The following is a 71,824-nucleotide window of genomic DNA, read 5'->3' as shown; positions in this document are numbered from 1 at the left end:
CCGGTCCAAACGGCACCGCCTGCTCTCGTGTGCTGAGCAGAACCCTGCCGGGCGGACGAGGCTGCATCCCAGATCTGTAGCGGAGCCTGTAGGGGCTCGCAGCCGTCCCGGCACGGATATAAACGTGGGATTTATGGCTAGCATCACACAGATGAGAAGCGCCAGTGGGCACTTATAGAGGTGTGTGTGTGTGTGTGTGTGTGTGTGTGTGTGTGTGTGTGTGTGTGTGTGTGTGTGTGTTCTTGTTCAGGACCAATATGAGTTTTGACCATTAGAGTGAGGACATTTTTGCAAAGTGAAGACATTTTGACTGGTCCACACTTCTTCAAGGGTCCATTTTAGGGTTAGGAACTGGGTTTTGGGTTCAGGTTCGGATAAGGTTTGTATGGGCGTCTGGGTAGCGTGGCGGTCTATTCTGTTGCCTACCAACACGGGGCTTGCCAGTTCGAATCCCCATGTTACCTCTGGCCTGGTCGGGTGTCCCTACAGACACAATTGGCCGTGTCTGCGGGTGGGAAGCTGGATGTGGGTATGTTTCCTAGCGCCTCCTCTGGTCCTAGCACCTCCTCTGTTCAGGGGGGGATGGGGAACTGGGGGGGATAGCGTGATCCTCCCACATGCTGCGTCCCCCTGGTGAAACTCCTCACTGTCAGGGGAAAAGAAGCTGCTGGTGACTCCACATGTGTCGGAGGAGGCATGTGGTAGTCTGCAGCCCTGCCCGGATAGGCAGAGGGGGTGGAGCAGCAACCGGGATGGCTTAGAAGAGTGGGGTAATTGCACGGGTACAATTGGGGAGAAAAAAAGGGGGGGGGTTCAAATAAGGTTAAAGGTCCTACCTACTGGTTGGTTTTGATAAGCGCCACCTCCATCAATTGTGTGTGTTCTGCATGGGGAGGCATACGTCACAGGGTGATGCATATAATGTTCGGACATAAGCATCCTTTTCGGAAGAATTGTAGACTTTTGTTCACTGTTTGGCAGCCAAACGCGACACTTTCCCAGCACGCTGGTTTTCAATCGGACAGACCAGTTTTCCAATTCATCCTGGTCTGGTCAGATAAGTCCCCTGGATGTGATCTACGTGTCCGCCATTTTATTTATCCAAAACCAACAATGTAGCGTACACCGATCAGCCAAAACATTAAAACCACCTACCTAATATTGTGTAGGTCCCCCTTGTGCCACCAAAACAGCTCTGACCCATCAAGGCATGGACTCCACAAGACCTCTGTAGGTCCTCTGGTCCTCTGGTATCTGGCACCAAGATGCTAGCAGCAGATCCTTTAAGTCCTGTAAGTTGCGAGGTGGGGCCTCCATGGATCGGACTTGTTTTTCCAGCACATCCCAAAGACGCTTGATCAGATTGAGAGCTGGGGAATTTGGAGGCCAGGGCAACAACTTGAACCCTTTGTCATGTTCCTCAAACCATTCCTGAACAATGTGTGCAGTGTGGCAGGGTGCTTGATCCTGCTGAAAGAGGCCACTGCTATCAGGGAATACCGTTACCATGAAGGGGTGTACCTGGTCTGCAGTGATGTTTAGGTAGGTGGTACGTGTCAAAGTAACATCCACACGAATGCCAGGACCCAAGGTTTCCCAGCCCAGAGCATCACACTGCCTCCGCCGGCTTGCCTTCTACCCATAGTGCATCCTGGTGCCGCCTCTTCCCCAGGTAAACGATGCACACACACCCAGACATCCACATGATGTAAAAGAAAACATGATTCATCAGACCAGGCCACCTTCTTCCATTGCGCCGTGGTCCAGTTCTGACACCCATGTACCCATTGTAGGGGGTTTTGGTGGTGGACAGGGGTCATCATGGACACTCTGACCGGTCTGCGGCTATGCAGCCCCCATATGCAGCAAGCTGTGATGCACCGTGTGTCCTGACACCTGTCTGTCATAGCCAGCATTAGCCTTTTCAGCAACTTGAGCTACAGCAGCTGGTCTTTGGGATCGGACCAGACGGGCTAGCCGCCTCTCCCCGTGTGCGTCAGTAAGCCTTGGGCGGCCATGACCCTGTCGCCGGTGCACCAGTTGTCCTCCCTTGGACCACTTTTGGTAGGTACCTACCACTGCATACCAGGAACACCCCCACAAGACCTGCTGTTTTGGAGATGCTCTGAGCCAGTCGTCTAGCCATCACAGTCGGGCCCTCATCAGAGTCGCTCAGATCCTTACACTTGCCCATTTTTCCTGCTTCCAGCACATCGACTTCCAGAACCGACCGTTGACTCGCTGCCTGATGTATCCCACCCACTGACAGGTGCCACTGTAATGACATAATCAATGTTGCTCACTTCCCTGTCAGTGGTTTTAATGTTGTGGCTGATCGGTTTCTAGTGCCCAGTCAAAACAAACAAAATAAATAAATAGTGTAGTGTTTGTTTTCATACAAGCAAGGAGTGAATGATAGGTCATTGATTAGCCCATTGATTACTAAAACCATCCAACTAAACCCATTTGTAAAGGAACTGTAGACCTAACACGGCGTATTTTACCGCATTGGAGCAGTATTTGACGAAAGTGGCGTTTAAAGTTCGGGTAAGGTTGGGGTGTCCGGGTAGCGTAGCGGTCTATTCCGTTGCCTACCAACACTTGGCTCGCCAGTTCAAATCCCCGTGTTACCTCCGGCTTCGTCGGGCGCCCCCAACAGACACAGTTGGCCGTGTCCGCGGTTGAGAAGGCTGATCCGTGTATGTGTCCTACACTCCCCCCTCCTCTGCTCAGTTAGGGTGCCTGTCCGGGGGGGGAGGGGGATAGCGGGATCTTCCCACGTGCTACGTCCCCCTGGGGAAACTCCTCACTGTCAGGTGAAAAGAAGCGGCTGGCGACGCCACACGTATCAGAGGAGGCATGTGGTAGTCTGCAGCCCTCCCCGGATCAGCAGAGGGGGTGGAGCAGCAACCGGGATGGCTCGGAAGAGTGGGGTAATTGAATGGGTACAATTGGGGAGAAAAGGGGGGGGGAAATCACCCCCCCCCCAAAAAAAAGAAAATTGGGTAGGGTGTTATATAAAGCTCGTAGTTGTGATGGTTCAGGTTACTTAGTGTCCTCACAAGTATAGAAAAGTGTGTGTGTGTGTGTTTAGAGAGGATGGGGGGGGGGGGGGGAAGAGGGGAAGGGCTTAATGTAAGCCTCGTTTTGTCATACGAAGGGGGGGTGGGTTTTCTCAGCGCATCGCTCGCTGTTACCCCTGCACCGCTAGACCACCCCCTGTGTTGGGTGCCAGGGGCAGGTCACTAGGGCAAGAGCAGTTTAACATATAGGGGGGGCATATGCAAGCTGGCTGTCGCCGGCGTGTGGGCCTCCCCATATTAAGACCACATAAATCCACCGTGGGGGTTTTTCCCCCCCCTAATCTACTTTAAAAACAACAGGTGGCAGTAGAGAGGCGATACGGTGATGCTGGTTTTTAGTTTTGCCGCCCTGGCTTGGTGGCGGTGTGATTTTTATTTATTTATTTATTTATTTATTTATTGGTTTATCTATTTGTTTATTTTATTTTTGAGAGACTTTATTGATCCCTATGGGGAAATTCCTCTCTGCATTTAAACCCCACCCTAGCTGTGTAGCTAGCAGCAGTGGGCAGCCGCCGTGCGGCGCCCGGGGACCAACTCCGGTCCGTCTTGCCGTGCCTTGCTCAGGGGCACGGACAGGAGTATTAACCCCAACATGCATGTCATCTTTTTTGATGGTGGGGGGAAATCGGAGCACCCGGAGAAAACCCACCGCAGACACGGGGAGAACATGGAAACTCCACACAGAGGAAGACCCCCCCCCCCCCACCCCCCAAGGTTGGACAAATCCGGGGTTCGAACCCAGCACCTTCTTGCTGTGAGGCGATGGCGCTGTCCACTGCCCCAAAGGACAGGCAAGCGAAGGCCTTGGACCAGCCAGAGCCCTGTAAACTTCATCCCACCTCGGCAGCGCGGACCAAACCAGTGAAACCACGGATGAAGAGGAAGAGGAGGGAGCCGGCGGGGTTTAAAAGTGGGAGAGCATCGGCAGCGCCCCGGAGCGGCGGGAAGAAAAGCGCTGGGAGCCACGGGGGAAAAAAGACAAGAGGCTGCTGCCCGTGTCCCTTTGTCTCCCCCACCCCCCATCCCTCTGTCCCCCCCCCCCTCAACCCGCCCATCCCCACCCCCTCTGCTTCAGACAAGCATATGTGGGCTGACAACATGACATTGCCGGTGGAGTGGGAGAGAGAGAGCGAGACCGAGGCAGAGCAAGGCAAGACCGGGAGCTTCGGCGGCCCTGATGTCCGTGGCTCTGACAGCTGATGGGGGTGGGTGGGGGGGGGGGGGTGGGGGAGGGCAGATTAGGCTCTCGTGTGCCGGCAACTGTCAAACTCTTCCCAAAAAGCCATGCGATGCCCTCCTCCTCCTCCTCCTTCCTGCACCCCTCAAGTGTCCCTCTCCCCTTTTTTAGCCCTGCTCCTCTGCCCCTCAGCCGCGCGACAGACAGGCAAGGGCTGTGCACTGACCCCCGAACTCTCGTCTGTCTGCTCCATCCAGCGCACAAGTACACAACACGGGGACACACACACCGATGCACAAGCATACAACATGCACATATGCATACAACACATGGTGCTCTTTTTTTTTCCCCCCCCCGCCACATAATGTGTTTCACACCTCACGAGCCCCTGGTCAGGGCTAATGAGGTTTGCATGTGACATCGGTTCTTAAAGTCGTATTGATGCCGTCTTGGTAGCGAGCTAACCGTATTGATGGCCGGGGTCTAATGGCCATATCAAGATGCCAGTCAGATTGTGATGCTGCTGCTAGACCATTGAGGGGGGGGGGACCACCTGCCCGCTATCGTGGTGGCAGATATATACCTGACTCGGGTGCCCCCCCCCCCCCCAGACAGCCCGGATGTGTCCTGTGGGCTTAACTAGACGTATATGTGAACACACTTAGCCGTTAGATTGGCTGCACACAGTACACACAGTGTAGGACCACACACGGATGTGCGGATGCTAATGTGTGCAGCTGTGGGTAGCTTCACTTTGCAAGATTTTTTTGCCATAAAATCTCATCTCAGAACAGAAAATAGGCTCCCTTTTTTTGGGGGGGGGGGCTGAAACACTGTGTTCTTTGTCTGAACGATCGGGGGGGGGGAGAGAAGGGAGGCAAAAGAGAGAACAGCAAGCCATTTTGTGAGTATGTCTGTGTTGTTTGTAGGTCTTGTGTGCAAGAAAGAGAAAACCGATATTTTACTCTAACAGTCGAGGGGAGACATGTTGTGTGTTGTGTGTGTGTGTGTGTGTTGTGTGTGATTACTGAGGCAGACATCCACCCAGGGACAGTATGTCATCGATTGAGCCGCAGGAAGAGGCCTATTATCTCTAGCCATGGTTCAAGCAGAGGAGTCAAGTGTGTCATATGTGTTGCCTCTAATTGGCATCCCACCCCGGTAGACGCTGACTGGGGCAGCTACAGCTACAGTAGCCTCCCTTTCACTGCTGTTGCCCTCGTTTCTGACGATAACGTTTCGCTTTTGACTCGCCTCCGCTCCTCTCCGTCGGGTAAACGCAAAACGGAGAGTTGATGTAGATGCAACACGCACAAACGAAAGGTCCGGCTGCGACGTTGTGTCTTTATTGCAGACGTGATTTGTGTTTGTGCGTTGACGGCGCGTGTTGCCGTTTTTCTTGTTGGCTGCTTTTCCGCCTTAAGACTGTCGGGGGGTTCTTCGGACCGACGGACAGGCTTCACTCTTGCGTTATGAGTCAGTGTCTTGTCTTTCCCCCCCTCATTACTTTGCCTCCAGTCCTCAGGGGCATTGTGTTCTCTTCTTCACCGAGGTCTCTAATTGGACAGCCTTTCTATTCTCACCAGTTCCCCCGCCCCCCCCCCCTCTCCTCACCTCGAACCAGCGAGCCAGATGCGACACGTTAGATGGTGTTGCACTGCCCTCTGCTGGAGTTGGAGCGCATGGCTCCGGTATCGCTACCGTGAACAGACGAGAGACAAAACTTGCAAATAAATGAGTTTATTCCCCCCCCCCCCCGCTTTTGTACTCGTGACACATTTTGTTTCTGTTCAAATCGGGGAGGGGTGGCAAGGGCCCCCCGAAAAAGGCCTCGCCACCCTACTTGCGGACATCCATCCGTCCATTATCCAAGCTGCTTATCGTAATTAGGGTCGCGGGGATGCTGGAGCCTATCCCAGCAAATGATGTTTAAAGTTCATCATATTTCTCAGCAGTTGGTGTACATTTATTTACTCACCAGTTTAGGATTCAGTTTTTATACAAATAAAATTCACTTGACTTGACTCGCAAAATTGCTGTGGGCCGGACCCGTCCCACACTCGACACTTTCATCCGGCACCACATACCGTGTGGAATGATGGCACTTGGGCGGTCCGCTCCTGTTTGCCAGATCTGGGCCAGAACCAAGCCATAGCAATGCTGCATGTGCCACATGTCTTCCAAAGGTGGCCCATATTTGGTTTGTGATATCTGGGCTATATTCACCATTTACCACACGGGGCCACTTCAGGGTCACATCCAGATCACATGTTGCTGTGAGCACCGCATCTTTGCCAAAAAAGGCCCACATTTGATTTGACATATTTCGGCCATATTTGCTATTATACATGTGGGCCCCTTCAGGCTCACATCCATTTTGTCAGGGCCAGAAGAAGTGCCGCATCAGTGCCGCATCATTGCCTGAAGTGGCCCACATCCGGATCCTATCTGCCCGCCCTCCCCCCAAAATAAGGAAAAGAAAATGGTTGCGCCCGCCATACAACCCGGGAAAATCCACCAATCAATGTCGCCGCTATTTCGTCTCATCTCAGTCCTTGCGTTTCTCCGTTGCGACTCTCCGTAGTCCACTGGCGTTGCTTCCGCTGGCGTGACAGGTGAAGTGTTTTCATTAGTTTATGTTTAAAATGATTTTTAGAAGAATTCGACGGTGTGAAAAGTGTGATACAACTCAACTGCATGTGTGAGTTTGCGGCCCTGTGTGCTAAATAGAAATCATGAAATCTACAACAACAATGGTTGACTGTCCATAGCCAGCTCATAGCCTCGCTACAGCTCATAGCCTCGCTACAGCTCATAGCCTCGCTACAGCTCATAGCCTCGCTACAGCTCATAGCCTCGCTACAGCTCATAGCCGGCTAATTTACCTCATGAATCATATACCCAATGCGTGGTCTTAACCTACAAATTATCCACCATGGCACGCGTGCAATTGCCGCTGTGGGGTATAGCGAGGGTCATTTTGGGGACAGTGGCACTGATGAAAAGACATAACAGGAGGTGGAGCTGGAGGTGGCAGAGATGAAGATGCTAAGATTTTCATTAGGAGTGATGAAGAAGGACAGGATTAGGAAGGAGTATATTAGAGGGACCGCTCAGGTTGGACGGTTTGGAGACAAAGCAAGAGAGGCAAGATTGAGATGGTTTGGACATGTGTGGAGGAGAGATGCTGGGTATATTGGGAGAAGGATGCTGAATATGGAGCTGCCAGGGAAGAGGAGAAGAGGAAGGCCAAAGAGGAGGTTTATGGATGTGGTGAGAGAGGACATGCAGGTGGCTGGTGTGACAGAGGAAGATGCAGAGGACAGGAAGAGAGGGAAACGGATGATCCTCTGTGGCGACCCCTAGCGGGAGCAGCCAGAGGTAGTAGTAGTAATAGTAGTAGTAGTAGTAGTAGTAGTTGGACGCGCTCGCAACTACTCGTAGGTAAGAGTAGCAGAAATTTGGAGGGGAAAAAAAGGAAGGGAAGGAGAAAAGTTGAGGGAACTTCCGGTGGTGCGAACTACAGCATGGCAGCATAAGACAAGAAGAAAATGAACGGGGATAAAATGAAGAAAAAGAGGCCAGGGTTTAAAGGGCGTCATGGAGAGGAAAACTGAAAAAGAAGCTTCTGCTATTGTTACCGAAGGCGGCTCAGGGGAAAATGGCGACTCCGAAGAGGAAGGTTTCACATCAGCTACACTCGCTTCTGTTCGCAAAGTGACGAGTGACGTCACGGCCAAGGCACTGAGCGACTTGAAGTCAGGCATGATAAAAAAGGAGTGTGAGGGGTGGGGTGTAGGGGGGGTGAAGGGACGGGAGGGTGGATTATTGTATTTTATATACTTGCTGTGTATATTTATCTATATATTTAATCTATATATTTGTGACTTGTATGGTGTGTTTTTATTGTGATGTATATTTTGTATTTTCTTGTGACACTGCTGCAGACTGCAGGTTCCCCTAGGGGACAGTAAAATCTATCTATAAAACGACTCAATAAAAATGTTTTGGCGGGAAAAAAACTATTGCCTTTATTGCATGTGTGACAAACTATATAAATATCTTTTGATAGTTAAACTTTTAGAGAGTTGGTTTTATGTCATCATCGCCTTCTTCTTCTTATTATTATTATTATGGGATTCACATGCATAAAAGAAAAACTACCTACCAGAATGCAGGAAATGAAGTCTTTGAAATGCAAATTGGTCTGAGGAAGATAACCTCTGCCCCCCCCCCCCCCAAAACTGGAACCTCATCCTCATACCACCCTTTTGCCACCCCAGGTGAAACTTGGTTAAACCGCCACTGAATCAGAGTCATATTCAGCCCAATAAAACACGGCATATTCTTTCTCAAATGTCCTATACTATATAGCATCCAGTATTGCTTTGAGTGAAACCTAACAGTATTATTTGCAAATACATAACAGTATTTGCGCTGTCAGTACAATACAGACAACACCTGTCCTTGCCAGTGTCATTAGCAGCAGGAAGAGAGAAAATGAAAGAGGGTTGCAGGGTCTTGAACGAGGAAGGGAAAAGGTCCCCTGGTTGTGTTTGTTTTACCGACTGATCTTGCTTTACAGAGGGCAGAGCTTAGAATAAGTCACGGCTGGGATGCAGCGGGTCGGCCATGATGCTGCCTGTTGAACCTCCTGCACATAAAGTAGCGGAGGGCCTGCAGCCCAGGACCTTCTCAGCAGATTGGGTGATGTGGCATTAATGTGACAGTGATGGAGAGGGTGAGGTTGAGGATGGCTCAGCGGTGGCTGTAAAACTACACCAGTGTCGTCACTGACAGGTTGAAGTCCCTGAGCTGCTGCAGAAAGTAGCCTAGACTATGCCCTCTTTTAGGATTTTAGGGTCGCCTCTGGGCTCGTGGGGAGGAAAATCGATTTAGTGCAAAATTGCAATACTAAACCACAACGATTACAATATCGCAGCATTTCCCCTGAATCGCTTTGTTGGAGCATGATGAACAGATGCTGTGAAGAGGTTTGATCTAGTGATTTCTACAGCTCTGAATGTCTGGATTTGAATTGTTTGAATGTGTACTACTCAGGGAAGCAGACTCATATTTTAAGCTTTTGTAACACAAGGGGTTTCAAATAGGTCTTAAAATTTGTATCAAATCACAGTATTTGTATGATTTTTGAAAAGTCGCAGTCTATCAAATCGGCACAAACATACTGCTGTAATATTGAATGGAGTTCCTGCTGATTCCCAGCCGTATTCACCTCCCACTTAAGGTGCTGGGATGTTGTTGTTTCACAGGAATGTGAATGACTCCATGGTGGTCGCCGACAAACCATTAATGTTTAGTTGTTGGGGTTAAAGCAGGGGTGTTATTTAACTGGGAACAAGTTGGTAGCAGAGAAGGAAAGTGCATTTAAAGTAACTTAACAAAAGAAGTTTGTCACAAAGTAGTCAACAAAGCAGTAAAACTTGCATAGGTCCTATATATATACGTAGATCCTGGGTTTGATTCCAGTCCATCTGTGCGGAGTTTGCATGTTCTCCACATGTTTGTGTGGGGTTTCTACATACCACAGTCCAAAGACATAAATGTTAAGTGAATTGGAGTCTATAAATTGTCCACAGATCTGAATGACTAGTGCGTTTGTGTATCCTGTGATGGATGGGTAACCTGACCAATGTCTCCCTGCCGTCTGTCCAATGCATGCTGGCATAGACTGCGGGCCCCGGCCACGTTTAATGGGATTATCTTATTCAAGTCTTTGATGGAAAAGTCTTTTGATGGAAATTTCAATTTTCATATGGTCCATTTGTTCTGAGCTTGCCTGAACATGAATCTGAAATCTTTAATAGTTAACATCATATGTCAACACTTTGGCAACAGCATCAATATACGTTGGACTAGACCCCTTAGTTCCAGTGAAGGGAAATCTTAATGCTTCAGCATACCAAGACATTTTGGACAATTCTATGCTTCCAACTTTGTGGGAACAGTTTGGGGAGGGTCCTTTTCTGTTCCAGCATGACTGTGCCCCAGTGCACAAAGCAAGGGTCCATTAAAACATGGTTGGGTGAGTTTGGTGTGGAAGAGCTTGACTGGCCCCCACAGAGCCTAGACCTCAACCCCATCGAACACCCTTGGGATGAACTAGAATGGAGATTGCGAGCCAGGTCTTCTCGTCCAACATCAGTGCCTGACCTCACAAATGCTCTTCTGGATGAATGGGCAAAAAGTCCCACAGACACGCTCCAAAATCTTGTAGAAAGCCTTCCCAGAAGAGTGGAAGCTGTTATAGCTGCAAAGGGGGGGGGGGACCAACTCCATATTAATGCCTATGGATTTAGAATGGGATGTCATAAAAGCTCCTGTAGCTGTAACGGCCAGGTGTCCCAATACTTTTGTCCATATAGCGTATGACGCCATAGGATGAGAATTTTCCTTACCGATGAGTAACACACTAATAATGTAAATTTGAAAAACAAAATCTTTATTGTCTTACAGCAGACTCATCTTATTGAGTCTACACAGATGGTACAGTCATGTTAGTACGAGTTACTGCCAGCAGGGCGCAGCAGAGGTTTTTCCTTCAGAGGGGCTTTATTAAAAGGTCTAGTTCAAAACATGTTTGTTCAGTTTCAACTTAGAATTCAGCGTCCCCTCAGGACACCAGGCATGCACCCACCAGATATCCCCATATCGGCCTTTAGATTAAACAAACAAACAAATAAACAAACAAATAAATAACAGATTTTTGAGGAAAAGTGATTAGATGGGGGGGGGGGGGTAATGTAGCCTTGCTTCCACCCTCTCCATGTGTTGTGGTATGACAGGCTGTTGTGAGGGAAGGGTATGTGGGGCTGAAGGGGGCGGTGGGGACAGACATCGGGGTGGCTCCTGCCAGCTGCTGCAGCCTGACGTGACAGAGACAGGTGCTGTACATTCTCCTCTTAGAACAAGAGCTCTCTTTCCCTCCTTCTCTCTCTCGCTCTCTCTCTCTCTCTCTCTCTCTCTCTCTCTCTCTCTCTCTCTCTCTCTTTCTGTCTCACACACACAAACACACACACACCCAAGCATGCAGACAAACACTCGGCAAGCACAGTCGCTAAGTCAGCCAACACACTCGCTCGCTTCACTGCTCTACTTTCCAGCACGAGTTAGATTACAGCGCACAGCCTCGGTCTGCACACTCGCCGCCTACTGCTGGAGGCCTGCTGGATTCATGCGGTGGTGTTCCTGTTCTCCAGCTGATCACTTGTATGCAGTGATTAAAGTGGGCCGGAGCTACCCGGATCCCGACACCGGCACTTCCCCTCCTCCCCCAAGTCAACCGGAGCTGAGGTCCGGCACTCTGTAGACAGGAGTAATTTCAACCTTTTTGTCACAGTAAAATTTAAAACAAAAAACATGATGCAGCCAATTCACAAGCATTACAAAATAAATCGCAAATAAAGTCGTTCTTCTATTTTTATACTACTTTACTTTTTCTAAAAGTTTGAATGATATCGTGTCCTCACGTGACCCACACCTGCCTGCTGTGTGGCTTCACCAGACATGACGTCAGAAGAGACTGGCTTCACACTCACGGGTCAGGGTCAGTTCACCGCACCAGGCAGACAAGACTCGAGAGAGCATCAACCTGCTACCTGCACTATTATCCTGGATTGGGGGGCATAAAGAGTGAGTATCTTCAGTGTATTTCCAATAGTATTTCCAATAGTTTTGTCTAGCTCTGCTGTGGTTTTCATTCAAGCAACTAACGTTAGCGAACGTAATGTTAGCTAGCTAGCTAACTAGCTATCTTCCACCCGGTAACGTTGCTAGCTAGTCGCTGACGTTGCTGGCTAGTTGTTTGAATGCTGCTAGGCAAGCTAACTATCGGTAGCGTCCGGTAACGTTACCGGTAGCTAGCTAGTTATGTTTGTCCAACCTTAGCTCTGGCCATGCAATATTTTCATTCAAATAACTAACTAGCTAGCAAACGTTAGCTACCGGTAGCTATTATTAGCTAACAACGCTAACGTCGGGACTACTGGACCAGTGGTTAGCTAGCCTAACGTTATCTACCTAGCACTTTTGCCCACCTCTCTAATACAGAGATCCCCCACTTACCAAATCCCACTTTAACCCCTGCTTGTATGTGACTTGCCATTACTATGACACTTTTGGTTTGTGTGGTGTGAAGTAATCGAATTGTCTTGTCTGGATTTTCAAGACAGACCGGGGCCTGCTGGCCTCCCGCCGGACCGACTCGTCAAGGGAAGTCAAAGGAAAACGGAAGACAACTTTGGGCTTAAGATGTTTACCTACCAGAGATCCGTACCGACCTTTGACCTGAGTTTAGATGTGCTGAGCGGCTGTTGATGGGTGCTGTGAGTGGTGTCAAAAGCTCTGGAGTGCAAAGTCGCTGTGCTCCCCACCTTTTAACCCTCCCAAGCTCTGCCCCTGCACCGGTTTCGCCTGGCCTCCATGCACCCATCCCGATCTGCCTTCTCCACCGCTCCCCGGAGAGCATGTAAGCGACAGGCTTCTCCCGCGCTCTGCCTTTCTCCTCGAGCAGGGCGGTTGAGGTGGCATATGTGCGGCGATCCTCCAGAGGCACCTCCGCGCCCTCCGCTGCGGTGCTGTTTTCTCTGCGTTGACATCACACCTAGGGTGTAGTAAATCTCCGTCTTCCGTTTTGACCGGCCGTTCAAAATAGCGGGCGATCAAAGGGTGCAGGCTCAGCGGTGTGTGTTGGTGAGGGCAAGACACCGGCAACACCGCCCAGACAGCAAGTTTCCATATGCAAGCTCGGGACACTAAAGGTCATTTTTGAAATGACCCTTAGCAGCCTCAGAATGGGGCAACAAACTCCTGGTTTCCATAAGAGCTTACGTCAAGAATCTTTCCTCTCCCAGGCCAACCTTAATCCTTGAATGGTCACTGGTGGCACATTGCGCCCGTACTTACTTTAACACCATTATTTTGGTGTCTACTAACGACCCTTTTATTTGCATTTGCTACTTTTTATGGTCTCATGGCATAATGTGCCTGTTTTTACGGTTTGGGGGCAACATTAATCTACTTTTTACTTTGATTCTCCCCGATCTCTTGATGATCTAAGGCACACCTATACTAAATGCACCCTTGGCTATGATGTTATTAATGTATAACACTCTATGATTCCAGTCTGTAGCACTCAGATTATATTTGCAAATTCCTGACTTTCTTGTAAGTCATGTTGGATAAAAGCACCCGCCCAAATGAGTGAATGTAAACGTCATCATCTGGACAACAGCAAGGAGTCTCCTTAGAATAGCGCAGGTGACAAACTACACAGAGAAGTGTGTTATAATCAAGTGTTATAAGTACATTTCTTGAAAAAAAATCAATATTAAATCTGCAGTCTGTAACATTTCTCCATTAAGAGACCCTTAGTTTATCCATCTGGACCATGGAGTCTGGCTCCATAATACTACCAGTCATCTTTCCCATGGGCGGCACAGTGGCGCAGTGGTTAGTGTGGTCACCTCACAGCAAGAAGGTGCTGGGTTCGAGCCCTGGGGTAGTCCAACCTTGGGGGGTTATCCCAGTCGTCCTCTGTGTGGAGTTTGCATGTTCGCCCCGTGTCTGCGTGGGTTTCCTCCAACAGTCCAAAGACATGTAAATCAGGTGAATCGACCATACTAAATTGTCCCTAGGTGTTTGTGGGGGGGGGGGGTGTGCAGAGTGTCTGCCCACCTGCTGCCCAATGACTGCTGGGATAGGCTCCATCATCCACGCGACCCCGAGAGCAGGATAAGCGGTTTGGATAATGGATGGATGGATGGATCTTTCCCATGGTTGGAGACACTCTCCAGTCTCGTGTACCACTGCGGAAGTGTTTTGACCGGGTAGGACAAACACTCGTCCAGCGGCAAACACTTTCTAACGTCAACAGAAAAAAAGATTGAAACGCGGTGCTGATGTGGTGATGCTTCTGTCAGACAGTCGGTACTACTGTAGAACAATGTGGCGATGTAGTTTGATTAAGTTTAGACTGCTTGGGTTGACTTTGGTCCGAGGATCACAATTTTACAAGGGTGCGGACTATTTACTGGTGAGCTGACGACACACAAGCCACAATGGCTGCTACACCTTGTTTGTTGACTGAGAAAATCCCTTCCAACAGGTCTATTTCTCTCGCCCTCCTACATCGATCTATTTTCGAATCCTGTCCCACTGTAATATTGATTGATTGTCCAACGAAATCGTCACGTCCTCATCACATTTCAACTGGATAAAATACTGCAAAACCTTGCGGATTTCAGCTTTAATGGTGAGATCTAGATATTGAATGGTGTGATGTAGAGGATGGGGATCCCTGCTGGATTTCAGTTACCCCGCAGAACACAAGGTGGCCCCAAGACCTCCATCTTCCTCACCTGAGATCTGAGGGTTGATTGAGGCAAAAAAGCAGACTGCCAGAGCTATGTAAAAGTTGTATACTACCAATGAATAATGATGGATTAAATTTATATGGTGCTTTATCTAGACTGCCAAAGTGCTTCACATTGAAGGGGGTAACTCCCTTCAACCACCACCACTGTGTAGCACCCACCTGGGTGATGCACGGCAGCCATTTGGCGCCAGAACACTCGCCACACATCAGCTTGAAGTGGAGAGGGAGGAATCATTGAGTGAATTACACAGGGGGGTGATTAGGTGGCCAGATGGAGAGAGCCAGGTTGGGAATTTTGCCAGGACACCAGGGACCCCCTTCCTGTTTGCATTAAGTGCCATGGGATCTCAAATGACCTCGATTTTAACGTTTCATCTGAAGGACAGCATCTCCTACAGCACAGTGTCCCCGTCACTACACTGGATTTAAATTTTTTTTTAATTAGGACCAGAGGGAAGTCTGCCCACTAACGCCACTTCCAGCAGCAACTCATTTTCCCGGGAGGTCTCCCACCCAAATACTAGCCACACCCATACCTCCTTAGCTTCTGTCATTCGGCAGAGCCAAGGTACATGTTGGTATGGCTGCTGGCAAATACTAGTACTAGTGCTGTTGGTGAATCATGACATCAACACACACACCATCATCGGCGGTCACTCGGGGTCGAGTATGACTGTCCTCCTTTTTGGTCCTTGTGGGTCTTCAGGTGGGCGAATAGGCCGATCCTGGAGCCGCATATTTTGGTGCAGTGTGGGCAGGGGTGGGTGGTGGTAGTCGTGGGATTGGTTTGGGCCTTTTTGGTGGAAACTCCCTCCTTTCAGAGTCTGTGCTTGTCTTCTGCAGCACGGCGGAGATCATTATTATATAGTGCAGCTCCTTCCCGGACAAGTTTTCTCCAGGTCGCCCCGTTGGTTGCTGTGTCCTCCCAGGTCTTAGGATCTATGTGGCATTTTTTGATGTTCACTTGGATGCTATCCTTTATACCTTTTCTTTTGACCTCCCGGGGCACATTGTCCTGTGAGAAGAAGCTGGGAGTATAGGACTTGTTTTGGAAGGCGAGAGTCAGGCATACGGACGATGGCCAGTCCATCTGAGCTGGTGTTGGGCGACGGTGGCAGTGATAGTGGGAATGTTAGCCTCCTCTAGGACGCTGGTGTTGGTGCGTCTATCTTCCCAGGTGATCTTGAAGATTTTTCGGAGGCACCTCTGATGATGTGCCTTCAGGTGCCTGCTGTATGTGGTCCAGGATTCTGATCCATACAGTAAGCTGGGCAACACTACCACTCTGTAGACCTGAATTTTCGTCCTGGCCTGGAGGTTGCGGTTTTCAAAGACCCTTTTTCTCAGTCTTAAGAAAACCCCACTGGCACAACTGAGGCGGTGGTGTATTTCCTCATCAGTGATGGCGTTGGAGGATAGGAGGCTTCCGAGATACGTAAAGTGGTCCACATTTTCCAGTCTGGTTTTGTCAACAGAGATCGTTGGGGGGGGAGCAGGGTTATTTGTGTTGGGTGGTGGCTGGTAGAGGATCTGGGTCTTTTTTATGTTAACACACACACACACACATGCACACACATGCGTGCTTAAGGTTGTCCGCCATGTCCGACGATGACAATCCTGCCTCTGCTACTTGTGAGTCTTCTTGTGGCTGTAAAGCCCAATCCGCGATCCACACTGTCTGCCACAGAGAACAGGTGAGAGCACTGACTCGGGGTGTAGGTGTGGTACTGGCTTCATGTCTCTTTAGACGTCTCCTGGTCCGTCGATCACCTCGGTCCTCCTCGAGCTTTTGCACCCCTTGTTGACAGAGCTGCCGCCAGATGGAGTGTTGGGCAGCAGTGTCCTCCACACACATAGACACACACACCAACATCGGTGGCAGTCACTCCGGGTTGAGTATGACCGTCCTCCCTCTGGGTCTTGAGGTGGGTGTAGAGGCTGATCCTGGACCTGCATAATGGGAGGATGCCTGCACCTGACAGCTTTTTACGTGTAGTGGCTGATGCGCCTACAGCCACCACACGGTCCTTGACAGGGGGTGGCCAGAGTCCAATGGCATGGAGAACCAAGAAGATTGGGGACTACCCTCTGTTTCTACCTTCATCCACCTTCACTGCTGTTGTGACCTGGAGACACCTTCCACCAGTTCCACCGCTGAGGTCTTTGTTGGATCGTGCTTCGCCTGGGACCTCCCCCTTGACCTGTCTGCCTTGGGTGACCCTACCAGGAGCCAAGCTCCGGATGGCATAGCTCTTGGGATCATTGGTACACACAAGCTTCTCCACCAAGACAAGATGGCGATCCAGGAGAACACACACACACACACACACACACACACACACACACACACACACACACACACACACACACACACACACACACACACACACACACACACACTGTGGCTTTTTCTACAGCAACACCAGCTGCCCCGCTTCTCTCCTCAACGTCATTATTCCTCCTTCTCTCTGGGGACTGGGTGACGGGAGTAGTGTGGGGTGGCAGCTGCCGTCCCTTCAAACGTCGTTTGACAAAAATGACCCTTAATCATCATAACAACGTTAATGTTAGCTTGCTAGGTCTGCCCTTTGCACACTTGTGATCCAGACGTGCGGGATGAATCAGTTGTGGCTATGTGAAGGAACCGTGAACTGTATTTCCTACAAGCTCGTTCAGTATTGGCTTGAATGGCCCCCTGACTGCAACATCAGAAGGTGTTTAGCTAAATGTTATTCACCTAAAGCTAGACTACAACACAACTCTGCATACACCCCTTGTATTAGAGCATTGATTTAGTTCAGCTATCGGGTAACCCCTTCCCCCTCTACCTCTCTCTCTCTCTCTCTCTCTCTCTCTCTCTCTCTCTCTCTCTCTCTCTCTCTCTCTCTCTCTCTCTCACACACACACAGTTAGCAAATAGTTAGAGAAATTAAAATATTTGGTAGATTATTTTTTTGTCTGATGTGCTGAGTTAAAGACATTGGGCACCATTCACTTTCCGTTCTGTAAAATCCAGTTTGTGCCGCTGACTTGTCGCCTCCTTGCCTGACCAGCTATGTTTCTGAACAGCTGGTCCAGTTGTGTGTTTATTGCCGGGGACCAGTTAAGCCACCGGCTGGACCAGCTGTTGTAAAACATGCTAGTTTAACAGCAATTAACATACCAGTTTATCGCTGCTTAAACCAGTTAGAGCTCATGACCAACTGGTCCACCGGCTTTACCAGTTTATGACCAATATAGCCAGCTGGTTCCCCATTTCAAGCTAGCTCCCAACCAGCTCTTGATCAACTTATACCAGTCAAGATCCCAAACAGGGATCTACATATAACGTAGTTTTGTTTCTGAAAACATTTTGGTATAAACTTTTTTTTCTGATAGTATTTGAGTTATTATCTAATCAATGTTTCAATTGTCAAGTGTCTCATCAGTTTTCATTATCAGTTTTTGGCTCATTTCTGCCTATTTAGTCAGGGGTGGGCAACCTTATCCAGAACGGGCCGGTGTGGGTGCAGGTTTTTGTTCCAACTGAGCAGTTACACACCTGATCCCTCTAATCAACCAGTAGAGTCTTTGCCGAGGAACTTGATTAGGAGACACAGGTGTGCAATTGCTTGGTTGGAACAAATACCTGCACCCGCACCAGCCCTTTCTGGATAGATTGCCCACCCCTGGATGCTTAGATATGGTGTGTTAACTTCTCTTGTTGTGTGTTTTATACATTTTTTTATCCAACTTACATATTACCCTCACAGTAGTAGTGAAGTGTGTTTGAAATTATAACAAGGGTCGTCAAGCTTTAATGAGCAACTAAACCCTAGGCCATTTTAGTGAGCTTGCTGACATCTACAAGTTAAAAACCCTGTAAAGGTTAAAAACATGGCAGACTGGTCTTGGTACTCTGTGATGTTAGCATAGCAGGATAAACACAGCTGTGGCTATCCATCCCTTGTCCAAACCACTTATCCTGCTCTCAGGGTCGCGGGGATGCTGGAGCCTATCCCAGCAGTCATTGGGCGGCAGGCAGAGAGACACCCTGGACAGGCTGCCAGGCCATCACACAGGGCCCACACACACACACATTCACACTAAGGGACAATTTAGCACGGCCGATTCACCTGACATACATGTCTTTGGACTGTGGGAGTTAACCGGAGCACCCGGAGGAGACCCACACAGACATGGGGAGAACATGCAAACTCCACACAAAGGACGACCTGGGACGACCCCAAGGTTGGACTACCCCGGGGCTTGAACCCAGGACTTTCTGGCTGTGAAGCAACTGCACTAACCACTGCGCCACCATGCTGCCCTAGCACGTTATTAGCATTATTAAGATTATTAGCACGTTATTCCATTATTAATGTTATTAGCCCCAGCTGTGGCTAATAACATTAATAATGGGTCTGTTTGATTTAAGTATATCGGCATATCTATTAGCATTGACAGACAGAGCCAGCACTAACAGTTGTCAACAGACCTGTTAATGCTGGTTCTTTGTCACACCTACATCCAACAGAGATGCTAACGTCACAGAGTAAAGACCAGTGTTTACTCTGTGACATCTGTGAGCAAACTCATTATATGATCTAAGGTTTGGTTTCTCTTTAATAGTAAGTTTAAATCTGATAAGGATTATAATGGAGCAATCTCGGAACCGAGAGCTCTGGGGACTATAGCCAATATTTCAGGGCTTCCGGTGTAGCTGCTGGCTGCTTGCTTCCGTTTCCTATGAAGACTTCCTCTTCCATGGGCCCGTCGTTGTTTACAGTCGGCTTAGCAATTTAAAATGCGAGGTTGGAGTTGAGAGACGACGTCTATGACCAGATTGTTTCACAAGTACTCGAAACGAGTAGAATGTTCCTCCATACAATACACAAACATCGATACTTTATGTAGGCGTTTTAGGTCTAGACAACATTTCCGCTAATGCGTTCCACCTCTTTCACTCCCCACACGGACTGTTGCCAACAAGCAACCAAAGCATGTTCCTGTAGAAACCACCACCTACTCAAACGTGATTGGTCAATACTGCTCTGACTAAAACGGAAACAAACAGAAATAAGAACGCTTCCAATACCAAAATCTTGTCCTGTGCCTATAGAATCTACAGATTCTATATATATAAATATGTACAGAATCTACAGATTATATATATATATATATATATATATATATATAGAATTCTATATATAGAATTCTATATATAAACATATAGAATCTGTTAATATAAATTAATAATGGAGTAACCAGCTCAGCACTATTGAAGTATTAACTTGTAGCTTTTAAGCTGTTTTTCTTTCCCAGGCATATCCAGGTTTAGAATTTGAACACACACGCATGCACACACGAACAAACCAAATTTCAAGCATTATAAAGTAAAAATTGTAATATACATAGACCAGTCATGATCTGCTAACATTTGTTGAAATATACAACATGAGCTGTTGAACAGGACTGGAGTTTTTGCACAGGTGTGTATCACTGTTAATGTGTGTATTGTATCAAACCAAAGGCAGTATTTTTTCCTAATGTATTCGGTTTTAGAAATTAATTAATCTCATATGTGACCCCCATTGATGTCATTGGCCAACACTATAGTCAGTCTATGTAATTTACTTAAAGGTGCAATCGTCATGTGTTCACAGTGTGTGTATTCACAAAGCCGCAAGACAAAAAGTCTCTTCTCTTCTTCTCCTCATTAAATTAATATTATCTCATTAATATTTATGGTGACCAATTTCGGCGACCAGTAGAAATTGCACCAACATTAGCAAATTTATTCCCCATCCCCTTCCTGGAAGTCCGGCTCTTTTAACAAACTGTTCTTTTGTACTGTCTCGGAGTAAAGAGTCGATTCCGAATCAATTGATTTGATTCACCTTTAAAATGAGATCATTTCACGGCCCACAGGCTGCCCCCATCACTCATCTGATGAATGACTTGAGCATGCCTTGCCACAGCCATAACTGCCCATTTATTAAAACATGATTGAAAACAGCGTGAACACGTCAAGTTAAAACAAGAGTCTGTATGGGAGAGAGCTGCACGGTTCTGCATCTATTTCTGTAGACTCGATTTAATCTGACTCAAATTAATGAGGTTAACTCGGGACAGCTGGTCCACACCCCATTCCACCACAGTGACAAGCTAACCGCCACATGTCACAGTGTAAATTAATGTCTTTGAATGAGGACTGTTTAGTCGTTTGCTTTGCGAGTGACCTACCGTGTGTTCCAGTAGCCATCAACTAGTGACCGAACTGCACTCGTTCATTCAGATTTGATAAAACGCGGTAACGATCGTTAGGTGGAGTCAGATACTTAGAGCATTTGGCAATAAACAAGTCTGATAAATGTGTGAATTATTGAATGATTGTTTCTGGAGAACAATCAGCTTGTTGCACAGGTAGGCAAGCTTAATGCTCGTGCGTTTTCGTTCTTGATCTCAAATCTCTCGAATCGGTACATTTTGCACTTCAGAGTCTCCTGCTTTCAGTTTGTGGTGGTGAGGACCACCGTAACTGAATCTACTTCTCCTGGATCGCCACCCTGCCGTGGTGGAGAAGCTCGCGTGTACTAATGATCCCAAGAGCTATGCCGTTGGCTCCTGGTAGGGTCACCCAAGGCGGATAGGTCAAGGGGGATGTTCCAGACGAAGCGTGATCCAACAAAGACCTCAAGGGCGGAACTGGTGGAAGATGTCTCCAGGTCACAACAGCAATGAAGGCTGCAACAGAAGGTGGTCCCCAATCTTCTTGGTTCTCCATTCCATTGGACTCTGGTCACCCCCTGCCAAGGACCATGTGGTGGCTGTAGGCACATCAGCCTCTCCACGTTAAAAGCTTTCACACGCAGGTGTCCTCCTGTTATGCGGCTCCAGGATCAGCTTCTATGCCCACCTGAAGACCCAGGGGGACAGTCATACTCGACCCCGAGTGACCACCGATGATGATGAACGGTTACAAAAAGAACAGCTGGTGTCAATGTCCTTTTTAAATCTGGAAAAAAGAAAAACTTTGCCTGGGTAGTATTTAAGCAACAGCTTAAATGATACTTCTGTCAACTTATTCGTTAAAAGATATTTATATGGTAAGGACCAAACTTTTTTCCAAAGAATACTATCAACAAAACCATTCCAATATTAGACCACATAAGGTACAGTGACGTTATCTTGTTGAAAACATGATCTAATTCTTTTGTTGTTGTGATGACTGGCTGAAAAACATATTTTTCCCACATTTGTTTCACAAGGATCAAAAGCTGAAACAACAGGTGTTGAGAAAGAAATCCCACATCTGAAGAAATGGCATCAAACACAATACAGAATTCTTTTGGCGATACAGGAATGGTCTAAACAGAGCGGAATTCAGAATAGTTATATAACTGACCATTAAGTAACCGAACAACCTGTATAATGTTATTTTTAAACCAGTTTTCAAAGAAAATAGATTTATTTTTGTAGGTAATGTTCCTGTTGTTCCACATAAAATACTTATGAGGTGAGAAATTGTGTTTAAAGATGAGCGACCTGGGGCCTCATTTATCAATTGACGTACAAATTTGCTCTTACACACCCATGGGATTTTTTTAGCCCTGAGGTTTGTGTGACAGACCAGTATAGAACCTGGCTAACCCCTGAATTTAGACACCAATTGGCTAACACTGATGTCTTGGCCTGGCGGCCTGTCCAGGGTGCAGGTGTCTCCCCGCCTGCCGCCTGATGACTGCTGGGATACGCTCCAGCATCCCTGTGACCCTGAGAGCAGGATAAGTGGTTTGGATAATGGATGGATGGATGGATGATGTCTTTACAAGCCTGAGTGATTGCTCGTTGCAAGAGGTAGACAATAGATGTTAGGTGGAAGGAATTACAGGTAACCACGAGGCTTTGCTACTACCTGTCAGACAATATTGAGGACTAAAAAAATTCCGTGGGCGTGTAAGAACAAATTTGTACGTACGAACAGTTGATGAATGAGGCCCCAGGAGAGAAGCATCTGTCTGTGAAAGTTGGACAGTTTGATGGGGATCTTTGAGATCAAAACAGAGCATACACACATGGTTCGCTGCGTCACCCCCATAGATTACCCACAAAGCCCCCTCCTTAAAGGGGCAAGGCTCAGCTTGCAACAATACTCTCAGATCAGGACATATAAATCTTCAAATTACTTACATTTTGTGGACATGAAAAAGTCATGCTTCTGCCATGACTGGTCATGTGCCTCTGGCACTTCTCGTTTCTATGGCAACCACATTGTTGCTGTTTGAAAAAACGTTATTACGCTACCCGGACGCCGCCCATTGCCAATAATCTGAAGTGATCAACAAAGCCACACATCAAACCCAGCGAACAAATCTCTGTATGAATCAGATTATTTGTTTAGGAATAGGAGGCAGTATACACTTATTTTTTTCCCAACCCCTTTCTCACCTACTCTTAAATTAATCCAGCTACTACTTCAAACTTATTTCCCACTGTACTGTGTAGTTCATATTCAATACAAGTTGTGCTGCACAATACAAGCTCAATTTCATTTCAAACATGTTAAAATAACAAAATTATATATATATATGCAGGAATATAAGAACAAATGGAAATAACAGTGAACATATTTTGCAAACTCTCTGTAACAACACAAGTAATAACTAGTCCATGTTCGAAAAGGGTGTAGGATGAAGTAAAGAACTTTTCTGGTCCTACCCCTTTTTTCCATCCATCCATCCATTATCCAAGCCGCTTATCCCAGTTGGGGTCACGGGATACTGGAGCCTATCCCAGCAGTCATTGGGCGGCAGGCGGGGAGACACCCTGGACAGGCCGTCAGTTCTACCCCTTTTTTATACATTATTAATCAAATCAAACCACAACCAAACTGTCAAGACGAAACAAAAGTGAAAAAAGCAAAGAAAGACCAATGCATAGAAATCAAAATAAACAAAACGGCACAAGTCAAACAAGGCACCATACACGTCATGTATCACATCATATTATTCCACTCCACCTCTTTGTTCATCCGTCCTATATCTCTTCAATATGTTGTTTTTAAAGAGTTGTTTAAACTTACTTATTGATGTACACATCTTCATTGCTTTTCTACAGTTGTTCCATAGATTGACTCCTTTGATGGATACACAATGAAGTTTTGCATTTGTCCTCACTAGTTGTTTTTTGAATATACATATTCCTCTGAGACCGTGTTTACTTTCCCTCCTTTGGAGCAACTTTTGGACACTTGTAACTGCTGATTTTTTTACTCTGTACGTGATGTGAATTGTTTTGAAGTCAACCAAATCCTTAAGTTAGTGCTTTCCGTTTGATGAAGAGGGGGTTTGTAGGCTCTCTGTCAGTGGTTTTGTTTACAATTCTTATTGAAGGATGAGACGATAACAAACAGTAAGAGAAGAAGAAAGGAAAAACACATCCTAATGTCTTGTATCAAGAAGAATAAACAGATCTCAGTGCTACGTACAACCCAAATATCCTCTTGGTGTCTTAGAAGAAAAATTAACAAACAAAAAAAAAAGTAATAAGACATGTTTAGAGATAAATAAAACTTAAACAGTTAACACAACTCTTCATCGTCCCCATATCTCTTGATAATCAGACCTTTGTACTTCTTCCCTAACTGTGTAATGTTTGTACTTTGTTTGATTTCCATGCTCAAACTGTTATACAATGTTACCCCACACATTGAAATGCCCATGCTCTTCAAAGTTGTACCAACACATAATTTCTTGAAGTTTAATTTCCCTCTCAAATTATAATCCCCTTCTCTATCTGAGAATACTTGGGGTCAACTGTCCAAAGTAACGGGGAGTGCAGGAGAGAGGTGAAGAAGAGAATGCAGGCAGGATGGAGTGGGTGGAGAAGAGTGTCAGGAGTGATTTGCGACAGAAGGGTACCAGCAAGAGTTAAAGGGAAAGTTTACAAGATGGTAGTGAGACCAGCCATGCTGTGTGGTTTGGAGACAGTGGCACTGATGAAAAGACAGGAGGTGGAGCTGGAGGTGGCAGAGTTGAAGATGCTGAGATTTTCATTGGGAGTAACGAAGAAGGACAGGATTAGGAAGGAGTATATTAGAGGGACCGCTCAGGTTGGACGGTTTGGAGCCAAAGCAAGAGAGGCAAGATTGAGATGGTTTGGACATGTGTGGAGGAGAGATGCTGGGTATACTGGGAGAAGGATACTGAATATGGAGCTGCCAGGGAAGAGGAAAAGAGGAAGGCCAAAGAGGAGGTTTATGGATGTGGTGAGGGAGGACATGCAGGTGGCTGGCATGGCAGAGGAAGACGCAAAAGACAGGAAGAAATGGAAACGGATGATCCGCTGTGGCGACCCCTAACGGGAGCAGCCGAAAGTAGTAGTAGTAGTAGTAGTTCTCTATCTGAGAATATTCTTTGTATGTTACTCAGTAGTAGATTGTTTCTTGCTCTGAAAATTATTTTTGCTGTGTTAAATTCTACTATATCCCTGAACTTAAAGGCACTTGACTTTAAAAATAGCTTGTTGGTGGGTTCACGATTTCCTACATTATTAACTATCCTTATGGCTCTTTTTTGTAGTATACATAATGGTTGTAGGTTGGTTTTGTAGGTGTTACCCCATACCTCCACAGAGTAGGTCAGATATGGTAAAATAAATTAACAATACAGAGTGTGCAATGATTTATGATCCAGAATGTGACTTGCTTTTCTCATGACTGTAGTGCTGTTTGCCAGCTTTGCTCACACACACGTTATGTGAGGATTCCAGCAGATTACTGTGTGGTCTAGAAATTTATTTTCATATACTCATTGTAGTTGGACATTGTCTGTCAATACTTTTACTGTGGTGTTTATTATATGATTTCCAAACAACATAAGCTTTGTTTTGTCCAGATTTAAGGATGATTTGTTTTTGTCAAACTACCGTTTGAACGTTTCCGTTTCTATTGTGGTCACCTCCAAAAGCTGCTGTAAATTCTCACCAGAGCAAAATATATTTGTGTCATCCGTAAATAGAACAAGTTTTGATATATATATATTTTTATCTCGCATATATTATTGAAGTACAGAATGAACAGTTTTGGACCTAATACCGACCCCTGGGGTACACCGCAAGTCCATGCATGACAATTTATGGTTGCCTATCTTTACAAAATGCTGACTGTTACTTAAATAGCTTCCTAGCCATTTCTGAACCACCCCTCTGATACCATACCTTTCCAATTTATCTATTAATCTATTGTGGTCAATAGTGTCAAAAGTTTTTTTTAAGTCTATAAATATTCCCACATTGTGTCTTTGTGGATTTAGAGAAAGCATATGACAGGGTACAGAGAGAGGAGGTGTGGTATTGTATGAGAAAGTCGGTAGTGGGAGAGAAGTATGTAAGAATGGTGCAGGATGTGTAGAAGAAGTAAGAAGGAAAGCCACTTTATTTTGTCATTTTCTTACAATTAAATTTGTTTTCTACATTTAACCCATCCTATTGTATAGCAGCAGTGGGCAGCTGCAGCACCTGGGGACCAACTCCAGCTTCTCTTTCCATTGCCTTGGTCAGGGGCACAGACAGGTGTACCAACCCTAACATGCATATCTTTCTGATGTATGTGGCCAGTGTGACAGTGGTGAGGTGTGTGGTTGGAATGATAGATGGTTTCAAGGTGGAGGTGGGATTACATCAAGGATTGGTTCTGAGCCCTTTCTTGTTTGCAGGACAGGTTGATGGACGACATCAGGCAGGAGTCTCCATGGACCACGATGCTCGCAGGTGACATTATGATCTTTAGCAAGAGTAGGGAACAGGTTGAGGAGAGGTGGAGGTATACACTGGAGAGAAGAAGAATGAAAGTCAGTAGGAGCAAGACAGAATACATGTGCATGAACGAGATAGGGGACAGCAGAGTGACGAGGATGCAAGGAGTAGAGGTGACGAAGGTAGATGAGTTTAAATACTTGGGGTCAACTGTTCAAAGTAATGGGGAGTGTGGAGGAGAGGTGAAGAAGAGAGTGCAGGCAGGGTGGAGTGGGTGGAGAAGAGTGTCAGGAATGATTTGCGACAGAAGGGTACCAGCAAGAGTTAAAGGGAAAGTTTACAAGATGGTAGTGAGACCAGCTATGTTGTACGGTGTGGAGACGGTGGCACTGATGAAAAGACAGGAGGCGGAGCTGGAGGTGGCAGAGTTGAAGATGATAAGATTTTCACTGGGAGTGACGAAGAAGGACAGGATTAGGAACGAGTATATTAGAGGGACAGGTCAGGTTGGATAGTTTGGAGACAAAGCAAGAGAGACAAGATTGAGATGGCTTGGACATGTGTGGAGGAGAGATGCTGGGTATATTGGGAGAAGGATGCTGAATATGGAGCTGCCAGGGAAGAGGAGAAGAGGAAGGCCACAGAGGAGGTTTATGGATGTGGTGAGAGAGGACAAGCAGGAGGCTGGCATGACAGAGGAAGATTCAGAGGACAGGAAGAGATGGAAACGGATGATCCACTGTGGCGACCCCTAACGGGAGCAGCTGAAAGTAGCAGCAGTAGTAGTAGTAGTAGATTAATTAGTTAACTCCACATTTAATCAGCCTTTCAACATTTGAGGTGGAGGCAATTATGAGTAGCCACAAAGTTGAATGGCTAGTAACATGTAGACTATTCCATTATTAGTCACTATGCACTCCATCCCAACTACCCTTATAGTTACATTCTGTCATCCATGGTGTTAATGGGAGTTGAAGAATCCCCCACCAGCACAGGCGCGGACAGTGGTGAGGCAACAGCAGTGAGCTCCTTATCTCCCATTCTGCTCCCAGATGCCCTTTAATAGGCCATTAATTGAAGATGGGTTCATCAGTATACTATTTAGCTGAATAGATGGGTTATTGGCCATTCATTGAGTGCAGTAGTGTTGGGCCCATGATTACTTGATAGCAATATCATTAGATGAATAATGACAAATTCAGCATAGTTTTGATAGAATTGGGACAGATCTCTCATCACTGTCTGATCTCTACCCCGAGGGTAATACAGACAGGTTTGCAAAATAGGAAAGGAAAGGCTGCCATTTGGAGTAAAAACTTTCTTTTGCTCCCCTCAAAGTATATCTAATTTTTTTTCCTAAGGTTAAATGTGACATTATATCTTTTAACCACCCAGAATGTGATGGTGATGAGGGGAGATTTACAGGCTACAGGAATCCTTCGGCGAGCCAGAAGCAATATGAATGCAACAATGTCACTTTGTTTAGTGTTCAAGGATAAGAACCAAACTTTGCATTCAAATAATCGACTTGGAGGACGAGATGGCGACATGAAGGAAAGTGAGTCGGAAGGCAACAAGTGTGAATTCACTGCAGATTCTGCAAGCCAACAACCATATCCATTAGAGCCTAGGACTGAGGAAGAGGCTTTGCAAGAAAAATCAAGCCAGGAAACCAACGTTTCAAGTCTCGCTCGCCGTGTGGCTTCGTGGGCTGAGCCAATGTTAGAACATTTACACAAGTGATCCGGGGGATTTTTCTGAGTGGTTAAAAAAGCTGCAGTGGCGGCATTCATGAAAATTGTCCATGATGAGGGAATTTTGCTTAAATTGAATTTAAGAGATGGATATCTCGTTTCTATGAGCTCTCTTTATTTTCAATCATCTGCACAAATCCACGGTTTATATCATAATCTGTCTTCCAAACTGTATTTTTACGGTGGCTTTACTTTTCCTTTAAATGTCTCTTTGCCATCCCATGTATATAGTAGTCTGGGCACATCGCTTGATTCTCTCTCTCTCTCTCTCTCTCTCTCTCTCTCTCTCTCTCTCTCTCTCTCTCTCTCTCTCTCTCTCTCTCTCTCTCTCTCTCTCTCTCTCTGTCTGTCTTTCCCTCTACCTCCCCTCTCTCTCTGCCTCCCATTGGTCTGTGAGTGACAGCACATGTGCTGGGGTACATGGGAGGGCTGGTGCTGAAATTCTAACCCCTACCCCCAAGTCTCTGAGACATGCACCAGCTTTGGCAGAGAGGGAGAGAGAGGGAGAGAGAGAGAGGGGAGAAGGAAGAACTGGAGAGGAGAGAAAGAGGTCCAGGTTTGAGTTTTTTTTTTTTTTGCCACATTGCCCAACATTGCCGTCAGGAATCCACAGTTTAAGTGAAGGAGTGCTGTGTGAGGGAACGTCGGGCTGCTGGCCGTGAAAGGTCCATACGTGTTGAGCCAGAGACTCTGAGCGCCAGTACAGAGGATGGCAGCCCGGATGTTGGCGGTGTTGTGTGTTCTAGCTACTCTGTCTTGCCAGGTAAGAATAAAACCATTGTCCTTTCATAATGACTGGTGAACTCGTCCGAACAAATGATGGTGACTGAGTTTGTGAACCCGCCTAAGCAAGTTCTAGTACGCTTGTATGGACTTGGACTCGTTTGAGCTATGCCACACGTTACCCAAGTATTCAGTTTTGCGGTGGACCAGCTATAAACAGTGAACTGTGAACTGTCATATGCAGCTAAATTCAGACTTTGTACAAGGTCTCCAACGCCGAAGAGGGGGAAAATAAGGAGTCAAAATACAGTCACTTAACTACGTGTCGTTTCTAAGCTAACATGATGTAAACCAACATTTTATACAGCACTGTTTTCCTATCTTTTAGTTTTGCAAAGTGAATTTAACTACAAAACTGTCCGATAATATGTTTTATGGGTAATAAAAGGGGTATATGTAGGCGTGGGTTAACTTTTGAGGTAACTGAGAACGGTTTTACAGTTGCTCATGTCCCCCTCAGAGCATGGTCTTGGCTGGGGAGTGACCTTTGGCTGCTCTATTCTTCAAATATACAACTCATGTTTACAGCCAGATGATGTGTTAAACACAACATGAACTGATTTCCATCATTTAGAGGCCGTGAACTTGCTGAGGAGTCGGGGGGCAGGGGGGGGGCGATGTGGCTCACCTAAACATTTCAGCCCGGTTGGGGTGAATATGATGAGTGGTGTTTTAAAGAGCACGAGGCTGCAGATATGTTTGGAGGACCGAGGGCACAATTAGGAGCCTCTTGTCATCAGACGCCATTACGAGCTCTAGAATGGATGACGATGTAAACGGACGTATTGCCACCAGCACGTTCAACCGCTATCAGTCTCTCTCCGTTTGTGGCAGTAACGAATCCCAGGTTTCGTGGTTGGGGTGGGTGGTGATGATGGTGGGTGTTGCAGAATTGGCCCACAGAGAAGCTTTGATTCATGCTCGCAGATTTCCTCCGTTATTTCCGGTACATATCTCGGCTGCCGCTGAAGGCGTCAAGTCCCATGAGTGCTCGTATAATCCCAGTCAGGACCGGGTGCACGAAAGCGAGGCGTTTGTGTGGCTGAATGTTTTCCTTTTGTATGCCGAGTTTCCGGTTTCTGATTCGTTCAAATTGGTTGGTTCGAGGATCACTTACCTGCAAGAGTCGACTTTAGAAGATGGGAGCGATAGAGCTCCTACACAGCCGTTGGGAGGCAGGTTAGTCCCAGTGGGGCCTGGGCCATGTGTTGGATCCAGAGTCAGTGAGGGGAAAAGTCTACGATGACTTATAGCCCGTATTGCTTGCAAAAAAATTGCGAATGCAAAAAATTATATTGCATGGAAAAACTGACTCATGATCTGAGGATTAAAGCACGGACCCACGGACAGTGCTGGGGGAAATGGGTGGTATACAGGAGGCTCTTGTCTGTCTGTCCTGGAAGAGGGATCCCTCCTCTGTTATTCTTCCTGAGGTTTCTCCCATATTTTTTTTTCCTGATAAGGTTTTTCTCGTGGAGTTTTCCCTCATTCGGGTTTAGGGTCCATGGATAGAGGGCATCGTATGTTGTATACTGTTGTATACTATACTGATTGTAAAGCCCTTGTAGAGGACTTGTAAAGGATTGTAAAGGACTACCTTGTGAAATTGGGCTATACAAATAAACTTGACTTGACTTGCTTACGTACCATCGAACCCCATCTTCATCAAAACCTGGACCAAGGATATTGGCTATTTGAGGTCCAGGATCATCTGGTGCAGGATCCAGGTCTTCACACTGAATCAGATACCAGGGAGCCACTTCAGATCTTTGTGGTGAAACCAATATAGGTTTGAATTCCACATTCAAATGTCAAAGTCAGGGTGGTATGGTGTGACAAAACAAGAACAAATTAGCCAAAAGTGACTCTGTCAAGTCTTACTTTCATCAAGTCCTCATATAACATGGAAAGAATCTGTCAGTAATGGCATCAGTTGACTAGTTTAAATGACTAGAAACAGGATGAGTCAACTCCAAGCACCTTCATCAGTGTTTGTTGGGTTTGTTTTCTTTTTCTTTTCTTTTTTTTGCTGTTTCAATCTCCAACAATTAGTTGGAGTATTCAATTCAATAGTATTCAATAGTCTCGTTGTGAACTGGCCTATTTTCGAGCCTGCTGAGCGTGGGCTGTGGTGAGGAGTGAGCGGGGGCCACAGCTGTTCCCAGATGCATACATGATGCCATTTGTCCCGCTCGGTAATCCCCCTTCGCGGAAAGAGGAGTGGGCAGCTCCCGGACCATGAAATCGCCAACAAATTGAGAGTCCGTAGCCGGAGCCAGCTGGTGCCGAGTTCTCACTCATCGGAAACAATCACTTGGTACCGTCTCCACCGGTGTCTGGATTACAGGTCCCCGCTGTGTGTCGATAACCCGCCCAGGTTATTGGACACTGACGTGGGTCTCGGAGACGGAGACGTAGAAAGAAGGAGATTCGCATCTCGATGGACGCAGCACATTGATTCATCTCAGATGACCGGCGAAGCTGATTTTAGGCCATTACATTTTTATATTTCTACAATTCAAGGCAAATAAGACCGGTCAGTTTTTATTACGGCACTCCTCTCCAGCTCAGTGGCCATGATAGAAATATTACGTTTTTGCCTCCGTAACAAAGGGGCACAAAAAAGGATGTCCTGTAACCGAACCTGTTTGGTCTTTACTCGTGTATGTAGATGGATCGGCAGTCATTGTAATCCGTATTATTTCACTCGTAGTTGAGCAGAACATGAATAAAAGCAGCTTCTGTGTTAATCCAACATGGGACCTCAGCCAGTGGAGAGACGCTGCTGGATACTGACCACAGTATATTCAGGGTGTGTGTGTCATTATGTTGGGGGTAAATTGGTGCCATGTTCATGTCTAAAGTACTTTTGTCAACTCTTCTGTTGTTGGATTTGACCAACCGTGGAGGACCCAGAGCAAGCACGGCCCTTGATCATTTTTGTCTCCTTAGATACATTTCTCTTTGTCAGTAGTTCGCTCGTTTCTGAATAGTGCTGAAAAACATATCGTTTCAGAACTGACGTTCCAGTAAACACACATGCGTGCAATAGCCACGCCGCAAAAGATCCAAATGTGACGCAAATCGGGCCCATCGGTCATGTTGGGCGTCAAGTCTCACTGCTTGATAGAAAATAAGAGTTTGGTGCCACTATTGAAGAGGGATATTCTAGTGCCTCTGAGAAATAAAATAATTTCTATCTGATTTAACAACGCCTTGGAAATCTCTTATTTCCCCGCTAAAATCACCCTCGCCATTACTAGAGAGAGAAATTCTCTGCAAACGGTGATTTGAAAGTTACCGGCGGCGTCTATTTGCTGAAATTACGCAACTCCTTTTCATCCTTTAATGTCGTATTACATATTGCAAGAAACAAAAATATTGCAATGTTGATGTTTTTATATATTTATATCCAGCCCTGTTTCTGCGTGTCGTTTTATTTGTTCGGTCCATGACTGTTTCCTCCCTTTTGTCTGTCTTAATTTTAGCTTTAGCTGACGGTAATAACCTCTCTCGGCATTCTTAAACCTCAAGACATCTGCTGCTGAGGGAAACACACTTGTAGGGCCCAAAAATAGCGCCCGGGCCAGGCCGGGTAGTCCTGACGGAGCAGGGGGAAGGGGTGTCGGGGCAGACGCTGGTTGGCTGAGCGTCCGGGCCCGCGTACCTACCGGCTGACCGAAGACACCAGAGGTGCCGTGAGTGAGGGGGACACCTGTGTGACCTCTGACCCTGCAGCCGGGGTGCTCGTCAGGCATGCTGCCGGGCCTCCCCCGGAGCTGGCCGACTGACCCCTTCCTCTTATACAGACACAACGTCTGCTCGGCAAGGACACAACACACACGCAAAGAGCGGAAACGCACACTTCTCTACCGGCTAGCACTGAACTCACACAGAGAACCGTCAGCAAATACACAACCTTAGTTATGACATTTAGACGAACAAGGACGCACTGTGTCATCGATGTGAAGCCACAGCTGTTGTGCGGCTTTGTTGGGAGCAGAACGATACAGGGTCATTGTCTCTTTTTTTTTTTAGTGTGTAATTGGAAGTAGTTCTACTACTGGCTGCATAGTTTCCGTTGACTAGCTAGCATTGCATATTATTAACGTAGTAAAATAGATGATTTTTTGCAGCGGTTCAACAGGGCTGAAGTCCGCTCGCCTTGCACCGTGTTTTCGGGTAAACGACAACCCAGAAAACCAAGCTGACACATCAGAGACACTTCAAGACTCGGGCCAGAAAGACTGATTTGCTTGCGCAGGCTAAAGGTGATGGGGCACATCTGGGCAACACCAACCGGATGATAGAATAATGAAGGAGAGACCGCGAGAAAACTGGTGGGGGTGCAGAAAAAAAAAGTGTTTTGCTAAATTTCCTTGCGGATGAGGATTGTAATGTTAATTTAAAGACAATAATCTTGAACGTTTTATAGCAGCATAGATTTTAAATGGCGCTCACGGATATTTTTGGAGGGGTTGCAACCCCCCCCCCCACACACACACACACATTTATGCAGATGATACTGCTGTCAGTTTGTGAATGAGTGAGTTAGAAGCCAGGTTCACGAGGCGCTTCACATCTATTAATTGTCAATATGGAAATAATTTAATTCATATTTCATATCTATTCGGAAAAAAAATGTAAACCATCAGAAAGTATCCTTATTCTAAATGGCTACTGCTACGTCTCGGTACACAGAGCGATGAATTATGCAAACATCACCTTGCAGCAAAAATATTGGTCCCACTTAATTACACGGGTGGGTATTATCATATTGTCGGTTTAGTTGTATATGTTTTATGTTATATGTGTTACCGGACTGTATCCCCCGTCTTAAAGGTCGGGACGTTAATAGGCATGGCAGGGAAGACGGACAGCAGCAATGGGCGGTCATCGGTATGCTCTGGAAAATTCACAAGGCTCCGCGAGCTTCCATCAGATTAGCGTTGCCATTACTGGTTCATGCATGTCCAATGTGTAAACCAGCTTCACAATTTCACTAAAACCTAATTTATCCGAGTTATCTCTTTCAGTGGCACAACTCAGACGGGGCAGTTGGAGTTGTGTGTGTGTGTGTGTGTGTTGAGTTTATAAGCATGGTTGGGAAGATGGACAAAAACATCACTGGCTGTACATCGGAATGCTCTAGAAAATTCCCCAAACTCCCCGCGCATGACAGCATCACATTATAATCAGATTATAATTGTGGATGCTTGTAGAGCGTGCCCAATATGCACAAGATGTGAATCACAATGGTGGTGACGATGATGATGATGACGATGATGATGATGATGGTGGTGTGTGTGATACACCAAGTAGAATACGTATATTCGTAGAGCAGCTCGCCAGGTGTCGCCATGCTTCGGCGCCATCTTGTTTCAGTCACACAGGAGTATAATTCTACCCCGCCGTCACAGCTGATGGTAGCGCCCTCCTTCCACTGAACACAAAGAACCTCAGACTGGGGAGCTGAACTGATTTCCCCCCAACTCAGAATTTATCACAGGGACATGTAGTGAATGAATGCATCCATTCTCTTTTGAATTATGTTTTTTCATTAGACAGCAACAGTGAAGGCGTCCGGGTGGCGTGGTGGTCTATTCCGTATCCTACCAACAGGGATCGCCGGTTCGACTCCCCGTGTTACCTCCTGCTTGGTCGGGCGCCCCTACAGACACAATTGCCCGTGTCTTCGGGTGGGAAGCCGGATGTGGGTATGTGTCCTGGTCGCCGCACTAGCGCCTCCTCTGGTTGGTCGGGGCGCCTGTTTGGGGGGACTGGGGGAAATAGTGTGATCCTCCCACGCGCTACGTCCCCCCGGTGAAACTCCTCACCGTCAGGTGAAAGAAGCGGCTGGTGACTCCAGGTGTATCGGAGGAGGCATGTGGTGGTCTGCGGCCCTCCCTGGCTCGGCAGAGGGGGTGGAGCAGCGACCGTCACGGCTCGGAAGAGTGGGGGTAATTGGCCGGATACGATCGGGGAGGGGAAAAAAAGCGGGGGAGGAAATCCGAAAGAAAAAAAAGAAAAGAAAATTCTGACAGGAGGATTTATTGAATGAATGCATCCATTCTTTTTTGTATTGTGCTTTCCCTTTATTAGACAGCCACAGGGAAGAGGCAGACAGGAAATGGGGAGAGAGAGATAGAGGGGTATGACATGCAACAAAGGTCGCCAGCTGGAATCGAACCGGCAGCGGTTGCGGCCATGCACGCTGTAACCATTCGGCATGGAGGCACCCACGCATCCATCTTCGACCGAGGACTGACGGGTTGACTGTAGAGGCAGCTGTGAGGGAACGCTCTCTGTCGGTACAACTGTTGCTACTCTAACACAAAACATGTGTATGTACGAGTCTCATCCAGGAGGCTGTCCGAGCTTTGGTCCTCAGCGTCTCCTCCGATACACGTGGAGTCACCAGCCGCTTCTCTTCTTGACAGCGAGGAGTTTCGCCAAGGGGACGGAGCACGTGGGAGGATCACGCTATTCCCACCGACCAGAGGAGGCGCTAGTGCAGCGACCAGGACACATACCCACACCCGGCTTCCCACCCGCAGATCTGCCAGTTGTGTCTGTAGGGACGCCCGACCAAGCCGGGGGGTAACACAGGGATTTGAACCGGCGATCCCCGTGTTGGTAGGCAACGAGATAGACCGCTATGCTAGCCAGACACCCTGATCCCATCGTTTTTAAATTGAGGACTCGTTTTTTGCCTCCTAGAATCAAGGCAGAGCCAAAATCAATAGCCAAAGTCAAACTGAGTGCTCATTCACTGGCGGACTCTGGCCAAAAAACTCGTTAACATCCACCTTTGGTCAATCATTGGCCACCAACCGCGGGTGTTAGCGGGGTTTTTTGGCCAGTGTGGAAGGGGAATGTGGTAAACCTCTGTCGTTGTCACTCATTTTGACATCTGGGACAGACCAGATGAATGTCTGTGAATTCCTCGTCCTTCTCACAGCGCTCATTTGACAATCGGCACACAAATTAGCATCGGCAGGAAAAGTCCAACTTTTATCGCCTCAATTAACGCTCCCCAGCAGCAGCGCACTCGGAGGAGGACCGCGGGCATCCACAATGCCCCTGGACAAGCCAACCACACCATGACTCGGGGCCTGGGGTGAAAGGGCAGGCCGTAAAAGTATCTGGGAAAAGTCTCTAAAACAGTTGATCTGTTCGTGGTGTCATCACCCCGCCTCGTGAGACGGGGCGGCCCGTCGGTGTAATTGGTAATGCGACACCTCGGTGTTGCGGCCTTCCGGCCTGGTGAAGACATTACGACGGCAGCGAAGACCTGCTGGGCCCACCGGCCCTCGGCTAATGTCAACCAGAGTTCAGACCACAGTGACAAGAGGAGGGCCAGAAGGAAAGTGTGTAAAATCAGGCGTAGGGCTTCGTACCGGCCCGTTGCGAGCTTTTCAGGGCTTCGTTGAATATTTAAGCTCCTGGGGCGTCTTGAGACGACGGAGAATTTGTGGTTTTCATCAGAAGGGCCTCGGTGGAGCTGATGTGCCTTATCACTGGATCAGCAATCGAGATAAGCCGAGGGGCCGTAGCGTCCGCAGCTTGGGTAGTGCCAGCTGTGTATAGAAATACAACCGCGACAAAGGCACCGCTGAGCTGGAAGTTAAAAACGACCCGGGGAATGCGTGCCACGCAACGGGGAAGTTATCAAATTGGAATACAAAGGAGCGGTATCCGTGGGAATCGCCGGCTATCGGAGGGATTTTACTGGACGGCATCTGCTCCTGGAATGCGAGAGTAAACATCGCGGCGAGCGATACTGACGGTGATGGCTCCACCGGTTAAATAGGCAGGGGTCAAGAATATGGAGCAGTCTAAGATTAGCCGGCCCCTAACTCGGCCTTTCGCATGCCGGCCGTGGTTGGCGTGCCCGCTCTTACTGTCCAGCGGCGTGCCAAGCTAGCGGCGTGTCAAATCGGCCGCCCGAGAGACGGGGTAGGGCCCGCCACGCCATTGACAAAATAAGGATGTAATCCGGTGATTAACGACCCGGCCTTGTGTATTTATGGCTCATAATATCGTAAATTAAAGCCGGTCTGGAATATTTCTTGGGCGGTAAAACATTTTCATCATACTACTGTTACATTTTTAGATTTAGTTGAACTTTAAATTTAAAAAAAATTTTTTTTTATAGCCATTTTGAGGTTAGCCTGATGGCTAAGCCATTTCGTTGGCAGCAATGTCTGCCACCGCCTTTATTGTTGTGCGTTTGATAAATAATCTTGAAACTATTTTGTGGTTCCAGAGTAACAGATGTGTTGTTTCACAATGGGGCAAGAAGATAAAATGTGCTTTTATATCCGGTCTGAGGCGTAAACTGTTCATATGACTGGGAGTTGGGGAAACTGGTCAAGAGGAAATGCTGAATTAAGAGGCAGCAGGGGGGAATGTGTGGGTGTGTGTGTGTGGGTGGTGGTTGTGCACACATGCATGTCTGTTTACGTGTGAGAGTATGTGTGAGAGTATGTGTGTGTGTGTGTGTGTGAGGAATTCTGACACCGGAGCGGGTCCGTAAGGTGACCCTCAGCCCCCAGTCAGGTGCAGAACTGAGTATAAAGGGGAATTTGTGAGTGTGAGCGGGCATGAGGGTGGGAAAGCACAGCATCTAAATCCATAGTCGGCAGCTGTCGTGCAAGTGTGTCTCATGTGTGTGTGTTTATGTGAACCTTATCGGGGGGGGGGGAGGGGAGGGGGGGGGTGCAGTGCCGGGAATGAATGTGTGTCCAGGGCTTTGTGGAAATCAACATCAAGTGTTTGGGTTCCCTCGTCCACAAATTTATTTGCGGCTGAGATGAAAGGGGGCCGAAGAGGACCCCTGTGACTTGGTATCAGCGAGTGAAATCTTAAACCCAGGCCTCTGCACCCCCCTGTGCCCTGGCCGATCCCGCGGATTCCTCATTCAAGACAAAGGGTTGGGGCCGGAGCTAATATAGAGCCGGCCCCAGAGGCCCATACAGCCATAACGCAGGGGGAGAATGTCAGCAGGGTTTTTTTAAACAGCTGTTAAGTTTGGAACATAACTTTTCTGTGTTTATGAAGGGAACGCAGCTCTTGTGGTCTACTTGCAGCCATGTGTAGCTGTTGGGGAGAATTACTCCATCCCTCCCTTCTTATGCTGGGGTTCGTTCCTGCAAATGATGATCAACCGCTCAAGTCATTGCTCCATGTCCTAGCTAAATGTAGTCTCTCACACTGACCAGTGTGTGTGTGTGTGGGGAGGGGGGGGTAGCACTGTTGCCTCACAGCAAGAACCCCAGGCCATCCCAGCCTCCCTGTGTGGACTTTTCATGTTCTCCCTGTGTCTGTGTGGGTTTCCTCCGGCTGCTCCGGTTTCCGCCCACCATCAAAAAGACATGCACGTTAGGGTTAATACTCCTGCCTGTGCCCCTGAGCAAGGCAATGGAAAGAAGAACTGGAGTTGGTCCCCGGGTGCTGCAGCTGCCCACTGCTGCTATACAATAGGATGGGTTAGATGCAGAGAACACATTCGTTGCAAGAATACAATTTGTTGTAAGGATACAATGTCGAATAAAGTGGCTTTTCATATGATATATATATATATCCCCCGCCTGCCGCCCAATGACTGCTGGGATAAGCCCCAGCATCCCCGTGACCCTGAGAGCAGGATAAGTGGTTTGGATAATGGATGGATGGATGATGGATGGATGGATGGATGGATATATATATATATCTATATATAATATTTATATAGTTCTGTGGTTTCTTTTGGTTCATACTTTGCTGTTTCCTTCAGGTGTTGGGCTCAACAGAAACCCTCCATAACAAGGACGAGCTCAGACCACAGGTGCTCTTCCCATGGAGAGGGCGGCGTGGGGGTGTGGTCAGGGTGAAAAGGGACTGGATCATTCCTCCAATCAGGGTGCTGGAGAATAGCAAGCAGATACCTGAAGATCTGGTGCAGGTAATATGGCGTCTTTACCATTCAAGCTCTCTGCACAAAGTGCATCAGTTTTGTGGTTGCTCTTCAAGTTTAGAGTCGGACGGTACAAGCAGGAAGTTCAGATGTCCTGCAGGAGTGGTCGGGGTAGAACATAATGAAGTTCTAGCTCAGGGCTGGAGTCAGCGTAATAAAAGCGGTGGACCTTCTTATTTCCGAGCACAGGATAGCTTTGCAGGCCAGCCTCTGACCTACAATGGCTACGAATACATTACACTTTATAACACACTGAAACTTGTAATTTGGTTGGAAGATCTCCAAATAATGGATATTTCAAGTCAAGCTTTATTTATGTTGCACATTTCATACCAGAGGCAACTAAATGCACTTTACAATCATAAAAAGACAGCGAAAAAACAAACAAACAAACAAACGGAAACATTAGTAAGACACACATACAAATATAAAATTTGAATTTAATCAAAAGCATCGAAGGCATTTTTAAGGAGGTAGACTTAAAAATGTCACATGATGATGAACTCATTTTGTTCCCAAGGTAACTGCCGCTTAGTTTTATTAAATATACTTGAACTTTAGGTGGTGGTGGGGGGGGTCAAACAACCACCAACCCCCTCTTTGGCTGCATACATGTAACTGAAAGATGCAAAAATAAGATTATAGCATCATGACAGTACATCCTGTTCTTGACAGGCTGTTTATGGGACAGAAATCCCCTTTATCAAATGGGGGTTGCTTGGAATTCTTGATCACAGATAAGCGGAAGCAAAGCGGACACAAGTGCTTAAAAAGATGCGCGTAAAACCCAAATGTTAGGTTAAGACTGACAAAGATTACACACAGGTGCATAAATCTTATCCTGTAAGGAGAAACAGAGGGCCACAGCAGCATACGGAGGTGAGTGGGAACAAGGGTTTCTACTACTGGAGCGGTGCAGGACCAACATAGACCAGGCGATTGTGTGGACTGAAATTAAAAAAGCCTTTATTAGATGGGCCGCAACAATAAAAGGCACTTGCGCATATCGCTATCAGCCTTCATTAGTGTTCCTCTTGTGTTGGCTCATTCTCCTCCAGCTTAAAAACAGCTAAGACCACTTACTATCAGAACAAGATCTGTGGCGCCACTGATGCTCGAAAAATGTTTTATGCTTTTAACTCACTCCTCAATCCACCTCCTCCGCCTCCTCCTCTGACCTCCACTCTGTTCACTCCAGACATGGTCGCCTCATACTTTACTGATAAGGTTTCTGCCATCAGTAGCCAGTTCTCTGAGCCCGACCAACACCGTCTGCTGCTGCCAGCTAACAGTGCCTCACTCACCTCATTCTCCCTCTGACTGAGGAGGAAGTCTCCAAGCTTCTGCTGGACTCAAGTCCCACTACCTGTCCCCTGGACCCAATACCATCCAACCTCCTACTGGCCATTTCCTCCGAACTTAACCCCGCAGTCACACACATCATCAACTCCTCACTTACAATGGGTGTGTTCCCCACCACATTTAAGCAAGCTTGGGTCACCCCGCTGCTTAAAAAACCTACACCCAACCCAGCCCAGGTTGAAAACTACAGACCAGTTTCACTCCTACCCTTCCTGTCTTTAACCAGGTCTTTGAATTCCTTCTGAGAACAATGTGTACGATCTGAATCAGTCTGGCTTTAAGCGGGGTCACTCTACTGAGTGAACTCCTGTCAGTAATGGAATCACTGTGTTTGGCTAGACCTGCTGGTCAGTCCTCAGTTTTACTGCTGCTAGATCTGTCAGCTTCCTTTGACATGGTTAACCACCAAATCCTCCTCTCCACACTCACTGAGCTTGGTATCTCAGGATCTGCCCTCCAGTGGTTCATGTCCAACCTCTCAGGGAGATCTTTTAGAGTATCTTGGAGGGGAAAGTGTCCAAACCACATGGCTTATCCACAGGGGTGCCTCAAGGGTCAGTGTTTGGTCCCCTTCTCTTCTCAATATACACCACCTCACTTGGTGCAGTCATCCGCTCCCATGGTTTCTCATACCGTTGCTACGCTGATGATACCCAGCTCTTCCTATCTTCCCCGCCAGATGACCTCAGCCTCAGCATGGATATCGTCACGCCTTGCTGGTATCTCTGCATGGATGAAAGAACGCCACCTTCAGCTTAATCTATGTACGATCGAGCTCCTTGTGCAGCCAGTCCATCCATACAACAACAGATCAATATCCAGCTCGGATCAACCCAACTCATGCCCACAAAGTCTGCCCAAAACCTGGGTGTCATGATGATGACCAGCTAACCTTTAAGGTTCATGTGGCCTCGATCGCTTGGCTGTGCTGATTTGCCCTGTACAACATCAGGAAAATAGACCCTAGCCGTCTGAGCATGCAGCACAACTCCTGGTACAGGCTCTTGTAATATCACGCATTGACTACTGCAACTCCTTACTGGCATATCTCCCTGCATGCACTTTCAAACCTCTGCAAATGATCCAGAGCACAGCAGCAGATCTGGTCTTCAACCAACCCAAAACGGCAAATGTCACTCCGCTGTTCATATCCCTCCACTGTCTCCCAGTTGCTGCCTGCATCAAATTCAAAACCTTAATGCTCGCTTACGAAACAGCACCTAAAACGGGTCCTGCCTACCTGAACTCCCTCATTCAGGTCTACACTCAGTTCTGCTCACTACACTCTGCCAGTGAAAGGTGTCTGGTATTTCCGCCACACTGGGGCCCTGAGTCACTAGCCAGACTCTTCTCTTCTGTAGTTCCCCAGTGATGGAATGAGTTACCAAACCCCATTCGATCTGCTGAGTTCCTGTCCATCTTTAAGAAGAAGCTAAAGGCCCAGCTCTTTCTCAAACACCTCCACACCTGGGGCGTCCGGGTGGTGTGGCTGTCTATTTCATTGCCTACCAACACGGGGATCGCCAGTTTGAATCCCTATTTTACTCTGGCTTGGTTGGGCGTCCCTACAGACACAATTGGCCGTGTGTGTGGGTGGGAACCCAGATGTGGGTATGTGTCCTGGTTGCTGCACTAGCGCCTCCTCTGGTCAGTGAGGGCGCCTGTTCGGGGGGGAGGGGGAGACTGGGGGGAATAGTGTGATCCTCCCACCCGCTACGTCCCCCTGGTGAAACTCCTCACTGTCAGGTGAAAAGCAGCTGGCGACTCCACATGTATCAGAGGAGGCATGTGGTGGTCTGCAGCCCTCCCCGGATCGGCAGAGGGGGTGGAGCAGCGACCAGGACGGCTCAGAAGAGTGGGGTGATTGGCCGGATACAATTGGGGAGAAAAAGGGGGGATAAAAAAAAAACCAACAACAAAAAAACATCCACACCTGATGGTGTTGATAAAAACAAAACACTTCTATGCACCCTAAGCGTTGCCTTTGTGCACTGCCTGGTGACATCTATGTCCTCCCGGACTTGAACCTAGTTTTTTTTTACACTTATGGTTGTTGTCTCCTGACTAGATCCTTGTTTGTGTTGTATTAACTCTCAGATGTACGTGGCTTCGGATAAAAGGGTCGGCTAAATGAAACTGTAACATTGTAACATCGTGTAGGAGTCTCATCTATTAAAAAAAGTCTTCACACAAGGAACATCAAAATTATTTAAATACAGGAAGGTAAAGTCAGAAACCACACATCCGGTTCCACAAAAAAAGAAAAAAAAGACTTTTTAAGCACTCACATATTAGTGAATAGCGACCTACACCCAGCGGAGATACTGAATAGGAATACCAGACATAATCTTGTCACGATTATTAAATAATAATAATAATAATAAACTTTATTTGTATAGCACCTTTCATACATAAAATGTATCTCAAAGTGCTTTACATTAAAAACAGGGGAAAATATAAAACTCAACAACAACACAGATAAAATAAGTTAAAAATAATGAAACACAGACCTAGCCAAAAAACATAAAACAAGAAGGAAGACCACAGTACAAGATAAAAAATAAGAATAAGAAGAAATATAAAGTGGAATTAATGAAAAGCAAGAGCATAAAAATGGGTCTTGAGCTGATTCTTAAAACTATCTATGGATGTTGCTTCTCTTATTTGTTGGGGGGGTCTAGTCCAAGCCATCGGTGCATAAAAACCAAACGCTGCTTCGCCACACTTTTCTAGATCATTCTAGGGAGCAGGCCAGCACCAGAAGAGCTAAGAGAGCGGCTCGGAGCGTCATCAGATAAGCAGTCAGACAGGTATGAGGGTGCTAAGCCATGTACAGCTTTAAACACAAGTAAAAGAATTTCAAAATCCATCCTCAATGCTGCAGGAAGCCAGTGTAAAGACACTAAAACCCTTAAGGAAAAGGAGAGGAAGGGATTTCTTCGTTTAGCCCTGGATATGGACCGGCCTTAAGAGGAAAACTCTGTCTTCGGTTGAGATTTTTCCCTGTCACCCCGTTTTACAGATGGTCCGACTCATTCAATCCCAATAATGTTCAGTCTGCTGTCACTGTGTGCTGTTCTGTCGTCGGCTGGGGGGGGGGGTTGCCAGGTTGTGTGGCATATCAGCGTACAGCAACTCTGCCCTTCCTTTCTGTCACATCAGTGTAAAAACACCCACAATCACATTCTCATCTATATACCGTGAATTGTGTTGCAATCCATAAATGTTGGTTTTTTTAGTGCCGATATCCGTGCATGGGTTTATTTTCTCCATCTGACAGTTTCCACAGTTAAAGTTTCCCACAGGCCCTTTCAGCCACATCTCACATTTGGTGGCTGGCAGGTAACTTCTGACTCACTCGTGCGGTGCTGAGGTGAACATTTGACAAATAAGATATCAACAAAGATGGTGCATACCAAACTCCTGCAGTACCCCCGGTTCGCTATTTATAATCCTGGCTATCCATTCCTGTCATAGGTCACAGGCCTCTCTCAGCTCATAGCCATTTGTTGTTACGGTCCCAGGGTGTCAACATGCACATGTGGTATTACAGCATGGTGGTCACACACTGCTGCCCCCCCCCCCCCGTCTTAAACCTCCCCCCGAGGTTCACATAACTGACCCTCATCCCCACTCTCTGCCTCCATTTAGATCAAATCGGACAAAATATTTACAGGCGAGGTCATCTACAAGTTGGAGGGACCCGGGGTGGACCAGGAACCCAAGAACCTGTTTGAAATCGATGACAAAAGCGGGGTGATCCGGAGCAAGAAGCCGCTGGACAGGGAGCGATACAACAGCTTCACGGTAAGCCGGCCACCGCGCGGCACATAAGAGGATCTACCGCTGAAACGGGTTCAAGCGGGACAGTTGCATAAATCAACACAACTCTTGCAAGAAAACACGGCGCACGGCGGAAAAACCTTGCGCAACTTCCGCAGATCCGCGGCTTCCGTGTTTTGTTGTTGTCGTAAAACATACGTCAGCGTCCCGGGCCCGAGGTACAGAAAGCCAGAGGTCAGTTTGGATGGTTTCTTTATGGGCAACTTGGGAGCAACCTCGGGAGTGTTTAGAGACAGATGAGTCACGGCGTAGCTGACGACACTGAAGCAAACATCCTGCACATTTCTGCCTGCAGGGGGGTCGTTTGTGAGACCACATGCTCAAGTAGTCACAGCCGCCGTCAAAAACCTGCCAGAGATTATGTGAAGAGTTGTGTGCAGCGAGACAACCACCAGTCTGCCTATTAACAGAAAACTATGTATTGTTGTATGTCTGTGTGCCCTTGTTTTTGTGTACGTGTGCATGTGTGTGTGTGTGTGTATAGTTGAAAGCCTTTGCCTTGTCCCCCAGCGGGGAGAGATTGGAGAACCCTACCACCATCGAGATAGTGGTGTTGGACCAGAATGACAACAAACCCGTCTTCACCCAGAACCAGTTTACTGGCACGGTCACCGAGTTCTCGGTTCCAGGTAGGCCCACAGACATCACCACGGAAGAAAACTCCCCCGCCGTCCAGAAGGAGGCTCACCAAAGTCTACTCTTTCTGAGGCAGCTTGGGGAAATGTGGAGTGTCGAGGGTTGCAACGTCACACTTCCACAGAGCTGTCACAGAAAGTGTGCTCACTTGCTCAATAACCGAACTTGGCATGGCAAATCTGCAGCCCGCGAGAAAAAAACTGTCAGGACGGAGTCGTGCGCACAGATTCAAAAATAATTGGCTGTGAACTCCCCGCCGTTTCTGAATCACACCACATCCACATCCAGGGTTTAAAATGTTAAAGGACTCCGAATGCGGTAGTGTGTTGTTGTTGCGCTGTATTCTGAACGGGGCACGGTATATTTCGGAGGATGTTGTACGGGTGGAAACACAGCCTTTTACGCTGAAAGACACAGGAACCCCGAAAACAAAAAAAAAACGCTAACCTGTGTCTTTCAGAATAAAAGCCTGTGTTTCAACCCATACAACATCCTCCAAAATACACCAGGCCCCGTTCATAATACAGTGCAACAACATCACATTACTACTACACTCACAACTAGCCAACCCCCTATCCAGTCATCTCCCTGCGGGTAAAACGCTCCGCAGCATCAAGACCAGAACGTCTCGCTTCCACCGCAGCACAGCACCACCCTGCAGCAGTCTGCACCCTAAGTGCTTCACTGGTTGTACAAGTATGGCCTCCTTAAGCACACGCCCTTTAATTTGTCACCTGCAGGGCATGGACCATATGGTTGCATCAACTGAGTTATTGTAACATAATTGTAAGAGTATGTCTTTGTGAGGGGGTCCAGGTAGCATGGCTGTCCATTGCGTTGCCCACCAACACAGGGATCGCCAGTTCAATTCCCCGTGTTACCTCCGGCTTGGTCGGGCGTCCCTACAGACACAATTGGCCACGTCTGCGGGTGGGAAAGCCGGATGTGGGTTATGTGTCCTGGTCGCTGCACTAGCGCCTCCTCTGGTCGGTCGGGGAGGGGGAGTAGCGTGATCCTCCCATGTGCTACGACCCCCTGGCGAAACTCCTCACTGTCAGGTGAAAAGAAGCGGCTGGCGACTCCACATGTATCGGAGGAGGCATGTGGTGGTCTGCAGCCCTCCCTGGATCGGCAGAGGAGGTGGAGCAGAGACCGGGACGGCTCGGGAATGTTTTTGTGGACACTCCTTGTATGTGTTGTGTGGTCTGAGCACACCGAAACAAAGTCCCAATCAACTGTAAAGTTGATATGACAAATTATTGAATCTTGAATATTGCTAACACTCCATTTTAGTGTCCACACTCCTTTGCAGCACACATCATCCATCTTGCAGTGTGGAAGGTTCAGTTCCATAAGTGCATTAAAGCACTGACGCCATGATTTGTGGCTCATGCATAATATCGCCCCTCATTATACACACCAATCAGACACGTACACAGACCGACCTTTGCAGTTGAGCGGCCCTCTAAACTGTTGTTGACAGGCACATCCGTGATGTCCATATCAGCTACTGACGCCGATGATCCGATGACAGACAACGCTGCTCTGAGCTACTCCATCGTCGGCCAGGAGAGCATACCTGCCTCCGCGGTGACCAAGACTATGTTCGGTATCAACAACCAAACGGGGGCCATCTACACGAGGGACGTAGGCCTCGACAGAGAGGTAGGCCGCGTTGCTAAGATTACACAAGCTGTCGGCACCAAGTCGTTCCCTGACACTTCTTCCTCAGCATACGTTGTGAAGGAGCTTCATTTCGAAGGGTCACGCTTATTCAGTGACCGGAAGATGATGCGACGATACTGGGCTTCGCCTCAGGATGACCCGGCTGTGTTCTGCCACAGGTGGTGAAAAGTTTCAAACTGAGACTTCGGGTCGCCGACATGTCGGGCATGGGTCTGACAACCGAGGGTGTGGCCATCATCCACGTAACTGATATCAACAACCACGCCCCACAGTTTGACCCCCGCATGGTGAGTCTTAGGTCGGCCGTGAGCCTTTCGCTCGACTCTTGCACGGCGATATTCTGCCTCTGACGAACTGACCGGTGATCAGTCAGTGTTTTCAAATACAATCAAGGCGCTTAAACATAGTCTGATAGTAGGGCATCTGGGTAGCGTAGCGGTCTATTCCGTTGCCTACCAACATGGGGATCGCCGGTTCGAATCCCCGTGTTACCTCCGGCTTGGTCGGGCGTCCCCTACAGCCACAATTGGCTGTGTCTGCGGGTGGGAAGCCGGATGTTGGTATGTGTCCTGGTTGCTGCACTAGCGCCTCCTCTGGTCGGTCAGGGCACCTGTTCGGGGGAGGGGGAACTGGGGGGGAATAGCGTGATCCTCCCACTTGCTGCACCCCCCTGGTGAAACTCCTCACTGTCAGGTGAAAAGAAGCAGCTGGCGACTCCACATGTATGGGAGGAGGCGTGTGGTAGTCTGCAGCCCTCTCCCAGATCAGCAGAGGGGGTGGAGCAGTGACCAGAATTGCTCGGAAAAACAGGGTAATTGGCCAAGTGCAGTTGGGAGAAAAAGGGAAAAAGACCCAAACACAACATAATGTGATGGGTGATGTTTGTTTGAAGATGGTTCGATGCTTTGACCTGTCCCGTGTGTGCTGTGAATACAGTACAGCATGTCGGCGGTGGAAAACAGGAGGGACTACGAGATCGGACGGGTGAACGTGACAGACAGAGACGACCCCGGGACAGGAAACTGGGAGGCCAAATACGCAGTTACCAAGGGCGACCCCAACGGCAACTTCGCCGTCAGCACGGACCCCGTCACCAACCAGGGCGTTGTGACGGTGGTGAAGGTAAACCGTAGACCGTCCCCCGTCCCGCTGGAGGCGCCTGGGAGTGGTTCGAATGTTGGGAATGCATTGCATCCATGCTGGCTGGCTGTCAGAATGATAAGAACGACATTGGCTTCATCAGGTTGTATTGGATGCCCGGGCTCATGCCAAGTCTCCAGCCCTCGTATGACTCATATTCACAAGCCTCCCTATAGATAAGGAAGTAAACACTGTTTATATTTAAATATATATTAAATATTTTTATAGATAAGGAAGTAAACGATGTTTATATTCAAATATATATTAAATATTTTTATAGATAAGGAACTAAACACTATATTTTTTTTATCAAATATTTTTATAGATAAGTAAACACTTTATATATTAAATATTTTTTATAGATAAGGAATTAAACACTGTTTATATTTAAATATATATTAAATTTTTATGGATAAGGAAGTAAACACTGTTTATATTTAAATATATTTTTTATAGATAAGGAAGTAAACCCTTTTTATATTTAAATATATATTAAATATTTTTATAGATAAGTAAACACTTTATATTTAAATATATATTAAATATTTTTATGGATAAGGAAGTAAACAATGTTTATATTTAAATATAGATTAAATAGTTTTATAGATAAGGAAGTAAACACTGTTTATATTTAAATATATATTAAATATTTTTATGGATAAGGAAGTAAACACTGTTTATATTTAAATATATATTAAATATTTTTATGGATAAGGAAGTAAACACTGTTTATATTTAAATATAGATTAAGTAGTTTTATAGATAAGGAAGTAAACACTGTTTATATATTAAATATTTTTTGTGATTTTTTTTTTTTTTTTTGCAACCAAATCACTGAACTGCCACTCTGTGATGAAGTGCACAGAACTGTGATTAGGACAGAAATCAGGTTACAGTCAAGTTTAACCCTAATTCAGTTCCTTATACTCAATTTCATTGCGCCATCTAGTGGTTGACCTTTGAACCATGGCTGATCCAGGGGAAAAAAAACTTGTGTCAGAGCTGCACATGGTTTCAAATATTCACGCTGTTGCAGCTAAAACAGGTCGGTCGTGCTGGACAGCCTTCCTTTACTAAACATCGACTCGTCTGCCTCTGTGTTCTGCCCCGCTTGCCTTGCAGCCTCTGGATTATGAGGCCCAGCCCGAGTATAACCTGGTTCTGACGGTGGAGAATCTCAATGCCCTGAGCGTCAAAGCTCACAGTTATCCAGCCAGCAGCGCCACGGTGGTCGTGACCGTAATGAATGAAAACGAGGCTCCGCGCTTCAGGGAGGACCCCATACAGATAGTGGTCCCAGAGTCGGTGGTCCCCGGCACGGTGCTGAAAACTAACCTGGCGTACGACCCCGATTACTCTGAGCTGAGGTATGGTGAGAGATTGCTCGTTTTACTCAAAAGTGAAATATACCAAAAAAAAAAAAAAAAAAAATTTATTTTGTGCATTAAAGCATCTCTGGTCTGTCGCTCTCTCTCTGTGCCGCAGATATGAGATCAGTACAGATCCTGAGAGGTGGCTGGAAATAAACAGAGAAACGGGGGAAATCACCGCCAGGAGGACCTTCAACATGCGATCCCCCCACGTTAAAAAAAATATCTACACTGCTGCCATCAAAGCCATAGGTCAGTTTATTATGTCGCTATTATATGGAGCTTAATCTTCTGTGGAGTCTCAAAATCTTTTCTATGGTAAAAAAAAAAAGAAAGGCCGTCCGGGTGGCGTAGCGGTCTATTCCATTGCCTACCGACACGGGGATCACAGTTCGAATCCCCGTGGCCTCCGGCTTGGTTGGACGTCCCTACAGACACAATTGGCCATGTCTGCAGGTGGGAAGCCGGATGTGTGTCCTGGCCGCTGCACTGGCGCCTCCTCTGGTCGGTCGGGGCGCCTGTTCGGGGGGGAGGGGGGAACTGGGGGGAATAGCGTGATCCTCCCACACGCTGCGTCCCCCTGGTGAAACTCCTCACTGTCAGGGGAAAAGAAGCTGCTGGTGACTCCACATGTATGGGAGGAGGCATGTGGTAGTCTGCAGCCCTCCCCGGATCGGCAGAGGAGGTGGAGCAGCGACCGGCACGGCCCGGAAGAGTGGGGTAATTGGCCGGGTACAATTGGAGAGAAAAAATCCACTAAAAAAAAAAGATCTTGTTTCTAGTTAAATTTGATTTCTAAAACTCTCCTAGAATGAAGTGACCGTGTATTAAAATAAGGTCCGCTACATCACTGGCATCAAGACAACACCTCTTCCTCTGAGAAAAGTCTTTAAAATAGATTTCTTCTGGAAATGAGGACTTATCCCATGCCCCAGGGGCATTTTTTTTTCTCGTTTTGGCAAAAAAATTTTTTTTTATAAAATATAAAAATATTTTGCAAAATTTATACGACGCTAAGGAACCATTAAAATAGATATTTCTGTCAGTGAACAGCGTGCCAGGTAAGTTATGGTGATCGGTGTTCTTGAAAGATAAACGTTTTAATTGGGTATTGCACTTTTATATCGCGTGCTTACATGTCTACATCAGTGGTTCCCAAACTAAAGGGGCAGGCGCCTGGGGGGGGCGAATGAAGCGAATTCAGGGGGCAGCCGGGAACTGAACCCAGGTCGCGACTGAGCTAACCGGTCAACTAAAGGTTCTGACCCGTTAGCCGAGGGCTAGCGAGTCTACACATCCGTGGTCGTTACACTACTCCTGTTCTTCGGGAAGAGCGTGTCAGGTCCCTCACGCCTCTGGGCACACATGCTTCCGATGGCCTCACGGTCTCACCATCCCACTTCTGACACCAATGTAGCGAATCAGGGGACAGCCGGGAAGCGACCCCGGGGTCGCCCGCACCACAGGCGACTGCACTAACCAGTCAACTAAAACTAAAGACGATCATGCAGAAACAACGGTGTTAAAGAGTACATGCTCTTCTAACACATACCTCACATAAAATGTGAATCTAAACAGGCACACATAAATGTTATCAATATTTTCCAATTCACTATTCCACTGTGGCAGAGAATCATTTGCCATATCAACTGCCCTTGTTTTGCATGTTCAATACAGTAAAACTGTGAACTATAGTCGCATTGTTATTTTTGAACATATCAATGCCTATTTTTCTGCAAATGTATTAAGATTCATTCTACCTAGCTAGGTGGGCAGCAAGGTATAGGACAGGGCCCACAATATTTTCATCTAGCCATACTGAGGGCGTGACTGAACAAGTTTGGGAACCATTAACCTTTTATACCTACCCATGACCCTGACCTGGATTAAGCTGGTGTAAATAACAGATGGATGACTGGGTGGATGGATGACTGGGTGGATGGATGGATTTTTACCCACACAGATGCTGACGGCTCATCAACTGTCGCCACTCTGCTCATCACGCTGAGGGAGACCAACGACTTCCCCCCTCAGCTGACCCCCCTGAGCGGCACCATGTGCAGCCATGCCACCCAGAGGAATTCCGGCCTGGTGCTCACGGCCGTGGATGAAGACCTGTCTCCACACGCACAGCCCTTCACGTTCGATTTGCCAGATGATCTGTCGGTCAACTGGACCATTATACAAGTCAACGGTAAGGAGACGGCGTCAAGACGGAGTTAGTGTTGGACAGCCGGCATTTGAAGGTTCGGGAATGACTTCTTCTCTCAAACACTGTCCGCAGCCACCCACGCGATGCTTCAGTCCCTGGTGGAGCTGGAGACGGGCGAATACGCCGTGTCCGTGTTGGTGTCAGACTCTGGCAGACCCACCCTAAGCGCCTACGCTCAGGTCAACGTCACCGTGTGCCGCTGCGACTCCTTCGGAGACTGTCGGTCAGAGATGGGGGCCATCTTTGGCTCTAGTGTGGGGATCAACTTCCTCGCCCTGATCATCATCATGGCCAGCATCGCCCTGCTACTGCGTAAGTCCCGTGGTGAAAATCTCACCTGACACCGGTGTGGAAACCCTTCACGGTCAGTTAGCTCAACACACATTACAGGAATTGACTGTCAGGACTAGAGCTGAATAAATCATGGAGCGGTTAAACACAAATCACAAAGGTTGTATGCAGAAAAAATGATCACTGATCAACAAAGTGACCCCCAACACCTTTACACGGTCCTGTTTTCATGGTTTCCCCCATTCGGTCTCGGTGCGGCAGTGATGCTTCTTCTCGCTGTGGCGGTGACCAACTGCAGCAGACGGCACCATATAAAGAAAGGAACGGGTCTGCTTGTGGGGGAATCTGATGACGACATACGGGACAACGTCTTCAACTATGACGAGCAGGGAGGAGGGGAGGAGGACGAGGTGAGACTGACGCCGGCCTACACACACTACACCACACCACCTTGCAGACTGATATTAACTGATATCCAGTCGGGCATCCCTACAGGTCACTGCACTAGCGCCTCCTCTGGTCGGTCGGGGCGCCTGTTCAGGGGGGAGGGGGAACTGGGGGGGAATAGCGTGATCCTCCCACGCGCTACGCCCCCACTGGTGAAACTCCTCACTGTCAGGTGAAAAGAAGCGGCTGGCGACTCCACATGTATCGGCGAAGACGTGGTAGTCCGCAGCCCTCCCCGGATCATCAGAGGGGGTGGAGCAGCGACCGGGGCAGCTCGGAAGAGTGGGGTAATTGGCCGGATACAATTGGGGATAAAAAAAAAGGGGGGGGGAGGGGTAAAAAAACAAAACAAAACCCTGTCTCTCATGCTTCCCTTTTCCAGAATGCCTTTAGCATTGACCTGCTGTGGAACCCCGGTGACGCCCCTCCAACCCCTGGGTCCTTCTGTCTAGGTGGGCCCCGGGGCAAACAGCCCCTCAGGAAGGACGCGCCGCACAACCTACCCTCGCCCACCTACCCCCGCAGGCCCCCAGCAGACCCCACTGACATAGAGGACTTCATCAATGACGTGAGGGTGCTCTTGGTGTAGTCTGCAGCAGCGATCTAGTGTCCGTGACCTCTAACCCGTCAGCAACGAACCCCCTGCATACCCCTTTCTATTTCTTTTCTCCCCAGGGCCTGGAGGCTGCAGACAACGACCCCAATGTGCCTCCATACGACACAGCCCTGATCTACGACTATGAGGGAGAGGGCTCGGTGGCGGGCAGCCTCAGCTCCATTGCTTCATGCAGCTCGGATGAAGAACAGGACTACGACTACCTGAATGACTGGGGACCACGCTTCCAGAAACTGGCCAACCTGTACGGTCCGCGCTAGGATGGGCAGCAGCAACCTTTGTCACACGGGTGACTTAACACAGGGACACAGATTACACCTTTGCCAGGGATTATGACATAATCTGGACACTTTTAAATCCGGGACTAGATTTGGAACGTGCTAAAGGAAAATGCCGTGGGAAGCCCCAGGTCCTGGATCTGATGTAGGGTCATTAATCATAACTGTGAACCAATATTGGCAAATTTTGCAAAGTTTCATGACAGGTTGTGTAGACAGGGGGGAGCAAGAGACGTGAAAGAGGGAATTGGCTGTTAAACGAGGAGAAAGGCAGGAAGTTGAGCGTGAAGAGAGGGAAATGGGATTTATGTTGAACCGTGTGCCAAGGTCTGGTAATCGTTCAACATCTGACTCAGATTCAGTCATATATATATATATATATATATATATATGACCTAAAAAACTTGAGATTTGAAAACCTTTCAATTGTACGTTTTTCTTTTTTTTTATATAAGTGATTTTGTAAAATATATTTGCTATGATAATAATTTTGTTTTTAAGCATATTTATCCATTTTCAAAACAGGTCCTCCATTCCAGCATCTGTTACCTATTCTCCGTGGAGGTGTCACATTCAGTACAACGCTCAACCCGTACACACACACACGTACACACAAATTGTACCACGCTGCAACTCATGTGATAGTTAGGATGTAAAGGCTTTGGTTTGACGTTTTAAATATTTTCATTGCGTTGAGGATTTACTGTTTTCCAGTGAATAAATGTAAATCTCTTGTTTGTACTGTTCCTGTGCGTGCTGTTCATTTGCGAGAACTCCTTACGGGACACAAATAATCCCTACGGAATTTCTTGAAACATATCCGTGACGGGCGGCACGGTGGTTAGGGTGGTCGCCTCACAGCAAGAAGGTCCTGGGTTCGAGCCCCGGGTCGTCCTCTGTGTGGAGTTTGCATGTTCTCCCCGTGTCTGTCCTCCCACAGTCCAAAGACATGTAGGTCAGGTGAATCGGCCGTACTAAATTGTCACTAGGTGTGAATGTGTGTGTGTGGCCTGCCGCCCAATGACTGCTGGGATAGGCCCCAGCATCCCCGTGACCCTGACAGCAGGATAAAGAGGTCTGGATGGATATCTGTGACAGTGATGTACATATTTTTCCACAAAAGAGGAGCACATATTATTTAAATAAGTTTTTATTTAAATAATTCTACGCACTGACAGCTTCTGGGGCCTCACATACAACTGTGTGAATCAAAGCCATACAAAACCCCCTTAATAAACTTTTAAGAAATATACAGGTTTTTCTCGAAAGAAAACAATACTTCACACTTCTCTGCACGATTTATGTGCCGTCTCGCCCTGTGCCGGTGTGCGTGCCTCGTTGTCTTCAGGACGCGGGACAACTTCCAGGACGCTCCACCAACACTGCCGTCAACCTCTGGCTGGGTCAAACCCTATTCAGCAACGTCCTACTGGAAGTCAGGAAACCCACTAATAACCCCAGGAGTAAAGCTGAACCTACCTCCATCAAGAACGTGTGGCGGGTTCATGAATATACAGTGAGGCGCGCCTCCTCTGGCTGGGACAAAAAGATTTGGATCTACCAATTATTTAACACACGCTAATCTTTTAATTTTCCTCATTTCATTCCATTTTGGGCAACTGCCCTACCAAGCATTACAATATCCATCCTGCTCCAGCAGGCAGACTGGCGGGGCATTAAAAGTCAGATGTTTCAAACCTTCCCCTCACAACACCGTGTCCCCGCCGACATCAACTTCTCCAAACGAACTACTAATTTTACGTTGGAGGTTTTTGGCTCACGCCTCTCAGCTTCCTGCAGCTCATCTGGATCTCAGATATCACACTTTAGAGTCAAGGCCTCCAAAGTGTGCAGATCCGAGTCCACAGGGTAGGTGCACATGTAATTTGGTGTTGATGTAGTTTCAGATGACTTTATAAAAATCAGACTGGCGATTTTCACCTAAATTTACCCCTGAACTCTACAACGATGTGTCCAAATGGACGGGCGCTGCACGGCGGCTGCCCACTGCTCCATAAGGATGGGTTAATGCGGGGATCAATAGAATATGTATATAAAAAAAAAATCACAGAACTGAAGCAGAAGCAGCTAGAGGAGACTCTGTCGCTCATTTAGATAAATGTCACAAGTTCCGGTGACATTTCAAAGGGGACGTACCTTATCATCAAGGCTCAGCGTTTTCGGTTTTTATTTTTCTAAACCATCCAGCGTGCCCATTTCGCCACAAGAGGACACTGTTGCATAACCTCACACGAACAGGAACAACAATTGGCTCCATGGAAACATAAAATCCGGGTGAAAGTCAGTTTAGAAATCTGGGTATTTTTCGGTGAAAATCGGTCAAAACCGAAAACGCTGAGCCTTCATTATCGTTAACCACAATGTTCTGCACGCACGGACTGCAAGCGTCATCGGTGTCACGGCACCATTTTGCTTAACAGTTTCAATATGTAGAAGAATTTTGCAAGCCCAAAACAGAATTAACAGACCTCCACACGCAATGACCCATCATACCGTTTCAAAAGCGGCGTTGGCTTGTCTGGGCCTGCGTCGCTGTGCTGTGTGTTCGCCACAGCTTGTACAAATAAGCTCACCGGGGAACACATGTTGAGGTTGTCCACAACAATGGCAAATCGCTGTGGTTTTATGAATCTCAGACAAAACAAGCAGCTACACGGTTTCCCCTACGGGCTTTGAGAATATTTCAGTGTGGCGTCTAAGCCAAGCTTTATACATCTGGCAACTCTGATGACTTCCTTGATGCACAGGAGTGAGAAAAGTGCACGCCGCTGAAAGGAAGGGGGGGAAAAAATCAAACCAGCTGTGGAGTCATGTCATCTTCTCTTTCTTTGCGTGGAGGTGGAGGTGGTTCGTCGTCCCCTGTGTCCTGTTTGTCCCTCTCCGCCTCCAACCAGCTCTGCGGGGCGATCATCTTCTTAGGCCCGTGAGGTGGAGGACCCAGCAGAGCCTCGATGTCGTCGTAGTTCACCACCTCGCGCTCCAGCAGTGCATGGGCCAACTGGTAGCAGAACATGGCAAATACTCAGAACCCATCTTAATGTAACACTAAGGTCAGAGATGACACTGCATCCAAGGCTCGGGCATAGGAATACTCTTACCATGATCAGCTTATCTCGGTTTTCCAGCAGAAGTTTCTCCGTCTGCCTGTAAGCACGAGCTATCAGCATCTTGGCTTCCTAAAGAGACAGAGAATGCTATCAAATTAACCCCTTGTGGCAATCAACGAAAGCAGAATTCATTACGTCAATGGCCCCAGTGTGCTGAGGTGTAGTAACAGGGAGAGGAAAGGCAGTCTGGATGCAGAAACCCACGTGGTCCATCTGCTGCTGGAGGCCCTGGCTGAAAGGCCGGCGTCCGATGGCGCCTTGCTCCTCCGTGTCCGGGAAGGAGACCTGGCCCACGCTGTTACACATGCCGTACTGCTTCACCATGGAGTAGGCCACGCGTGTCACCTTACGCAGGTCGTCCTGGGCACCTGAGAGAACACGGGGGTTGGGGGGGGGGGGATTTATTCAATGTAAACACTCAGTGGTAAGTAGCCTGTTAATGTGCAGTATGCATGTAGGTCAGTGTGTTTTCTTCTGTTTTTTGTTTTCTAGCAGTTAGCGTCAGACCGCCCTCGGTGTTTCCTCTTCGGGCACAGCTCCAGGCAGGGCCGTGGTCCCTGGGCCCACAGGGGCAGCAGACCAAGCTCTCCCGGCCGATCAAGCGCCAGCTCTCCCAGCCATCAAACGAAGACAAACTTAGACGCAGAAGTGGACAAAGACACTGCATGGACGGTACTGGGTGAGGCTGTCACAAACGTGAATTCGCGCCGCCATCTTCCCACACCAGTACTGGGTGAGGCCGCTGCAAATGTGAATTTGCGCCGCCATCTCATGTAGTGAATGAATGATTGTAGTCCTCTTGTGAATACTCATTTAGTTTTTGTCTTCTGCTAAGTTTGCATGTTTGTAGTACATGCGTGTGTGTGTCTGCTGATTTTCACATTTAGCTGATGCTCTAGTCCAAAGTTACGCATAATGACAGCAACAGTACAACAAATAACCGTTAAATAACAAACAACAGCTTTCAAAAAAGGTGCACCAAAGCCATCAAAAAAAATCTGGTGAGGGCTGATAGTACAGGGAAAGAAAACGTATATAAAGAGAGCCATGGAGAGAAACAGAAGCACCTTTTTGAGGGCCGTAAAGTGAGGAAAGTTTGTGTCTTCATTTGATGGCTGGGAGAGCTGGTGCTGCATCGGCCGGGAGAGCTTGGTCTGTTGCATCCCGTGGGCCCAGGGACCACAGCCCTGCCTGGAGCTGTGCCCGAAGAGGTAACACCGAGGGCGGTCTGACGCTAACTGCTAGCCCATACAGACCGGCAGTTCTGATAACACCAGGGGCGATCTGGTGGCAGCTTCGCCTAGCCTTGACTGCCTTTTTAGTGTCGTCACGTGGAGTGCGGGGAGTTGTGTCGAAGGTGTCTGGCTGGGGGAGCTAGCGTTGGATCAGCTGAGGGACCTTGGTCTGCTGCATTCTGTGGGCCCAAGGACCATGGCCCTGACCGGAGCTGGGCCCAAAGAGGAAACACCGAGGGTGGTCTGACAGGATGCAGAAGCGGGGCAGGCTAAGCTAACTGCTAGCCCATGCAGACTGGCAGTTCCAACAGTCATCCTGGCTGGTGTTTGTTCTCCTGGACAGTTTTTGTTTAGATATATGTGTTAGTTTGGATATGTGTGTTGTTGTAGTTGTTCTAGTTTTTGGAAATGTGTTTTTGTCTTTGTATTGGCCTATTGTGGGCTGGGAGAAACAATGTTTCGTTTGATTTCATGTGCGCAAGTGCATGAAATGAAATGACAAAGTGCTTCTGATTCTGAGTAGAGGAGAGGGGAACCAATTAAGCAGTTAAAAAAGTACTGGGACTGTATGTATGGGCGTTTTTGAGCCTTTACCTGTTGTCACCTTGTTGAAGGTGATGGCTTCGGCAACTCTTCCTCCCAGGGCCATGCACATCCGCTCAAACAGCTGCTCCTTGGTGAGCAGGTACTGGTCGCGAGGCAGGATCTGGGCAAATCCCAGGGCAGCGTTGGTCCGTGGGGCGATGGAGACCTGCAACACACAGCAGAGGTTTTAACCTAAGCTTATTATCTTGAGGACTTTGCTGCCATTTCTCTTCTTTGTTTCCATCCTCTCTCTCCTTCTCTGTTCTCCATCTTCCTCATTACAACACTCATGCAGAATAATTCACGAGTTCCTTCTCTCCTTTCCTCCTCCATTTACTCTGAAATAACCTTTTGCTTTTTATGAAAAGATTTTTAGGTTTTCTCGCATTTGGAATGAGATGTGCGGACATTGTCTTCGCCAGGCCTAACTTCCAGCCTTTTTTCCTTCATGAGACTATCCTGGATATAACAAAAAGGTATTGGCAAATTTGCAAAGATCTCGGAAATGTCCCTCTGAAAAATGGGACAAAATTTCCTTGTTTGGAACCCACGCTCTGCTCATGCCCTGCTCCCTGAGTAGTTCTCTAGGTTTTGGTCAGTTACCACCACTTCCTGCGGCGTCTGAAGAAGGTTAGTTTTCCCTCACCCATCCTCATCACATTCTACAGAGGCACCATAGAGAGCATTCTGACCAGCTCCATCACTGTCTGCCACAGCAACTGCAAGGCCACCGACCGCAAGGCCTCCAACTGCAAGGCCTCCGACCGCAAATCCCTACAGCGGATAGTGAAGACAGCTGGAAAGCTCATAGGAACTGCTCTCCCATCCATCCAGGCCATCTATGATGCACGGTACACCCAGAAGGCTCTCAGCAACGTGAAGGACCCCACCCACCCTTCCCGCATTCACTTCACCCTACTACCCTCTGGCAGGAGGTACCAGAGCATCTGTGCTGCCTCCACCAGACTATACAACAGTTTCATTCCTCAGGCTGTGAGGTTCCTCAACAGCCTGAACACTTAGACCTTCCATAAAATGACTTTTTGACCTTCTCATTCACTGTCCGTGTCAGTTGTGCTTGTGATGTTTAGGTCTGTGAAGTCATTTTTGTTTTTAATGCACTTTTTGTTTTTAACATTTATTGCATGTTATTTGTTTTTATGTGGCACTGTGGTCCATGTGAAACGCAATTTTGTTCCCTTGTATGTATGAGACATGCATGTAAGGCAATGACAATAAAAGCAGTCTAAGTCTAAGATTAGCCACAGTAGGTTGTTTTTTACCTTCATGACGGCCTCCGTGTGCTCCAGGAGCCACCCCACTAAGGCATGGCCTGACTCATGGAAAGCAACCACCTTCTGCTCTTCTTTGGACAGAATCTTACTCTTCTTCACACTCCCTGAAAAGCACAAGAAAAATGTGTGCATACACTTGCGGTGAACGATATCCGGTAACCGAGAACACGTTTGGATTCCTGTCTGCAATACGAGTCACGCCGTTTGTGCTATACCTGCTATCACTCTCTCCACGGCATACTCAAAGTTGGAAGTGTCTATGGACTTAAAGCCTTCTCTGGCAGCGTGTAGGGCAGCCTCGTTGCAAATGTTGGCTATGTCTGCGCCTGGGAAGACAAGGCAGGTTGACAACACAAGCAGTATGATCTAAGTTTGGGGAAATTGTTTTCATAAATTGCACCGGTAGTTTGACGCTGCATCCTCAGATGTTTCATACTTGGTTGTCAAGGAGTTGTTTCTGTACTACCACAACCAGTGTTTACTTGTGGCCAGAGATATACACGAATCTCAAGTTTTAAAACATTACTAACCACTGAAGCCCGGAGTGAGTTCAGCGAGACGTAGGGAGTAGAAGTTTGCTGGTTGGGTGAGCTTCAGGATCTTCAGATGCTGCTCAAAGATCTCCTTCCTCTCCTGAAAAACAATCAGGTTAACAATAAATAACAGGGCAACTGACTTACCAAAAAGGCTTTGTCTGGACCTCCAAGTCAGGTAAAACGCTGATGCCGTTTCATGTTTGTTCGTCTAAATATTTTCAAAAGTGGCCAATTTTCCATTTCACCATCATCATCATCATCATCATGTTCCATAACCTATGAGGTCGTAGGAGCACAGCTGATGACTCAGCATTGGTAGATTCATTATTGTGTTTCAGTAGGGGGCGCACCTGGTGGTCCCTATCTCCTCTCTAGGTATGGATGGCCGTTGGTTCACAGAGGAACTCATCTGCCCTTTGACAGGTTGTTTTTAGTCCTGCTGGGTGTCCACACACCCTCCTCACAAAACCTCAAGGGTTGAAGTGGGGGTACTGGTTTAGTCGCTGACAACCTGATGGTTGCGGTTTAACATCATACCCAGGACACTTAATGTAAATTTTCAATTTAATGTGAGCTAAATCCTCATCATCAGTAGTGAAAGTGTTCCCAACCTGGACCAGCCAAATGGTTCGGGTTTGGGGAGAAAAAAAAAAAGAACCACAGCATAGTGATTAATTCTACCTGCAAAGTAGGAAGATCTATGAAGATGTGCCGGTCCAGTCTGCCCGGTCTCATCAGAGCATTGTCCAGGATGTCTGCTCTATTAGTGGAGGCCAGGACGATCACATGGTCCGTCGTTCCCATTCCTGAAGCGGGGGTGGGGTGTCAATTAGCATTTGCGGTGTCATTGCCAATGCCCAAGTATTAGCTCCATAACCCTTCAGTGAACTCACCGTCCATCTCTACCAGCAGCTGATTGAGAGTCTGCTCTTCTTCACTGTTGGAGAAACCTGACATGTTGGTGGAGCGCTTCTTCCCCACAGCATCGATCTCATCTATGTAGACAATGCATGGGGCTCTGGCACGGGCCTCTTTGAATAGACTCCTCACTCGAGCAGCACCCAGACCTACAAACAGGCACACACATTAATTTAATAAAGCTCACTTAAAAAAGATGAAACGATAGCAGATCTAATCTGTTTTAATGACTTGCCAGTAATTGCTAAATTAAAGCCTGACTCTGTCCTTACCCCCGATGACCTCCACAAACTCAGAACCAGCCATGGCCAGGAAAGGCACCTGGGCCTCAGTGGCCACAGCTTTGGCCAGCAAGGTCTTGCCACAGCCTGGAGGCCCCAGCAACAACGAACCCTTGGGGACTTTGGCTCCCAGTTGTAGGTACCGCTCTGGATTCTGACAGGAGATAATAATACCAGTACACTAAGTAACACATTTTAAAGAATGGGTTATGGTTTTACTCATGTAAGAACCACATGTTGTTGTTTTTTTTTTATCTGTAGAGTCATCGGCCATGTTTTCATGGAATGTTGCTTTATTTGAGAATCATTTATTTCATGTCACACACACACACACACACACACACACACACACACACACATCTATTCCATGCAGTTTGAACTCATACCTTAAGGTAGTCAACAAACTCCTTCACTTCCATCTTTGCCTCATGCATGCCTGCTACATCTTTGAAGCTCACGCCTTTCCCTGACTTGCCATCCACGATGGTGAATTTGGCCATCTTCAGCTGATTCTGTTGGGGCCATCCAGATAAATAATAAGCGTGCAATGAAATCAATATTCAGCATAATTTGAATTATACATGTTGCCACTCTTTGTTGCAAGATGTACTTACAAATGCACTGAAACCGCCTTCCCTGCCACCCATGCCTGCTAGACGGAAGATATACCAGAGAATAGCTACACCAATAGCAGCCATTCCCAGAGCATAGACAGCACTGCAATGGAAAGAAATGGGAGAAGAAAATTTGTGTTAGTTAATTAAGATACAAGAAAAAAAAATAGCTGGAGGAGAAAAAGAAGAAGAAATAATAATAATTAAGATACAAGACATTTTTCAATCCAGCCAGCTTAGCTACAACAATCACTGTGTGAAACAGGATCAAAAAGGCAAACTTTAGATAATTCAATAGCTATGCCCCCAGCAAATTCATATTTTTCATAAACCAATTTCATAAACTTTCTTAACATACAAGAAAAAAAACAGCTGGAGGAGAAGAAGAAGAAGAAGAAGAAGGAGGAGGAGGAGGAGGAGGAGAAGAAGAAGAAGAAGAAAACCTCTTATCTTCAGAGGTTTCTTCCTATTTTTTTTCCCCCATTAAGGGTTTTTTTTTTAGGGAGTTGTTCCTTACCCGATGCGAGGGTCTAAGGACGGGATGTTGTGTTGCTGTTAAGCCCACCGAGGCAAATTTGTAATTTGTGATACTGGGCTATACAAATAAAATTGACTTGACTTGAGCAGTGAGTCAAGCAGATTCTTTATGAGACAGTACAAGATTATTTTGCTCCTTATTTGCTGAGCACTTTCCCTACCGTTGAGTGTTTCTTTTTAACAAAGTTATTTTTCATAAACTTAACCATGTGGATTCATGTAGATGTAAACAACACAGGGTTAATGATGCAATAAGTCACTAAGCTGCCAGCAATCCATAAGTGAAAGACAGGACTCTCTGTAAAAATAACGGGGGAGGAAAACGATGCTATGGTTTTAAGCAACCATCCCAATCCAAGTAGCAGTTAGGTTAAACCTACATAGCGAGTTTTTCTCATTGAGAACCCCGTTAACTCCATCTCTGCATGGAGAAACCAAAATGTTCCCCCGCCAAAACCTGCAAAGCCTTCATTTTCAGAAAACCTTACAATTTGTAAGTCTGCCCACAGGGTCGTGTCCTTACTTGCCAAAGAATCCAGTGCGCTTGTAGGAGACCGGTATCCTGTCCTTCGTATCAATGTTGAGCTCCTCCTCAGCAGCCCTCAGCTTCTCCTCAAACTTGTCAATGTTGGCAACCTGCATCCTGTACATAAGGGCCAGCCTCTGCAAAACAGAGAGGACACCACATGAAGTCAAAAAGACAGCGCCTTCTCTCTCTGTCTTCACCTAAAAGAAGTGCCTGAAATGTAAACCCCGTCAAAACATTAATTTGTTCTTGTGTGGGTGGCACTTCCTTCTCAGCCGCAATTAAACACCCAATCTGATCATACCAAAAAAAAGGGATGTAAGTAAACAAAGCATAAATGCTAGAACCTAATTTAAAAACCAGGAAATTAAAAAAAAAAAGAAGATACTCATCCCTCCTCAAAGTTGGGCCATATGACTACAACAGGGGACAATTCAGTGGACATGCCCCTATCTGAATCTAGAGTGAGACTTAAGCAATGAAGAGCACACCATAGCAATGTGGATACAGGACACATGCTGCACAGTCTTATCAAGTTCCACATACAGGCCTTCCAAAGATGACTGCCCCCGGGTGGAGGTAGATCTCTACGATGTCACTCTCAGGAACCACTTGCACACGGGACACCTCTCCCTTGGCCAGCATCTCATTGATGAAGTCGTTCCAAGAGATGTTTCCACCGCTGGTGTTGATGGAGTTCAGTAGACTCATGATGAGGGCTATGATGAAGAGGGTGCGGAGACGCTCGCGGTACATCTGGTCCTCCTGCTCACGTCGCTTCTTCTCCTCTGAGGGGAGAGTTAGAAGAGAGGGGAGGAAGAGACAACAAGCCAATAAGGGAGCGGGTTACGATCACAGCCGATAGGCAACAACTGGCCATGTTTCAGGTGGTCCGAGCGGCCCATCTCTCACCTTCATCTTCCTCTGGAGTTTTTCCTTTTGAGTCGTTGCTTTTGTTTTTTTCTTGCCTTGACTGAGAAGTGCTAAAAAAGTGTTTGGCCCCTGTAAGGAGAGAGGAGTCATCAAACGTAGCTAGACAGGCAGACTTATGCGGCCATGTTTGGGGAATTATTTTTGGAATTGTTGTTTACCTAATAGATTTACCAAACCAACAGGGTTTTTGAGCAGGTTGTTCTTTATTAGTGCATTGCTTATTTCCACCATCCCAGGACTCAAGGGCCTGTAGAGAAGATTCTGAAATAGAGAGATTAAGGTTCAATAAATTACCTGATTGCCATTATGGACAGTAGTACATACTATATGAATGAGGTTGTGAAGTGAAGCAGGTTGGGGGGGATTTGCATAATCTCAGTTGTATTTGCTGTGGCTCCCATTTGCACTTCTCAGAGATAGATGACTTAAATATCCATATATTTAACCTAAGAGCCATATCTGAAAAGGAGAAATAATATCCATCCATCAATTATCTTAACCGCTTATCCTGCTCTCAGGGTCACGGGGATGCTGGAGCCTCTCCCAGCAGTCATTAGCGGAGGAGGGGAGACACCCTGGACAGGCCGCCAGCACATTACAGGGCCCACACACACACATTCATACCTAGGGACAATTTAGTACGACCGATTCACCTGACCTACATGTCTTTGGCCTGTGGGAGGAAACCGGAGCCCCCGGAGGAAACCCACACAGACACGGGGAGAACATGCAAACTCCACACAGAGGACGACCCCCAAGGTTGGACTACCCCGGGGCTCGAACCCAGGACCTTGTTGCTGTGAGGTGACCACGCTAACCGCTGCGCCACCATGCCGCCAATAGTAATAATAATAATAATAATAAAACTAATTTGTAGGACGCTTCTAAAAGCTATAATTACGAGGTACTTTACAAAATAACAACAAGGTAATGTCCCTCAAATAAACGAAGGAATGATGATAAAGGATTTTATTATCATACAAATATACTGTGCCCACTTTTTCTAAGAGCTCTGTTGACGAACTTAGAAGTGAAAACTATTTCTGGTCAGGTGCCTTTTTTTCTGTGGCATAGGCACATTTTAGTTGAGAAATACATTTAGAACCGAGCTTCAACACAACCAGTGCACTCGCCGAACATTTTTCATAACTTGTCTCCAGAAAAGGCCAATGGACGTCAGCGGTTCTTATCATTTCACAGCCTAATTGTCAAATAATAATAATAATAAATTAAACTTATATAGCGCTTTTCTAACACTCAAAGTCACTTTACAATAAACGGGGGTGAAACAAGACAACAGATAAACATACGACACAGACATACAGGGTGGGATGGGAAGGGGGGCTACGAGAGGGAGAAGCGGCAGCCACACACGACGCCAGCAGTACTCGCCCACTTAGACGCGTACAAAAGGGGAAGAAAAACAAACTTCACAAATCACATAAATCACAGACGAAAGCAAGTCTGAAGAGGTGAGTCCTGATTAATGACTTGAATGTGGGCAGGTCGCAGCAGTGTCTGATGAGCTTGGGGAGGGAGCTCCAAGAGGAGGGGGCGGCAGGTCGAGTGCTTGGTCCTTAGTCTGCCTCAGATTAGGGGTGGATGAGAGGACGGGGTGGGGGGGTGGGGCGAAAAGGCCGTGGAGAAGACGTTTGTCTTGAGACGGGATTGGAAGAATAGGAGGGATTCTGAGTCTCTAATGAGTTGTGACCCTCACCAGTTATAATCTGTTTCCCTCTCGATTCAAGACGCAACTCTGCATCAAGTGTGGCTGTTGTATAGTTAAGATCCACGGTTTAGTTTGTTTTTCAGGCTCTGACCTTGTTAGAATTTTTTCCCCCTACTTCATTTAGACAATCTACTTCACATATAGTTTTACATCCAGGGCTGGATTGCCGACCGGGCAAAGTGGGCAACCGCCCTGGGACCCCGGACCCCAGACCCCAAGAAGGCCCCATGTTCGTCATGTGTCCACTGGATTGTGGTAGTTTGATTAGATGCCAATTTAGGAATATGAACCATTTTAAGCACAACATCAACTGGAATGACAGTGGGGCCATGCACTATTATCTAGTCTCTTGAGGCCCTGTCATGCAGAGGGGCCCCTGTGTTAATATTTGGTCTTGAGGTTATGTTTCGCATTTTAATGTATTGATCAACAAATGATGTGTGGCAAATCAGAACATATACATGCCAATATAGCTATACATTGTTACTGCCCAGTTAGTCACATCAGGATAGGTGCTGGGTGGGTGTGTCAGGTCCTGCTTCCTCTCATATATTTGTTTAAAGGCTACCCCGAGTAATCTTCAGGCGCGTGCTCCATTTACTCCACTCTTTATTGAATTACTCCATCACTTCTGCAAATTCCTACAAGTGTGCCTGATTGGTGCCACTATTGTTTCTCGTGCCTTTTTGGCAATCTCACTCTGCCACGTGTGGCCTGCTGTGCGCACTGTCCTCGGCGGGTACCTGGAGGGGTCACGGGGTACAAGATACACAAAGAGTGGACGGTCGGTCAGGTTAGCAGGGGCCCGTGATGCAATTTTGCCCCGAAGCCCCGTAGCTGGTTGATCCGGCCATGTTTACATCCGACATAGTATTTGTCTTGACGCACGCTCAATAATCCAGGTAAGAAAGTCAAACAAGGTTGAATCAGTTCATCTGGACACAATGTTTATTGACGGATACGTTTAACCACTCAACTAAGTGACCTCCTCAGTCTCAACCGGCTGCAGGTGTCCCCCACCCTTATAAACAATACAGCTGCATAACGACCGAAACCAGCGACCAGCTTCAGATATGGGTGTGACCATCAACTAGAGTTTCAATGGCCGCATGTACAATTCACAAAGGATTTGGGGATATTTGCAGTCACAGCATTGTAAGATGGCAACACATGTACTCATGCCCCCCCCCCCAGTGGGTTCAGGGATGCTCGTTCCCTCTTACATAGATGGCGTTCCTCCCTATAAAGGATGTGCACGTCCTCGAAAACGTGGCCACTGGCCTGCAGACTGCGGAGTCCTGGCCTGACGCGTTAGCTTTCCTGCGTTGTGCCAGTTTAGACTGAAGGGGTCACTTAAGCTGAGTGATGAAACGTATATATCAATAAACGTTGCATCCAGATGAACTGAGTCAACCTTCTTGGAGCCTAACCAGGCCAGGTCACTGTAAACTCAGCTGACCAATGAACAGCTCTGATCTCCATCACCATCAACAACGCAAACCTGTGAGCACCAGTTACAGTAACGCCAAGTTATGGGGCAGGCTTCGGACGACACACCAGCCGTTTGCGGGCAACCCTACCTGGATGACTCCACGGTTGACCCCACCGGCAGGCTCGCTTGCAGCAGACCGCGGCGATCCCGACTGCAGCGTCTTCTCACGATCACAGCATTTTAGCCTTAAATCGGCGGCGCACCATTTATTCGCCCTACTTTGAAAGTTTCGCGTTGACATCGTCCACAGGAAGGTCGCGCCGCCGGCTTTCCCGTACGAGCCAGCACGCCGTGGCAAGAGCAAGGCTGCCATGGCGGCGCCGGACGCAAAGGTGTCAACGCCCGCAGAGACCTGCGCCCAGGAGAAGCATCGAAACGACGTCAGTTATCCGTCAGGTCGAAAGGCTGTGGCAGGTTTAACATCCGCCGCGGCTGCAAGCTGGCTAGCTCGCTGTTAGTCGGCCATGTTGGAATTACGCAATTACGCGAATATGCGCACTGCGCTCCCTCGCTAACGCCGAGCTGTCGTGCCAAACGTACGCGTCCTTGCACCCGAATTCGTTTTAAACGTTATCTCGCGAACCTCGCACACGCTGCGTTGAGTTTAGTCTGCGCGTAAGGAAAATGTATGACTAATACACAGTTTCCAGCCCTTGAAAAAAAATCTTTACAAGGACCCTTGAACTTTGAACTTCAACCCCATGGTGTCGTCATTCGGCAACCCAGTAGTTGCGCGGGGTTTTGCGCATACGAAACGAATAATCTCGCTGTTTAAAGTTCTTTTGGGTTGTTTTATATGGTGGGTTTAGTGTATAAAAAAGAAAGAAAGAATAAAATAAAACACAAGGCAAAGAAAGCCCTTAATGTGTGAATTTTTTTCAGTCAGGCGTAGCTCCCCTTTTCGTGGTCGTACGCACGGTTCACGTTGCTGTTTGATTTCTCTCACAAAAATGTTTCTGTCGTTATGATCACAAAAAAAACATTTCTAATATTTTAACATTTGCAGAGAAACACGTGCAACTTGTATCACTTTAGGTTACACGACTGTACTATTTATACTTTATTGTCACGTGAAACAGAACGGAATAAAGTTTCGGAGGAAAATAGGGGGGAGGAGTTTGCGCGTACACGTTGAAGAGCCCCGCCATTCCTTGACGACGCTGTGGTCAACCTACCAAAATATAAATAGATTAACAAACTATTCCAGTAGAGGGCGCTGTTGATGAAGCGACGCTCTTAAATTTACAGGCGAATGGGCTCTAAAGTAAGAGCCGCTCAAATTATTTCTCTTCGGTTTATTCTGGCATTATCGGTACTATCAGAGTCATTATGAGTATCAAGTTTAAGAAATAAACTAGTCTTTAAGTGTAGAATTTCGTACGGCGACTTTTGTGCTATCACAAGCTCGATTGGTAATTGGGATATACATGGCATGTGCACAGCCTACGTACACATATGACCTACATACATATACAATACACCCCCCACCCCATATATACATATATAGTATGTGTCCCCCATATATACATATTGTAACGTGCATGGATAAGTAGACACGCTTCCATGCACGTTACAATATATAGTATGTGTGTGTGCGTGGGCTTGTATATATAATCAAAAATACTGCAAAGGATTCGAAATGGGGGCGATTTCTTTAGACACTGACGGAAAAACAGAAAAGAAATACGGCGAGCAGTCCCTCCATTCAAGTCGCTGCCGATTTCTCCTTTTTGTACACAAACACAGACGACGCTCGGGTACGGCGACAGACACAGGATGTGGAACAAAATGATGACGTCTCCTTGACCGACATTTCACACTAACCAATGGAATGACACGACATTCCTTTCAGCCAATGGGAGCCTCCGTTTCATCACGTCGCGTTTGGTAGTCCTGCGCCAGTAAATTCGCGTTACTAAGGATACGTTGGATTTACACACCAGTACGGAGCGCCCACCCTAAATCAACCTGGTTTAGCCTGTGATTTAATTTAGTGCCGAATTTGGACAGGAATAAAAAAACATGTATAACAAACAGATACTAAAGAATGTATTTTTTTTTTTGACCGGCTCACTGAAAATAACCGTAATTGCCTCACCGACTAATCATGACTTTGACTTCCCAGACTGTCAACTGCGTTTTGCATGATGTGTCCCCCGCAGCTTTTCAACTTATATTCTTTACATGTACAATATGTTCATAAACCAGCCGGACAAATACTTCCTAAGACCTCTCACGCGGTGAATCGAATGCCCCCTAATGACCGTACTCCATTTCCTTCGCCTGCTCCTCCAGCTGTATAATGGAGCTCGGTCGGGCGCTCTTTAAAACTGTGCGCCGTCCGCGTCCATGTTGGCGCCTCGGGTAGCGCGCGCTCAAAGCGGGAAGTTCACCGCGCCGGGAGCCAAAATGGCGCCCGTTTCGCTTACGCCCGGAACGGTAACCGCCCCGCAAAGGCGCGCCAATCGCGTCCCTCGTCTCATGCGCGAGCGCTCCCCTCACGTCCGCACGTACGGAAAGTCAAAGGCCGCTCGATAACGCTCGAACGGGGTTCTTCAGAGTGGATTAAATCGAAACAAAACATGGTAGTTCGACGTCCGTTTATCGTCGGGTGAGCCTTCGGTTCGTGAAAATGGACAGCTGAAGGCGCACGCTCGGTTATGAAACCGAAATAGTGCTCGTCGGCGAACGCTTTCGGGAGATATTTGAAGGGGGTTCCCCCCCCCTCCTCCTCCTGCTCGGTCGTCTGTTCGTTGGTCTGGGTTTTTGAAGCTGCGATGGTGCCGCTGGCTGCGAGGTTATGTCTCCGGTCGAGTCTTCACTGAACCGGGGCGACAAATGGGAAAATCTAGCATCGGACGAGAACACCGGCGGAGAGATTTGTAGCTCCAGATAACCCGTTTCATTATTGGTTTGTGGAGTTTCCCCCCCCGACGCAGGTAATTCGCCTAAAATCTTTTAATCCTAACCTGGAAACGACTCGCCGTGGCTACACGCTGCAGTGTTTGCATGCTCTCGCCTATTTGCGTCATGTAAACGCCATTAAGTTGAGGTTACTTGGTAGTTCACCGTTGGCCTTTGTGATTTTTTGTTGTTGTTACCACATGCTGGTTATTTTGTTGCCGTTGTCGGAATTTAAGAAGTGCACGGCGGTTTATTTTGCAGCAGTTATGGTCACCTTCGTTAAAATACCCCCCCAAAAAATGGATTTCAAACGAAAGTGGTGACTCGTTATGTAGGCTACACTGTTATATAACGTGAGTAAAAACCTTTGTGAACGTTGGAGATGAACTGTTTTGAAGTGAGCAGGCCTTAATGGTTTGTTGATACCCGACGACTAACGGCGGATAAACAGTAGCAATGAAAAGGCATACATGTATAGCAGTGGGTCAGCTGTGTCAAAGGCGTTTTGGAAGTAACCTTGACATGTAGTTAGCTAGCAGCCAAACGTGAAACCCAATCACTGTGGATGCTTGTTTTCGGGTTTGTTGGCTATATAGCCACAGGATCAAGGAAACTTCAGGGAACAAGACCCGAAAATAACCTGCAGGGATAGACTAACTCTTGGGACACCACATGTTTTAGTGCAGTAACCTAGACCCGACCAAAAGCTTGGTAGTAGACTGATTCCCCCCCATCTCTGTGAGTGTATCTTACCCTGGCGTCAGCCTCTTAACTTCCACCCCCCCTTTTATTTTTGCATTCCTCGAGAAAAATAAGGAATGGGAACGCTATTGGTTCTTAAAAGGCCTTTAGAGAAATCCTGTCAGCTGTACAGACCAATGCAACACAGCACAACAACGAACATGCAACACGAACATATTGATAAGAAATACCCATATGCAACCGGTACAGAGCTGTGCAGTGATAGGTAAAACTAAGAAGTGCCTGTTTTGCACACCTTCAGCCCAATCACAGCACTGCCTATTTCAATATAAGGCCTTTGTATTCTGTATAAAAGACCATACGTGAGCGGACACAGCATAATGGAGCAAAACTCCGGCCACAGAGGAAGCAGAATATGGATGAGAAGCCTTATTACTTTGGTGCAGTATCCGTGCTGAAAACACTGCAGTGCTGCTGGTGGTGTTTTCCTTCAAGATACTGTGAGCTCTCCAGCTTGTTGGGGCGTTTACGTTGACTACACTGCAGAGGCAATGATGCATATCATACTGTCTCTTGAGCTTAAATGGGACCAATATTCCTTGGTGTATGTTAAACCTTCAATCCTGATCCTTTTAGCACATCGAATTCACCTTTATATTTAGGGTCTATGTGTGTGTTTGGAAATCTAGTGAGTCTTTGTGTATGAACCTGTGAAATTTGCAAGCAGAACCGATTAATAGGTTCAACAGATCTCACCTCAGTGTTAACATTGCGAATTTAAACTAATGTTTTCAAGGCTGTACCTTTTGAAACTCGTGTATGATTTTCACATGGTGCATTTATTATCAATAGCTTTGTCGATTTCCTTTTTGGCTCGAAAAGTAGTCTGTTCCTTGACTGTTTGTGGTGAGATTAGAACTTCCCCTATGAAAATGCATTGTGTGTTTAAAAGCCTGTGAATGCATTCATTCACATGCAGCAGTGTGGTTGTTTTCTGGTTTAACTTTTTTGTTAAGACTTTGCCTTTAAAGTAGATTTGTAAATCAAAGGCAATGATGACCAGTCCAGGAATGTGTTGCCAGGAAGGTATCTTATTTCACATGCTAGGATGTTAACTGTTGTAGTCACAATAAATCTTACTTCATAATTTGGGTGGCTTTATTAATAACAACTCACATAAAGTGATGGTTCTTTGTGGTAACTGAGCAAAATTCACAGGGAACATTTTGACAATATCCTAAGAGTTGACAAAATGTTTGTGGAATAAGGACAACAAAATGTTGTGGTTTTCTTTTTCACCCACAATGATTATGCACATTATTCTCTTGTAACATAGCCAGCATTGGCAGCCGCCAATTTTTACTGCTGATCATATAGCCTTTGCCACAGAATCAAGCCTTGTGTGCTGACAGGAAATGGAGTCCTGCTGGGGTCAGGGAGGTCAGGAGCTGTGTCAGTAGCTGGGAGTTCTCACATTTCCTGCATTACTGAGAAAGACAGCAACGTTTGTGTCTGTTTTGTTGTGATTGGTCTTCTACTGCCTACCGTTCTCACCCTATGGGCCTTGGTGATTGGGGCCCAGACAGTGGTTCTTGTGTCCCAAAACCTTCACGTCAGTCTGACCAAGATTTAACGCTC

The 71,824-nt window shown here is 47.1% G+C and overlaps 2 protein-coding genes across 2 annotated transcripts; one reads left to right on the top strand and one right to left on the bottom strand.

The window, feature by feature from the left end:
* The first annotated feature begins 28,680 nt into the window (after window positions 1–28,680).
* cdh15 (cadherin 15, type 1, M-cadherin (myotubule)) lies at window positions 28,681–53,517 on the top strand. The gene is made up of 14 exons (XM_056279040.1): window positions 28,681–28,912; window positions 38,711–38,878; window positions 43,904–44,059; window positions 44,580–44,724; window positions 46,215–46,396; window positions 46,576–46,704; window positions 47,354–47,539; window positions 48,680–48,924; window positions 49,043–49,179; window positions 50,891–51,121; window positions 51,212–51,451; window positions 51,692–51,840; window positions 52,260–52,445; window positions 52,553–53,517. Exons 1-14 carry the CDS (start codon window positions 28,859–28,861, stop codon window positions 52,751–52,753), a joined length of 2,409 nt encoding a protein of 802 aa, XP_056135015.1. The 5' UTR covers window positions 28,681–28,858; the 3' UTR covers window positions 52,754–53,517.
* Window positions 53,518–53,941: 424 nt separating this feature from the next.
* Window positions 53,942–67,037, bottom strand: spg7 (SPG7 matrix AAA peptidase subunit, paraplegin). The gene is made up of 17 exons (XM_056278463.1): window positions 66,669–67,037; window positions 63,518–63,620; window positions 63,339–63,428; window positions 62,973–63,214; window positions 62,424–62,563; window positions 61,364–61,466; window positions 61,136–61,261; window positions 60,741–60,903; window positions 60,444–60,617; window positions 60,232–60,356; window positions 59,545–59,647; window positions 59,230–59,340; window positions 59,003–59,118; window positions 57,729–57,885; window positions 56,104–56,267; window positions 55,891–55,968; window positions 53,942–55,790 (listed from the first exon to the last, which is right to left on the bottom strand). Exons 1-17 carry the CDS (start codon window positions 66,891–66,893, stop codon window positions 55,584–55,586), a joined length of 2,427 nt encoding a protein of 808 aa, XP_056134438.1. The 5' UTR covers window positions 66,894–67,037; the 3' UTR covers window positions 53,942–55,583.
* Between the last annotated feature and the right edge of the window lie 4,787 nt (window positions 67,038–71,824).

The sequence above is a fragment of the Lampris incognitus genome, chromosome 4, assembly GCF_029633865.1.
Source record: "Lampris incognitus isolate fLamInc1 chromosome 4, fLamInc1.hap2, whole genome shotgun sequence".
Lineage (NCBI taxonomy): Eukaryota > Metazoa > Chordata > Actinopteri > Lampriformes > Lampridae > Lampris > Lampris incognitus.
Note: the sequence above shows the minus strand (reverse complement) of the source record. Positions and strands in the feature narration are given on the sequence as shown.

What these genes read in the sequence shown, in the direction of transcription:
- cdh15 (XM_056279040.1), top strand. Translation starts at nt 28,859, where the DNA reads ATGGCAGCCCGGATGTTGGCGGTGTTGTGTGTTCTAGCTACTCTGTCT. An exon ending in ACGTAGGCCTCGACAGAGAG is followed by an intron (nt 46,397 to 46,575) that starts GTAGGCCGCGTT and finishes GTTCTGCCACAG; the next exon opens with GTGGTGAAAAGTTTCAAACT. An exon ending in CAGCATCGCCCTGCTACTGC is followed by an intron (nt 51,452 to 51,691) that starts GTAAGTCCCGTG and finishes TCGGTGCGGCAG; the next exon opens with TGATGCTTCTTCTCGCTGTG.
- spg7 (XM_056278463.1), bottom strand. Translation starts at nt 66,893, where the DNA reads ATGGCAGCCTTGCTCTTGCCACGGCGTGCTGGCTCGTACGGGAAAGCC. An exon ending in CGTGGAGAGAGTGATAGCAG is followed by an intron (nt 59,119 to 59,229) that starts GTATAGCACAAA and finishes TGTGCTTTTCAG; the next exon opens with GGAGTGTGAAGAAGAGTAAG. An exon ending in TCCAGCAGCAGATGGACCAC is followed by an intron (nt 55,969 to 56,103) that starts GTGGGTTTCTGC and finishes CTGTCTCTTTAG; the next exon opens with GAAGCCAAGATGCTGATAGC.